General features: G+C 37.4%; 1 protein-coding gene across 1 annotated transcript; it reads left to right on the top strand.

The window, feature by feature from the left end:
- Nucleotides 1–4,510: 4,510 nt before the first annotated feature.
- Nucleotides 4,511–46,400, top strand: LOC110445379 (metabotropic glutamate receptor 3-like). The gene is made up of 4 exons (XM_021489954.1): nucleotides 4,511–5,891; nucleotides 29,065–30,137; nucleotides 40,331–40,523; nucleotides 45,973–46,400. The coding sequence occupies exons 1-4, from the start codon at nucleotides 4,511–4,513 to the stop codon at nucleotides 46,083–46,085; spliced, it is 2,760 nt and encodes a 919-aa protein (XP_021345629.1). The 3' UTR covers nucleotides 46,086–46,400.
- Nucleotides 46,401–51,439: the final 5,039 nt, after the last annotated feature.

The following is a 51,439-nucleotide window of genomic DNA, read 5'->3' as shown; positions in this document are numbered from 1 at the left end:
GGTCCTTTATCTCTGTCTGAAGCTCTCTACTTGGTCCTATATCTCTGTCTGAAGCTCTCTACTTGGTCCTGTATCTCTGTCTGAAGCTCTCTACTTGGTCCTATATCTCTGTCTGAAGCTCTCTACTGGGTCCTATATCTCTGTCTGAAGCTCTCTACTTGGTCCTATATCTCTGTCGGAAGCTCTGTACTTGGTCCTATATCTCTGTCTGAAGCTCTCTACTCGGTCATATATTTCTGTCTGAAGAACACTTTTTAAAGTCTGCTGATATTTATTTTTTCATTGTGGATGCAGGTGTTTAGAATATCAGCTGGTCGTATTAATGTCGGTAAATAAATAATAACGACCTCAGTGGATAACAGAAATTATCTTGGTCTTGCTCCCTGACCATTTTATATCTAGACTTTTGTTGTTTTCGTGTCAGACAGGATATTATATATGTGGATTCTTTTTTCTGTTCCTATAAAGGTGCTCCAAAATTGCATGAGTAAGCGTTTGTATTCTTCATTCCATATAGTAAGTCAAAGATTGGTTAAAAGGAAGAAAAAAGTCTTGACTTTGTATCATAATTCTTCTTGTCTAAATGTTCTTGTTACCAAGTTAGACCACAAACGTCTTATTGAACTAACACTAACTAGACTCACTTCAAAATTCCTACATTTTGAAGCGGAATTTGAAGTGTCTGTGGTTTCTATATTTGTTATACTGGACAGACCCGAGGCGGATGTCTGTGTTAGACTGACCAGCCTCAGGTATCTTGTCAATCTTACCCTCGTCAGCTCTATATGAATATTTACCACTCTGGCTAACCCATGTAGTCTGTTATTGATCTCAGACAACTATGTGTTGTCGACATCCCGTCAGTTGGTATCTGTCTAAATACAGGCAACGGTGGGAGAAACGCTGTATTCTACACTGACACGTTTAACGCATCAATGTGTGAAATCAGTATAATCAAGATGTCACACGAAAATACAGTGTCAGTCCTTCAAATGATCACGTCATATGATTTCCAGTATGTAACATGTGTAATAATTAAGCAATGAAGGTTTTAGCAAATGTTGCTATAGTCTCACAATTACATTTGCCTTGATTTGATTTAAACATATTTTATTGCAAATAACAGATGTTGCAAACGAATTGGGCACAAATTTTGCCAACTTATTGAAGTCCTCTTCGACAAAAATAAATTGATTACAATACATATCACGCAACGTTAGAGCTACTTAAATATACATATGACAAGAAAGAATTGTAGGTAAGAGAGGGGACAAAGAAGAGATCGAGATGTCTTTCGAAAAAAAAGCTTACTTAAGTTGTATTGCATAGTATAATTAGTTTTCATCTAGATTGTGAGCAATGTGAGAGTTCATTTTCCACGAAGACGGAGCTTGTGATAAACTTGGTGGAAAATGAAAAAATGAAGTTTGCCTTCTCAATGCATTGCAATTGAAGGATGCAGAACCAAATGTAAATTGGACACTGTGATGTCGCAATGTCTACAATGATAATACTGATTGGGATTATGACGTCATAATTTTCATCAACAATTTGGTGCCGTAATGGTGTTTCCTGAAATTGAAGCAAACGCAGACAATTTAGGGTCGATAACGGCATAATTTCTCTGGCATTGCTAAGGTGTCAGAGTTTTCCCTAGTGTGATGAATAGAATATCATATTCGTTTCCATGAAATTTATTTAAGTGTTTTTCTGAGAATATTTAGCATTTACACGCCCACTTTACTAAACTAAAGTCGCATTTTATATATCGTATCAAATAAAAATGATTTTTTTTATTCACTGATATATATCCTAGTTTTAATTGTAACACATATGTATTTTCAATTGCAAATTTCACAAATCATAAAAACGGTGCTGATGAAAACAATACATCAATCGGAATAAAGTTAGTATCAACTATCGTGATCAGTTAATTGCATATTGTTATATAGGAGTAGTTAACAGTAGTATATATTTTATTAGTTCCAACGATGTACATTGTAATGGTACTTATAGGAAAATTACGTGTTTCGTTTTGTACGTTAGGGTCCGGTGTCCGGAGTCTCCGCCACCGGACCCAAATTTAGTTCTCTTTCACGCGCACTGCAAATGGCGATTGACACGCACGGTAGTCTGTCGTCTGGTAATGTTGGGTTGTTTGACAATGTAAATATGTGAATAACGACTGTATATACATGTAGTTTTGGTATATAGTAAATACGTTAACTGTGTGATGGTGTCGTGGTTATCTGTTGGTTTAGCAGAAACGGTGTATTTCGACCGTAACAATATGTAAACTAATTTTAACATATTCGTGTCCTGATCAGATATTTATGTATGCAGACCAACATTGATATTAATATCTTGATGTGATTTTAGTATTAATCATCGCTTCAAATGAATTTTCTGTCTATTCAGTATATAGAGCTATACATGACCCATATTTTCTCGGACTTACACTTTCACTCTGATTTAGGTTAGATAGTCTCATAGAATGAATTGGATATTAAAGACCTTTTCTAACGATGGATTACAATGTACCTCTATTTTTCAACAAATTCATCATTTCTCTGCTTCAAAAGTAAAAGAGTTAATTATGGCTAGTTATTCCTGTAGGTAGCAAAGACGTTTTGTACTTTCAATAGATAAAACCACTGACAGAAAGGTTTTTACTCATTCACCCCTGAAGACACATTTGAACTCTTCCAATTCAAAAGTTGGTATAGTTCATTATGAAATTTCAGGGATGAATGAATTAAGATAAATCCTGGTCTAAGGACAGGATGGTTTCAGACTTATATGTAGGTATGCTGTCTAGTTCAACATTAAGACAAAGTTGTCGGAATCGGTCCGTGTCTGAATTCTCTCTAAATGGAGTATTGCCACTGTTTCTCTCGTTCGAAATATTTCCTGTCGTCGCTTTGGTTAAATAACATGCTGTATACATTCATAATTGTGCTGTTGACTGTGAAGTGAAGTCAAATCATTCCACGATGATCAAACACTTACAGCTAACAATGTAACGTTCCACTGCTCGTGTGTTTAGAAAACAAAGTAAAAAATCGTTTGTATTTCCCGCTTGTAATGTCCAATTCCATAAGAATACTCAAGGATTATTTAACATCTGTTCCTCTAAAAATCACAATCACAATGTTTATGTTGCGTTAATGTCTCTGTAATTGTGTATGTAATCGATAAACTGACTTTGGAGAGTTACAGCAGCTACTCAGCGCTAAAATAGAGTGTTCATTTCTGCCCACATATATCATAGATTACTTTTTATCTAACCCTTCATAAAACTGTCTCCCGTCTTAGCTATAATACATTTTTGTTAATACATTCCTTACTTAGATTTCCTTTTGTTTCAATCGGACACATGATCATTAAGAAATCAAGATTAATACTATTGTTTTGAATCAATTTTGGATTTATATGAGAACTATATTTTGTCGGGAATTGCCATACTTCAGCCATGTGTCTAAAAGGGAGACGATATTCATACGTCACAATGCACACAGACGCCGGAGTTAAAATAATATTGGGATAAGAGAGTAAAACAATAATCCCCGTTATTAGGTAATGACATACGAATCTCAACCCTCAGGGTAAGATTTCTCAATCTCAACCCTCGGGTAAGATTTCTCAATCTCAACCCTCGGGTAAGATTTCTCAATCTCAACCCTCAGTGTAAGATTCCTCAATCTCAAACCCTCGGGTAAGATTCCTCAATCTCAAACCCTCGGGTAAGATTCCTCAATCTCCACCCACAGGGAAAGATTCCGTAATCCCAACCCTCGGGGAAAGATTCCTCGATATCAAACCCTCGAGTAAGATTCTTCAATCTCAAACCCCTAGAAAATATTCTTGAATCTCAAACCCTCGGTAAACCTCGGCTTTAAGCAATCGATAATTTTATCTCAAAGGTAGGTATTTCTTGGTCCTAGCACAAATTGGGAAATATTTAATTCATAAACATTTCACCATTATACCAGTAATTTAATTGATACACGTAGCTTGTCGGTGTTAATATATAGTATTATGTCTTTAACTCATTAATACTGTTGTTCCACACGAAACTCCCATCAGATATTTACCATTACAAATCCAGCTCAATTAACCATTCGGTGTCCTTTTAAATGCTTTTTATTCATTTAAGTTGTTCTGCAGATGTTCGTCATGGGAATCTTGTAGCAGCAAATGGCTTTCCGACAACAAAACATGAAAAATGAAAGCCTCCTTCCTGTGATAATTTAATTTATTTTCAAATACCTAGCTCCAATTTCTAAGAGTCTCTGCCAATAATTAATGTATATTTTCTTGCAGGTTTACAGACGCCACCGGTTTTTTCAAGACAAGAGGGACGAATTCGAGAAGCGACTGAAAATGGGAAAATAATATAAGGCAATATTTTGGTGAAAATACAGGTACGCTGCTATCGATCTGTGTATACTGGTGTACGGTGGCTGACATTTCCTGGACGTCTTTACGGAAGCTGGAGGGATGAGAAGGGATGGCGGTTTCGTATCGCTCTCGTCTTCTGTGGGGCGTTGTTTTGATTCTGTTCTACAAAATCTACCTGTTAAATTGCATTATAACATTCCACGGAAATGACACAGGTAAACTCTCGCGCTCTGCCGAGTCAGCAAATATCAAAGGAGATATTATTCTTGGGGGGTTGTTCCCTGTGCATCAGAAGGGAGACGATGGCGCCGAATGTGGCGCAATTAACCTACAGCGGGGAGTACAGCGCCTCGAGGCGATGCTTTTCACTGTCGATCGCATCAACTCAGACGAGGAAGTTCTTCCCGGAATTATACTGGGGGCCGAGGTTTTTGACACTTGTTCAAGAGGAACGTATGCCCTTGAAAGGTCACTCGAGTTCATACGAGCATCGTTCGCCAATCTGGATAGCGCTGATTTCAAGTGTGACGATGGTTCAATAGCAAAGGCGAATGCAACGCCACGTGCGATCGCGGGGGTCATAGGTGGCTCTTACAGCAGTGTGTCCATACAGGTCGCTAACCTTTTACGTTTATTCAAACTTCCTCAGATCAGTTATGCGTCAACTAGCGCGGACCTTAGTGATAAAAAGCGCTACGATTATTTCGTGAGGACAGTTCCGCCTGATGGCTTCCAGGCTAAGGCCATGGCAGACATTGTCCAGTTGTTTAACTGGACGTACGTGTCCACGGTGGCCTCAGAGGGCGATTATGGGCAATCTGGAATAGAATCTTTCCAAAACGAGGCTAGATCCAGGAATATATGTATTTCTATTTCAATTAAAATAATTTCAAATTCTAATCAAGATACGTTCGACACAGCTATAGAGGATTTAGATAGTAAGAAAAACGCCATGATTGTTGTGTTGTTTCTTCGCGTGGAAGACGCCCGTAATTTATTAATTGCAGCGAAGAGAAAACAACTCTATAATCGTTTTACTTGGATTGCGAGTGATGGTTGGGGCATGCAAGACAAACCAGTGTTAGGGAACGAGGACATGGCGGAGGGGGCAATGACTATAGAGCTCGATTCCACTTTAATGCCGGAATTCGATACTTATTTTTTGAAATTAAAACCAGGTACAAATAAAAGAAACCCATGGTTCAAGGAATACTGGGAAACGGTCCATGAGTGTAAGTTTCACGGAAAAAGTGACCTTCCCATCACGGATCAAGTGGTCAAGAATTGTACTGGTCAAGAGAAAAAACTCGAAGCTTACCAACAAGAGACTAAGGTCCAGTTTATATATAACGCTGTCTACGCTATGGCTCGCTCTCTGGACCGGATGCAGAGAGACGTGTGTCCAAGTACAACGAAACTCTGTGAAAATATGGAAAAAATCGACGGGGAGCGACTTCTTAAAGATTACATCCTCAATACATCATTTAGCGGTAAGTAACGCATGTGCAGCGCAATACATCAATCATTCAGTAGCAAATATGTCATAAAAACTTCATTCAGTGGAAACACACCCTTGTTTAGTCATCAGTGGTAGGAAAGATGTCATTCTATTGAAATAATTGCTATGCTGTAATATTATTTTATATAAAACTATCACGTTCGTTGTAAATAATTGACAGCGGAATGTCATGATGTAAGTATTGACCATACATTTCGAAAATATAGTGAACAACTGACATTACTATATCCGGCACCAAAATACTGAAACCACACTTGGACAATCCGTTTTTCAAAAAGGAACTTCATCAGCAGACTTGTTTCATATATGTTTATCGTCTGTTTTGCTGCCATGAACAGAGTAATATAAAGCCGGTGCGGTAGGTTGGTTTGACTACGCAATTGTTGGCTGGCAATAGTTATGTTCTTTCGAAAACAGTCGTCACATATGAAAAAAACGGTCCTAAATCTAAAAGATAAAAAAAAATGCGTCCCGTTTACTGCCAATCGCTTTATCTTCGGTCGATCCTGGACTTTAATCCTTGACAACAACGAGATTCACGTAATCAAAATGACCGCACATCACAACTACTGAGGTTATCAATGCATATTTACAAATGATTTTGGTGTAAATAAACGTTTTGTAAAATTGTGTTTTTACCAATATCTGAACTTAACTATGTAACTCGATCAGGATTTATTTATCCAGATTTTTTTTCTATTATCGTGTTTTATCTTTATACAAAAGAAGAGTGTCGTACAGGATGGTCCTGATAAGCCACCGTAGTTTAAGTATCGTACAGGATGGTCCTGATAAGCCACCGTAGTTTAAGTATCGTACAGGATGGTCCTGATAAGCCACCGTAGTTTAAGTATCGTATAGGATGGTCCTGATAAGCCACCGTAGTTTAAGTATCGTACAGGATGGTCCTGATAAGCCACCGTAGTTTCAGTTTCGTACAAGATGGTCCTGATAGGCCACCGTAGTTTAGATATCGTACAGGATTGTCCTGATAGGCCACCGTAGTTTAACTGTCGTGCGGATGATCCTGATAGGCCACCGTAGTTTTAGTGTTGTTTTGATGGTCCTGATAGGCCACCGTAGTTTAAGTATCGTACAGGATGGTCCTGATAGGCCACCGTAGTTTAACTGCCGTGCGGATGGTCCTGATAGGCCACCGTAGTTTTAGTGTCGTGCGGATGGTCCTGATAGGCCACCGTAGTTTAAGTATCGTACAGGATGGTCCTGATAGGCCACCGTAGTTTTAGTGTCGTGCGGATGGTCCTGATAGGTCACCGTAGTTTAATTGCCGTGCGGATGGTCCTGATAGGCCACCGTAGTTTAACTGCCGTGCGGATGGTCCTGATAGGCCACCGTAGTTTTAGTGTCGTGCGGATGGTCCTGATAGGCCACCGTAGTTTCACTGCATATACTATTATTTTAAGATTGTCATGTTAATAACATTTCATCAGTAATTTTAAGTTGTTTCAATAAGAAGAAAAAATAGTCAAACAGTCGTTGTCAGTGTAGAATTATTTTCAATATAACTGCCAAAGAACAAAACATGAATCATTTGGTTTGTATGTCCTGTAGACGTCGGCTGTTGTAAATTTGATCAAACTGATAGCATCAGTCCGAACCAATACAAGCTGAGTGAAGTATCTACCCCCGAGCACTCTGTCCTCGTGTTTCCTTTCAAATACAACATCACAATCGCTTTGTTAAAAGAGAATTATTTGATTTGGTTTATAACGTTATTGCAAGAAATTGGTAGCGGTTGCTTGTTTAAAGATAAATGATATCGTTGTATTTTCGCTTTGTGATTACTGACCATCTCTATTTGAAGCGCGCTGTTATTGATAAATGTCGAGGCTTGTATCCAGTCAAATTGATCAGAAGAAAAAATATCTTTGATGATTTCATGATTATACTATACTCGGCTGCTTCTTGATGTAATTTTCACATATATCAAAACCGCGTTTCCGCTTTAAATGCCCCATTAGAGATTATTTTAAAGGCATTTTTATAGAATTACATATCTACATAGCTTGTAGATTCACTCTATCCTCGAAGAACATTTCACATTGTACCCTAAAGAACCCGCAGTAATCAAACCAGACTAGGTAGACTGGAATCACACTATGGCAGGGCTCTGCTCTGCTCTGACGTAAATCTTCAGGACTCAATGCAATTGTTCACTTCGTTGCCTTCCGTAATAGGGAGTCTCTCCGAAATAAAATACAGGCGCCTGATAACCAGGGTTGTTGGATAAAGTAGGTAGATAGACTCTGATCAAGTTCGGCAGAATTTCACACTTGGACAGACCAGATAATGACTTCTAAGTTCGGCAAACAGCGTGGAAGAGCACGGTTAACGGAACAGCTTTCTTTAATTTGACACACAAATCTATCTTATACTACTGTAAGGAGTGGACTAGCGTGTGTGTGGGCAGATGGGGAGTGGGAACGAGGTTTATTGTGAATCAGTTTATCTTTAAAACGTATGTGAGTCGCTTCCATTTTCATGGTAAGCTTCCTTGTCTTCATCAGGTTAATGACGTCATCCATCAAAAATAAAGATTATTGACGTTGGAAGGTATAATGCAGCAGTTTGTCAGTAATTACGAGCAGTCATTTATTTTGTTATTTGCATTTCCCTAAAATATAAAAAAGGGGGTTCAAAAAATGTTGATGGAGAAGTTATGCTGTTTGTGTTGTCTCCCCTTTATGATCGTTTTCGTGTTGTCTCCCCTTTATGATCGTTTTTGTGTTGTCTTCCCTTTGTGATCGTTTTTGTGTGGTCTCCCCTTTATGATCGTTTTTGTGTCGTCTCCCCTTTATGATCGTGTTTGTGTTGTCTTCCCTTTGTGATCGTTTTTGTGTTGTCTCCCCCTTATAATAGTTTTTGTGTTGTCTCCCTTTATGATCGTGTTTGTGTTGTCTCCCCTTTATGATCGTTTTTGTGTTGTCTCCCCTCTATGATCGTTTCTATGTTGTCTACCCTTTATGATCGTTTTTGTGTTGTCTCCCCTTTATGATCGTTTTTGTGCTGTCTCCCCTCTATGATCGTGTCTATGTTGTCTACCCTTTATGATCGTTTTTGTGTTGTCTCCCCTTTATGATCGTTTTTGTGTTGTCTCCCCTTTATGATCGTTTTTGTGTTGTCTTCCCTTTATGATCGTTTTCGTGTTGTCTCCCCTTTATGATCGTTTTTGTGTTGTCTCCCCTTTATGATCTTTTTTTTTGTTGTCTCCCCTTTATGATCGTGTTTATGTTGTCTACCCTTTATGATCGTTTTTGTGTTGTCTCCCCTTTATGATCATTTTTGTGTTGTCTCCCTTTATGATCGTGTTTGTTTTGTCTCCCCTTTATGAACGTTTTTGTGTTGTCCCCCCGTTATAATCGTTTTTGTGTTGTCCCCCCGTTATAATCGTTTTTGTGTTGTCCCCCCGGTATGATCGTTTTTGTGTTCTCTCCCCTTTATGATCGTGTTTATGTTGTCTACCCTTTATTATCGTTTTTGTGTTTTCTCCCCTTTATGATCGTTCTGTGTTGTCCCCCCGGTATGATCGTTTTTGTGTTCTCTCCCCTTTATGATCGTGTTTGAGTTGTCTCCCCTTTATGGTCGTTTTTGTGTTGTCTCACCTTTATGATCGTTTTGTGTTGTCCCCCCGTTATGGTCGTTTTTGTGTTGGCTCCCCTTTATGATCGTGTTTGTGATGTCTCCCCTTTATGATAGTTTTTGTGTTGTCTCCTCCTTTATGATCGTTTTTGGGTTGTCTTACCTTTATGATCGTTTTTTGTTGTCTCCCCTTTTTGGTTGTTTTTGTGTTGTCTCCCATTTATGATCGTTTTTTTGTTGTCTTCCCTTTATGTTAGTTTTTGTGTTGTCTCCCCATTATGATCGTTTTTGTGTTTTCTCCCCTTTATGATCGATTTGTGTTGTCTCCCCTGTATGATCATTTTTGTGTTGTCTCCCTTTATGATCGTTTTGTGTTGTCCCCCCTTTATGATCGTTCTGTGTTGTCCCCCCGGTATGATCGTTTTTTTGTTGGTTCCCCTTTTTGATCGTGTTTATGTTGTCTACCCTTTATTATCGTTTTTGTGTTGTCTCCTCCTTTATGATCGTTTTTTTGTTGTCTCCCCTTTATGGTCGTTTTTGTGTTGGCTCCCCTTTATGTTAGTTTTTGTGTTGTCTCCCTTTATGATCGTGTTTGAGTTGTCTCCCCTTTATGTTCGTGTTTGTGTTGTCTCACCTTTATGATCGTTTTCGTGTTGTCTCCCCTTTGTGATCGTTTTTGTGTTGGTTCCCCCTTATGATCATTTTTGTGTTGTCTCCCCATTATGATCGTTTTTTTGTTGTCTTCCCTTTATGATCGCTTTTGTGTTGTCTCCCCTTTATGATCGTTTTTGTGTTGTCCCCCCATTATGATCGTTTTTGTGTTGGTTCCCCTTTATGATCGTGTTTGTGTTGTCTCCCCTTTATGATCGTTTTTTTGTTGTCTTCCCTTTATGATCGTTTTTGTGTTGTCTCTCCTTTATGTTAGTTTTTGTGTTGTCTCCCCTTTATGATCGTTTTGTGTTGTCTCCCCTTTATGATCGTTTTTGTGCTGTCTCCCCTTTATGATCGTTTTTGTGTTGTCTATCGTTTTTGTGTTGTCTTCCCTTTATGATCGTTTTCGTGTTGTCTCCCCTTTATGATCGGTTTTGTGTTGTCTTCCCTTTATGATCCTTTTTGTGTTGTCTCCCCCTTTATGATCGTTTTGTGTTGGCTCCCCTTTATGTTAGTTTTTGTGTTGTCTCCCCTTTATGATCGTTTTCGCGTTGTCTCCCCTTTATGATCGTTTTTGTGTTGTCTATCGTTTTTGTGTTGTCTTCCCTTTATGATCGTTTTTGTGTTGTCTCCCCCTTATGATCGTTTTTGTGTTGTCTTCCCTTTATGATCGCTTTTGTGTTGTCTCCCCTTTAAGTTATTTTTTTTTGTTGTCTCCCCTTTATGATCGTGTTTGTGTTGTCTCCCCTTTAGGATCGTTTTGTGTTGGCCCCCCGTTATGATCGTTTTTGTGTTGTCCCCCCTTTATGATCGTTTTTGTGTTGTCTCCCCCTTATGATCGTTTTTGTGTTGTCTTCCCTTTATGATCGCTTTTGTGTTGTCGCCCCTTTAAGTTATTTTTTTTTGTTGTCTCCCCTTTATGCCTTTATGATCGTTTTCGTGTTGTCTCCCCTTTATGATCGGTTTTGTGTTGTCTTCCCTTTATGATCCTTTTTGTGTTGTCTCCCCCTTTATGATCGTTTTGTGTTGGCTCCCCTTTATGTTAGTTTTTGTGTTGTCTCCCCTTTATGATCGTTTTTGTTTTGTCTCCCCTTTATGATCGTTTTTGTGTTGTCTATCGTTTTTGTGTTGTCTTCCCTTTATGATCGTTTTCGTGTTGTCTCCCCTTTATGATCGTTTTTGTGTTGGCTCCCCTTTATGATCGTTTTTGTGTTGTCTCCCCTCTATGATCGTTTCTATGTTGTCTACCCTTTATGATCGTTTTTGTGTTGTCTCCCCTTTATGAACGTTTTTGTGTTGTCTCCCCTTTATGATCGTTTTTGTTTTGTCTCCCCTTTATGATCGTTTTTGTGTTGTCTTCCCTTTATGATCGTTTTTGTGTTGTCTCCCCCTTTATGATCGTTTTGTGTTGTCTCCCCTTTATGATCGTTTTCGCGTTGTCTCCCCTTTATGATCGTTTTTGTGTTGTCTATCGTTTTTGTGTTGTCTTCCCTTTATGATCGTTTTCGTGTTGTCTCCCTCTTTATGATCGTTTTTGTGTTGTCTCCCCTTTATGAACGTTTTTGTGTTGTCTCCCCTTTATGATCGTTTTTGTTTTGTCTCCCTTTATGATCGTGTTTGTGTTGTCTCCCCTTTTTGATCGTTTTTGTGTTGTCTCCCCTTTATGATCATTTTTGTGTTGTCTTCCCTTTATGATCGTTTTTGTGTTGTCTCCCCTTTATGATCGTTTTAATACATGTTGCCGTCTTTTTATCCTATAGATAACAATTAGTGATCCCAGATCAGATATTTTCGCCGATATATGACATTAACATATAAAGCTGTTACAGCAAACGAAGACGTACCCCATGACGTCATTCGTATAAGTCATAAGCATAAAGAAACGCTTTTTTCACTAAACCAAGTGCTGACCTCATAATTCTGAACATTAATTTTATTTTACAATTTTCGCACTATATCAGCTTTTTTACCGACCGGTACTGGATGGTTTACATGCGTAATAAGGAATAGTCTTTTTTTTTTTTTTTTTTTTTTTTTTTTACGAAACTAGCACGGATCTCTTAGATCCTAGAATACTCGTTTGACATTTCCTCTTCCAGATCAACGTTTAGCCGGTCATAATAGGATTATCTTGAGGCGTAATTGGAAATGTCTTTTTAGTGATTTGTTTGGCAAACTATGTCCATCTTATACCCGTAGACCAGAATGAGTTATCTCAATGCTTTCTCATTTCAAAATCCATTTGACGCCAACTTTACATCACAGCCAACACTCACCATGGCTTAGTTGGACATGCGCAATGAGATGTGAGAGAATTGATCAGGATACGCTAAATCTGCTTGAAATCCAGAAATCGTATCAATCTTATTCAAGATATTGTACAACTTACCGCGATAAAAATGATTTATTTTTATAAAAACCTGAAGCGATTAGTTCGTATAACCTTCTGCAAATACTCTGTAGGAACATGTATATGTATATTATCTTGGATCGATTTCCGATTACCCCTTAATTCATCATGCACAGAATAATATTTAAAATCCTTAACTGCCGGAACATTATACACGATTAGCATTCACAGCTCAACTTCAAGATTAAACTAACTGTTTTTTGTCGTGATTGATTCTATTTATTTAAAAAGCAAAAGAGAAAATCTTAGTGTAATGCATATGGATTTAAAACAAGTGAAAATAACAAGGAAATGGGTTACCTCCCTTGCCAGTTGTACCGTTAGAAGATATTTGTATTAGCCAAGGGGGGTGGGGGCAGATTGTGTGTTACTTTGCAGTTTTATCTAATCTAGACTCGAATGTAAAGAACGACCAAATCACGTCAAGCCGAGATCATCAACATACTTGATGACGTCATAAAAGGTTAAGTATTTATGCAGATATTATGACGTCATGTACAATTATCTTCATACCGTAAAGTCAACAAACAGGCAAATCTATCGAGCAATTTAATGATGGGCTGTCACGGGTTTCTCAAACGTCGCAGATCACCAAAACTCCATCCTTACATGGAAAACGAAAAAATGAAAGATATAACAACACAAGTTCCCTTTGTAAAGAAGTATGTCCGCCTGGGGGTTGATCCACCACCACGTGGACTGAAGGTCACCTACCTCCACTGGAAACGGGACTGAAAAGGAGTTTGTTGGATCAGGGACAATTACCCAATTAACCCGTGTCCGCCACCACCACCTAAAACATCACTTCCGGCTGGAGCCAGGCCTTTGCTTCGCCCGCTACCACCACTTCCACCTTTCGCTGTTTCTGATTCCTCGAAAAATAGTTTTCCATCCAATCTGTTCGGTATCTCTCTTGACTTTAAATCCTTAGCTGTTAACGTTATCCAGGACATGCTTTCTAACGACACGTTATCGTAATACACAGATATCGTGACGGTGAGGTAACTCGGCTGGAATTCAATGACTAAACTAATTTTCCGGAAACGATTACTTAACCTTTTGACGACATTTACACTTACTCCCCAGGAATGGGAGTGTATGCAATGCTTGCCATGGGATCATGTCTTCACCAGATGCCATGAAAATTAAGAGATTGACACCGGGAACGAGTCGCGTAAGATAACGTAAAGGCGACAGAGGTCAAAATTAGACTCGCAAATACGGTTCTTCCCGAGATGCTACTTGCGACATAATCAGTGTTAATATTTATGTATTTTTATTTATTTTTTCCTCATAAATATCAACGTTGTAAAGTTGAAACTTCACTTATGGCAAAGGACAAATATACGCCAACCGTCCGATTTTCACGACCTCCAGTGATACCAGTACCGCGCATATACACTTGATTCTGTATCGAGTGATTAGAGATAAATCTTTATTTAAAAATATCGCTGTGTACCAGCTATCGTTAATGCGAAGGTAGCCCTTTAAAAAAAATCCAACTACTATTAAAAGACTGTGTGTTCAATTCTAAGTTCACATAGTGATGGATTTCGTATCCGACGTTCTTTTAAACAAGAGAAACGTCTCCATTGTAATAAGAGGAGATTGGTACACTGACTACCGTCCCGTTGTGCTTTCGGAACAGTTTTCGATTGTTGATTTATCTATATATCTATTTATTTTTTATCGTCGACTTAAATATCAAAAATCTAATACAGTTTTTAAATTTCAGACTTTTACACTATTCGACAAATATTTGAAATATCAAAAGCCTAAAATGTGTTTTAGATATTTGTGATTGTCTTTTTATATGTTTGTTCGTGGGTTTTTTAATAGCTCAACGAGGTTCTACTGTACACAAAGACCTAATTGTGCGGACAAACGAGGTTCCACACTACTTGTACACCCTTTAAAATGTCCAAACTAACAAGTTTCTACTCTTCACGCAAACAAAAGGGTCCGAACTAACGAGGTTCTATTGTACACACAAACCAAAGGGTCCGAACTAACGAGGTTCTATTGTACACACAAACCAAAGGGTCCAGACTAACGAGATTCTATTGTACACACAAACCAAAGGATCCGAACAAACGATGTTCTATTGTACACACAAACCAAAGGGTCCGACCAAAAGAGGTTCTATTGTACACACAAACGAAAGGGTCCGAACAAACGAGGTTCTATTGTACACACAAACCAAAGGGTCCGAACTAACGAGGTTCTACTGTAAAGAAACACCCAAATGTGCGGGAAACGTGGTTGTATTGTACACACAAAACAAAGCGTCCGGACTAACAAGGTTCTACTGTATATAGCGCACAATCCCAATAAGAAAGCTACAATAATGAAGAAACTGATTGACATGAAAATTGGTTTTGACGTCTGTAGAATAATTCTCACAATCGAGTGTCTATGGTTTGAGCCTCGTTTCCATTCCGTGATCTTTATTCACAGTAGGCGCGTGCTACACAAGGTCATCTACCAGTCTGTGTAATGTCATGCTTAATTTCACACGCAAAACCCTTTCTTTAAAATTGTTTTTCAATATGCTAGTCTGTCAGAGCGCTGTCCCGTTTTGTCTCGATTAGATAAAACAAATATTTTACTTAAAAATAGGTCTGCCATATCTGTATGATCAGTTATTCGGCAAAGTACCGTAATGTACAGGCTTTCCGAGGTTAATCATATATATTTACAGGCAAAGTTACATCATTAATACGTTGAACGATTTGCTTCCCGCTATAACAAAGTTACCAAGGAACGATCTAAATTGGTGCATGCATCATAATTAATTGCTGCTAGTTTGGAAATAAGTTTTCACAATTCTGACCTGCCCTAGACCACAGAAATGACTTCCGGTTAGTTTCAAACGAATTTAGCACATTTCTGGACCTTGGTTTGTTATTAAATGAATTTCTAGTTCCTAACTATGACTAAAATGGAGCTATGTGTTGTATCGGAATGATGCTGGATCAAGTGTAGCTTGTGTCAAACGGACAAAGTATGTTAAAGTAGGAATTATTTCCTGGTCAAACCATAGTTCAAATGTCGGTCGTAAGGTGTTTTCCAAAAATCTGTCTTAGCTAGTTAGACAAAACTTGTTGATATCAAATCTCGAACAAAATTCAAGAATATATATAATTTTCGGTTGGTGGAAGAACATCAAATAAATATACATGAGGTCGGCATATATGTATGACATTGTTGAGATTGTCCGTAGATGCTTAAAATGTTTACTTGATTTCTGCACGCTCATGAGACCTTTTTTTTTTATAAAACAAATACAACAACAACAACAACAAATAGCAATAAAGCAGCAAGTAATGTCTATCAATCGCTGAAACCGCTGGTTTATAATTACAGCCACTGGTCATTATTGGGCATACTGGTCAGTTTATAATTACCATAGCCTTTTGGGAAGTAATTGGTGAGGCTGACTGCACAAATTGGACATACATGTGGTGACCGCGCTAACACGTCACTGTCAAACGTCCCCCTAGCATTACCGCGATGAGGCAGTAATCCTGAGGTCCAAACCAGTTAATTTCAGACGTCCGCGCGGAGAAATAAGAACAAATCAAAATAACGAAGACAGAAACAGTAAAAGTCAATCGAAATCCTAATGAAAGCCCCGGCACACATTTGCGGCCGCCTTCCTAACCAATAATGTCCGGCTGCTAACACACTTCATAAGCCGGCGAATCTGTCACTTTTGACGACCTGATGGGTCTCAGATGGTTTTTGGCTATAAACATTTAACAAGTAGGAAATATCCTGCACGTCTGTATTCTGACGTCCACAACGAGACTGGCCCGGCCCTTTAATTAAGGAGACCGCCATTTTGTTTTATTTGCGACGGCAGTCAAATTACTGGAGAAAGGGTGTTATACGGCAAGTAATGCCATTCGTTTTCGGTTCGAGTCTCTCACGTCAGCTGTCAACCCAGCCCGCCAATATTGGGACTGCCTAGATCGATATATCACAGTGTCTCAGCATCACCGATCAGCTTCCCCAGCCAGGAACGAGCGCTGGAGAAGAAATTTGCGCTTGGGTAATGTCTTTTTGTGACGTAACATCCAAACGTTCACCTTGGGCATAAGGAATAAATGTTGTTTGTTATTATCTCAAGGTAAAATGTCTTACTACTTCGTGTATTGTCCCTGTTCAATTTAGATTACGTCTACACGTAAACCGGAAGTACCAGATTGGGTTAAGCATATACGATAACAGGGGCTGTTAAAACCTTAGATCCCCCGGTATGATCCCCAGATTGCACAAAAAATATCATAAAAGGTCCATGCAATACTTTATATGATATTAGGTTTTATAAAGTCTACGGGGACAGGTTAAAGTATAAGGGAAATTCTGAATGACCCGAAACGTTCATAATAACGTCAAATACAAGCCTATGAAAATTGAGAACTTCTTCTATGACCCTGTGTTTTACAACAGAGACATCCATGGTCTGATTAAGACATGAAACTCTCAGTTGTACAACAGAGACATCCATGGTCTGATTAAGACTGGGAACTCTCAGTTGTACAAAAAAGTCACATATGGGCTTATCAAGGATGATAACCGTTGACTTGGTTGGATTGATAGCAACGGCGGATAAAAAGACAGCCTGAGCAACGCTTGGCAACAACAACATGGATTTCAAATCCGAAATGCATCCATTGTATTTGAGTTGAACGTTTGGAAAAGATCATTACCGAGCTGCAAAGAAGTCGAAGAAACGCATTGTTTGTTGGCTTGAATTAATCCCTTTACAACTGCTGAGGTGTCCTCAGAGAGGTCATCGTTGAATTCGATCTCATTTGGCGGGATTAATTGTGAGTTGAGATCGGATATAATAATCAGGGCTTACATTCCTGGAAATTGTGTTGTTTTTATTTTGTCAATAACAACCTCCCGTTATACATGTCAAATAGTGTTTGTGGAATAAAAATCACGGCTTTAAAATCCTTTCAATTAATGACGTCATCGATTTCTAGTCGTTGTCACGCAGACTTGACAGACTGGGTATGCTTTTCCATGTTAGCGAAACCTGTTTGGCCCAATAACGACCATATTAAACTTTCTAAGTTGCCAAATTACGAGAAAATAAAATGAGTATAAACTGGTGTTAAAATGCTGCGGCTTCACAAAATATCTTAATTGATGAGTTCAGATGATCAAGAAGTAAATTTAAGACGATTTAATTGCAAATTCAACATTTATAGCATTTTTTCTAGAAAAGGCAGAAATCAACAACTACATTTATTTTAAGCAACAGTTTAATTTTATTTCTCTCGTCGGCTTGTACTCAAGGTCGGATGTATTGAAGTAGGATTTGTCGGCTGTCATTGACCTTTGTATCGAACACTTTACGACACATGATCGCCGTATTCCCAGTAATCCCCACGAATATCCACTCCACCTTACTAAAGCCGTCAGTTCAAAGTCTGATTTAAAACTTTAATTGGATTTTTTTATTGAGATATTGCTTCAGAATACAAGTTAAGCATGCATCTATTGTGATATTATTAGTGTGATTTGGTAGAGGTATGCCGACTGCCGTACACTTTTTATAGTTTTATTTCCGTAGACAGAATTCCTTCCTTGGAAATTTACAAATCTGGCCGCTGTCGATCCCGGCATTCAATTTCCTACCATGATAATTAGGAACTATTACCTTCTGAAGAACAATTAATAATCTATATATACATATTTTAAATCCGGAATTTTTGTGTTGCAAAGACTTGAATATCAAACAAACACCCAAATAACAGTACATGTAGCTAGCTTTGAATGTCCTTTACCCGAACAATACATGTCACCTTTTTCCGGAATCAGGTAGTTTGTATATCCAGACAGACTATGACCTTTTACAATGATAAATTTGAGAAACACAAAAAACTACGACCTTTTAACCTTTAGACTTACACTAGATTTAACGGTTTTACCCTGAAGAAACTTTTAATTCATTCGTCTAGTTACAAAACGTCTTTCCTACTTGTCTTGTTTCCATGCTTCCCAAACTAAACAACATCAACATTTCTGTTTTATACTTTTTGGAATTTTGAGATATTTTATTTCGTTTCAGAAACGATATAAAAAAAACGAAAGAAATGAAAAACTAAAAAAAAAAAGAAAAAAAGTAAGAAAAAAACCAAAGTGTGTCCAGAAAATATAAATATGAATCGGAAATGGTCATTTCTATATTAAGTACAGTAGGCATAGACAATGAAATCAACACTATTACATGTTGTCAAGGTAACCAGACATTCTACATCCGGGGATCTGTTTATAATGTAGAGATTCGAGGGCCACTTCCACCCAAAATTCAATTACGATCGCGGTCATGATGTCATTAGCAAGGACATTTGCAGGAAATCTAGAATTTCGGAGAATGGAAAAATGGTAATAGAATCAAAGTCCACAGGCGGCATTAGATGTATTAGTATCAATTTTAATCAAAATGACGAGTTTTCTTGTTTCTGTTTCCTGGATGCTCTGACCAATCAGAGCATGGGAACGGATGATGGGGTCAAATGAATTAGGAGGGAGCTGGGTCTTGCAAGGTTTTTCTCAGAGGTTCGGGTTTTTATTTACTAAGTAAATATGCATGTAACACATTGATTCTAACCTAAATAAAATTATTAGCACGGGCCTTTTATGAAGATTTTGTTCTTATTTTCATTTATTAAACACTTATTAAAAGTACTTTTATGCACACGATCTTCGCTTATTACACTAGGTTTGTCTAGGAGGAACAGTTTCGTTAAGAAGAACACTGGGCCGGCACACAGAAGCCAATTTGTGGGTAAAGTAGCGACATATGCTTCCTTCTAACCGTCCACTTCACAATAATCTTAGTCCGGTCTGTCACTCTATTCAATATCAATAATTTCATTTTGGTTGGAACATAATTGAATCGCTCTGACGTGGGGTGTGTTTATCAAATACAATCTGATGATTGCCTCGTCTGTACATGGCCATCTAGGACGGATTGTGAACGCGAGGTTTTCATTACAAATCTTCAAACCCAGCGAGAGTTCGGTACAATGGACGCGCATTTTGACGTGTGTTTTGTCAAACCAACGTGTTCTCGACTCTCAAATCGTTATCGAAACCTCATACAGGGTTTGGACCTCTCAAACGCCTAACAAAGTTAGCAATGTAGCCTTCCCAATGATATCATTTAATTTCTGGATTGATCAAGAAGTTTCTGTGGAAAGTCTGTAATGAATTACTCCAGCGCCTGGTCCTCACCAGGTTGTCTGTAAAACGGGGAAGTCGCCAGGCCGATTTGATATTGAATGAAACCGGAAGTAGATGGCGCTATTATACCTACAGATAAACCTTGTTATACTGCTAACGTTTTCTCCAGTTTAGTTTTGGCATTGTAAAGTTATGGAAGTATATTCATAGTGGCTTAAATAGAATATTGGGACATTGATAACAAAGGTACAATATTAATATTAAACTATGTTCAGCTTAGATATATTTTACAATTTGTTTACAAAAATCACGTACTACATAGAGTTTTCTGGAGTGTCACTCCTAGTCATCACACAAATATAACTTCTACTTCTAAATGGTACTGATCAACTTCAACAATTTGAAGATAAAATGTCAGACGAGGAGTGAAACATGGAAAGAGATTGTTTTTAAAAGATACGAGATGGTCTAATTTGCGTTTGGAAAGTGACGGTAGAGGGCTGATTTGAATAATTCCGTTGTGGGGCTCGAAATAATGTCAGGTGAGAGTTTATTCCACTCGAGTATAGTTCGAGGGAAGAATTATGCCTTTCTGGTCTGGGTTTTTTAGTGGGGAATTTAATACGAAAACTGGTGGTTTGTTCGGGATTTTCTGACTAGGGATTAATCTGTCTGATTTTACGATAGCTACTTTCTGGTTTACAATGTTATGAAGCATGGTCAGACGAGCATCTCTACGTCTATCTGCTAAAGGGCGCAGCTTTAGGTCGACCAACATTTCTGACACACTGGAGGTACGATGGTTGTACCTGTGCTTATTGAGCACATAGCGCGCTGCCCTTTGCTGGACCATTTCCATTTTGTCAATATGTGTTTGGGTGTGAGGGTCCCATACTGTACAGGCATACTCAAGTGATGGTCGAACTAATGATTTGTATGCCTGTACTTTGGCTGATGTTGAGCCAATTTTAAGATTTCGTCTTAAAAAGCCTAGCGTAGAATTTGCTTTTGGGCAGATAGTATTTATATGTGAATCCCATTTAAGGTTAGATGATAGTGTTTCACCCAGATACTTGGCCTGACTAAGATGTTCCAGTATGTGTCCATGTAATGTATAATTATGGACTATTGGAGTTTTGTTTTTAGTTACCGACAACACATTGCATTTGTTTTGGTGGAAGATCATTTTCCATGTATTTCCCCAGAGCGCTAGTTTGTCAAGATCTTTTTGAAGTGTTTCAGCCTCACTGTTTGGCTTGATAACTAGATATGCAATAGTGTCGTCTGCAAATAAACGGATGGAGCATTTAGTTTATGGTTTAGGAGAGAATGACTTACCTTGTCGAAAGCCTTAGCAAAGTCCATTATGAGGATATCTGTTTGGCGTCCCTCATCAAGATTCTTTGAGATGTCATCCACAAATTCAAGAAGTTCAACTATCATGACCCATGCCGATTCCCATAACATATTGTATCCATTCCAACATGGTTTTCGCAAATCGCGATCATGCGAAACCCATGTTGGAACGAATACAATATGTTATGTGTATCGGCATGGGTCATGATAGTTGAGACCACAATGTGTTCCATAATTTTGCTACATATACTGGTCAGAGATATGGGCCTGTAGTTTTCTGGGTGAAATTTTGGACCCTTTTTATACATTTGCAGATTTCCAGTCTGAAGGCACTATGCCTGTTTCCAGGGCCTGATTAAATATTAGGGTTAAAATCGGGGCTATTTCTGTTGCAAGCTCTTTTAGTACTCTGGGTTTGATGTCATCAGGGCCCGAGGCCTTGTATGGATTTACGCCTTGGAGCAGTTTTAAGACGCCCTTTTCATGTATAGAAATTTCAGGCATGGCAGGGTATTTATCGTGAGTAGTCATGTTGCATCTAGTGCGAAACTGCTGGTCGGTAAATTCAGGAGGAGTAAAAACAGATTGAAATTGTGCGTTTAGCACCTGGGCCTTGGGGTAGGGTCATAAACAAGTTTACCGTCCTTTTTCAGAGGAGCTATGCCACTATGGTCTGATCTTTTGGATTTTATATATGACCAAAACCGTTTTGTTTTCATTGGTTGTGTTTTCTGGGGTGATGATATTATTATCAATATGGCTCCAGTAAGATGTTCGGAGTTTTCTCTGTATATGATGTTTCAGGTTTTTATACTTATTTTTTATTTCAGTGTCTCCGGATTTTTTTGATCGTTTGTACAATCTATTTCTTCTCCTGATAAGTTTCTTTATGTCAGGGGTAACCCAAGGTAGGCTGGGTTTTGTCTTAACTATTTTGTGGGAGATATGTTCTTTTATGAGTTTAGACAATTCAATTTTGAAATACTCCCATATTTTGTTTTCGTCCCAATCGCTGTATTCTGTCATACAGTTGTACACGTTGATAAGCTCAGCTTTAATTGAATTCCAGTTTGAGTTTTTATAAACTGGGATGGATCTTGGTTTTTCAATATTTTTGTGGGGTAAGGTTCAACTCTGCATAGACTATGTCGTGGTCAGAGAGACCAGGGATAATTTCTGTTCGAATTATTTGGTTTGGGAAATTTGTAATGAGGAGATCAAGGATATTTTCATTTCTAGTGGGTTGATCGATTAACTGGGTGAGTGCCGTGTCATCAAGTAAGTTGGCAAAATCATAGTGTATTTTTACATGATTTGTTTTGGGTTTGAGGACTTTATTTTTCCAGTCCCAGCCCCAGCCCGGGAGATTGAAGTCGCCACCTATAATGAGGGCTGCATTATTAATTTGGCGGCTTCTTCGATGGGATAGCTAAACAATCTCATACTGTTTTCGTAAGATGTTTTGGGATGATAGAAGGAGCAGATATAGAGTGTTTTACTCCCGATTACATTCACTTTGGCCCATATAGATTTACTGGCCTTGTTTGGTGTCAGATCATGTACTTCTTCGCTGATGAGGTGGTCTTTTATAGCGATCAGTACACCACCACCATCTGTATCAGTGTCTGACTTTTTTCTGTAATTTCGGTAGATCTTATAGCCCGAAGGGAAGATTTCGGCTGATTTTATGCTCGGGTTAAGCCAGGTTTCTGTCTTAATCACTATATCAGGCGTAGTGCTATCCAAGACATTTTCAAGAAGATGTTGTTTATTTCGACTCGACTGGAAGTTGATGTTAACAATTCGCAGTGGTTTTTGTTTATGTCTTTTGTGTGGACCTGTGTTCTTTCTAACATGAGTCGAAGAATGGATTGGTTTGTGTTGGAGTACACAATTACTGATGTTGGTATCTGTACCCAAATCACCAAGAAGAGACAGGGTGTCATAGGGGTTTGATGTATTGATCCCATTTAGGTCGAACAAAATTTGGCTGTAATTTTGGTGATTACAAACAATACAATGCCAGCTTACATCGCTAATATTCAGATCTTCAAATGTTTCTGTGTGTACGTTTTGACAGTTTATGTGGTACCACTGATTTCATGTCTCGCACATGATACCCCTATGGTTCCAGTTAATAGTACTGTCACATATACTTAGTACTGTTGTTTTTTGATTTCGACGTCATTTGAGTTTAGTATGACTAAGGCCAATAAGAAATACAGGGGTATAGATTCCATGGGCTTAAACAATTTGTACAGCATATGGTCATAGCCAGGGTCATTTGATTTTTTGTCAGAGATGGTAAAGTCTGTAAACAGGTACAGGGGATGATGGCACTCATGATTTACTTTCGTTTCTATATGAAGGTAACACTTTGATGTTATTTCATGAGGCACAACACTATTCCAATCAATGGTTTTGATCAAGCACTTGTTTTCTAAGTGCCAGTCTCGAAAAGAGACGTTGTACGAATTGATACAAGGGTCTGCATTGGTATTTGTGTGACACAACAGACCAACCAACGACGCGATTACCAAGAATTTTACCAGACACATGGTCATGCTACGGACGACTTGACTTTCGGTCGACTTGACTTGACGTATTGCAAGACAATTCGCCCAGCTCTTTCCCGTCGGAAAAAAACCTACGGACGACTTGACTTACGCACGGCTTGACGTATTGCAAGACTATTCGCCCGTTCCTACCCCACACCACCCAATGACCAGTTTTCAGTCACTTACATATTATCCATATTATGACTTAATATGATTGAAAAATGCAGTTTGGTGATTAAATAATGGCCTTAAACTATGAAAATACGAACAAATTTTGTACTCGAGATCGATGGACCTCCTCTCTGGCACATGCGCACTCCAATCCCAATATTATAATGAAGCACCGACCATTCACAGCCATGCATATACGGTTGTGGATTGCAAACCCCGGAAACCCCAGTGTGATACACTGTAACTGTCAGTTGGAACTTCGGTATAGTAATTGTGGGTTCGAACTCCGGGAATCAAAGTGTGATAACTGTCGGTCAGAACTCCGGTATGGTAATTGTGAGTTTGAACTGCGGTATTATAGTATCGGTTCGAACTTAGATAATTGTGGATCCGAACCGCGTTATGGTAATTGACTGAGTATAACGTTCAGTGATGGTGCCGTGTATAACGTAGAATATAACTGTATATTTGCATTTGCGCTGCAACCCAGTATATGAACATTACCAGCAGAAATGCATTTCTTTCGAGTATAAAGCATAAACTCCCGTGAAGTAACACGTGGTTTACTTATGACGTCATAAATTAACCTTGTTCAGTGAGAGTCTTGGCGCTTCGCTTCGGATAACATGGAGAATGCTTCTGCGTCAAACGCTCAATGACTATAGTTAATTGTTGGCGCCAATTTTATTTATATAGGGCTATTCCGCCAATGTCGTGTAAAAGACGACGCATATACATAATGCAGTAAATAAATTGATTATTTAAGAACAAATAAATTAGATTAAACAATTGTTCTAAAGTAAAAATGTAAATATATGGATTGAACGGTAGTTTTTTTTTAATTTTCATGACGTATGAACGCAAATCGGTTATATCCAGTTGAGGTTTGAAATGTATCGTTTTAACATTTATGAGGGTAACACAGTTCCGTTAAAACATATTCCATGATGCGCGTTAGCATGCAAATTCATGCAATATGAATGTAACCTATTTGCGTTCATACCGCATGAAAATAAAATAAAACGCCGTTCAAACCCTATTTAAATGTCTGACAAAGTTGTCCCGACGTTGGGATTAAAACCTATACGTATAGTCACATAGGTGAGCTAAACGTGACACGACTTTATCAGAACTGGTTGCAATGTTTGAAATAAAACAACCAGGGGCGTAGCTAGCCCTTGGTCGGAGTGAATCATTCAGGAGCGGATCTAGCTAGGGTAGGGCCTCGGTAGAAGGTCGGAGTGAATCATTCAGGAGCGGATCTAGCTAGAGTAGGGCCTCGGTAGAAGGTCTGAGTGAATCATTCAGGAGCGGATCTAGCTAGGGTAGGGCCTCGATAGAAGGTCTGAGTGAATCATTCAGGAGCGGATCTAGCTAGAGTAGGGCCTCGGTAGAAGGTCGGAGTGAATCATTCAGGAGCGGATCTAGCTAGGGTAGGGCCTCGGTAGAAGGTCGGAGTGAATCATTTAGGAGCGGATCTAGCTAGGGTAGGGCCTCGGTAGAGGAGAAGCGGGGGTTGCAACAAGCAGTGTCTTTGTTTTGTTTTTCTGTTTTAAAAATGTGTCGATTCACCTGCATACCGCTACGTTTAAGCGCCTGACAACATGCCGACATCAAGCCAAATCCCCATGGCAACTAGGACAGGTATATAAGCAACTATAGGGGCCATACACTTACGGTCCATCAGAATGATTTCAATACGAGGTTCAAAATTCTGTATTACGAAAAAACATGTGAGAGACCCACGAATATCAAATAATGAAATGTTGGATACATTTAACCGTCTGAATCAATAAATTGTGTTATCGAGGTTTCCAGCCTCCTGAATACATTTGATACAATTTAAGGCGATTATATCTAAGACGATTCAACGTTTTACTTTGTGCATTGGAATTGTATTTAAATTCAAAACTTGAATTGATTTGAAACTCGGTTTTATTTTTTCCTGATTACTATGTCTGAGCTGTTTGAGTGTCTGCTCCTGGCTAACCAATCTAAGACTTTATCCCCGATCGACCCATCTCACGGCCCGTTATGTCTGCCAAATAATGCATTTCTTTAAAACAGACAAACATTACAGCGCCTCTTTTCCAATCGTAGGACTTGCTGAATATGTGTACTCAGTTTTACAATTCTCGTATTAACATTAAATCTACTCGTTTAAGTTGTATTAATTCTTTTACCAGATTCCGTTTTTCCTCTTTCATCCAATTTTTTCCGTTGTACTCTATTTTTGCGGTACTCATTTGTGGTTTGGCTCATTTTGTTCGTTTTCACATTTGCAGTTCTACTTTCAGTAGTACTCATAGTTGCTGCGCTCATTGTGTTTACTCGTAATGTACTCGTTATAGTAAATCATATATTACTTATTTAGGTTGTTTAAATTTTGCCTGTCTCATTGTACTCATTTTCGTTATTCACTATTTTAATTGTTCTCATTTTCGTTATACTCCATTTTCATTACACACATTTTCGTTATGCTCCATTTTCATTGTACTCATTTTCGTTATACTTCATTTTCATTGTACCTGTTTTCGTTATATTCCCTTTTAATTGTTCTCATTTCTGTTATACTCCATTTTCATTGTACTCATTTTCGTTTTACTCCTTTTTTGTTCTCAGTTTCGTTATATTCCATTTTCATTGTGCCCATTTTCGTTATACTCCCTTTTCATTGTTTTCACTTTCGGTAAACTCCATTTCTTTTTACTCATTTGTTGTTATACTCCATTTTGATTGTACTCATTTTAGTTTTACTCCTTTTCAATTGTTCTCATTTTCGTTATATTCCATTTTCATTGTTCTCATTTTCGTTAGACTCCTTTGATATTGCACTCATTTTCGTTATACTCCATTTTCTTTGTTTTCATTTTCGTAAGACTCCTTTTATATTGTACTCATTTTCATTATACTTCATTTTCATTGTTCTCATTTTCGTTATACTCCTTTTTCGTTGTTTTCATTTTCGTTATACTCCATTTTCATTGTACTCATTTTCGTTATACTCCTTTTTCGTTGTTTTCATTTTCATTACACTCCATTTTCATTGTACTCATTTTCGTTATACTCCTTTTTTCATTTTTTACTCTTTCATTGTTTTCATTTTCATTACACTCCATTTTCTTTTTACTCATTTTCGTTATACTCCTTTTTTATTGCACTCATTTTCGTTAAACTCAATTTTCATTGCACACATTTTCGTTATACTCCATTTTCATTGTACTCATTTTCGTTAAACCCCATTTTCATTTTACTAATCTTCGTTATACTCCATTTTCATTTCACGCATTTTCGTTATACTCTATTTTCATTGCACGCATTTTCTCATCACTGTTTGCATGAATAAGTCATAGTGTTAATAACAATACGAATGCCCGCATTTATAGAATGTCTCCCATTATAACGGGTATACCGGGATTAAGCAGAAGGCGATATTTTAATAGCAAATTTATTTCTCATGTATGTTACTTGTCGATATCCATTTGGGTACCATGCAAATATACATTGATTTTTGATCTATGGACACGCGATGCACTCAAAACACCTCCGTCGAATTTACAGAACACAAAAAGGAATCGCTGGTAACATTCACGTGATACAGGGATTAAAGTGCGCAGAAGGTGATCGCGAGCGGAGGGGAAACAGGTGATAAGTACCTAATCTAGGAAGCGTATGGCGCCAATCGTCATTAACATTGCAAGTCATTCATAGGTTTGGGGACGCATGGAATCAGGAACTGGTCAGCTGAGGATCTAGGGCAGTCTATACATCAACATGTCCAATAGTCGCAAGTGAAATGTAGAACCGTTCACAAGGCCTTCTGTCTGATCCAGGGTTAAATTTCCATCATTTCTCTTCATGCCAGGTTCTATTGTAAAACCGCAATAATCCAGTCACATTGGTTTGCAGTAAAAATACTGGGATTGCTGGGACAGTTTTGTATTAAAAAATAATTGTCTCCTAAAATACGGGTCGGAAAGTGGGCCAACCAGATTCATGATGAGTCTTCTGGTGGCCCCGTACAGGTCGCCTATTATTATAATGCAATGAGATATAGAAAGTGAATTATATGTGTTCTTTTGTCTGCAATCACAAGAAGAGTAATGTTATGATATGCTTAAGAGAAATACATCTTTACCGTTTGTTTCTTCCTCACCGGGACGATAAATGTATCACTAATACTTAAACCAAATTCTGACTCACATATACGTTGATGGATTATCTTGGTTAAAGCAGCTCTCCAAATCTATAAAAAAAAAAATAACATCTCTAACATATTTGCGTCGGGAATGTAGTATTTCTATTTTTAGAGTTATAATTAACATATTTTGTTGACATATCATCTATTCTCCTTATTTGGGCAGAGACGAATTACTAAAGGCACGTTGATGTCACAGTCCTCTACAACGTAACATCAATACCAAGCATCTGTATACAGTCTCCTCAAAGCATATACTACAAATGTATGACGCGAGACTACAACGAGGTTTAAATAACATTAAGCCAATTGACCTTGACCTTCACACGTCGTTAATGTCCTCGCCCACTCAAGGAAGTAAGGCACTAAACTCCTCCTAATGACTTGTGTGATCCCGTTCTAAATACGATTTCACAAGTGTGAAACCGACTTTTGTGGACCCCGCGATCGCAAAATTACCGGAAGTCATTTTAAGTACTTCCGGCTGTTATTACCGCACAGTATGAACGGTTTGATGATCTGTTTTGACCTGCTCTGACTTAAGAATGTGTTCATTTCATTTGGATGTCAACATTTTGAATAACCATACAAAATCCTTTGCAGTGTCGTCAATAATCATGAAACATATTTTCCCTGTAATCATTTATACAAGTAACTCCAACTAACACCCATTCCTATACAAATGTATATGAATGGGTCAGTTTCTGTGTATGAACTGAACATTTCTGCATGTATTGAATTAAGAGTATAGTTTGCAAATAAAAACTTAAATCAAATATTTCCATGTGCAAAACATACGGTGTTGGCCATTTCTTTTCGGCATTTGTTTTAAGCAAAAGACCCAAAATTCAACGAGAAAAAACCCCAAACAACAACAATGAAAATGATCGAACTGCAGTTATTATGAAGTTTGATTGCGAACGACATACACAGTTTTTTTCTCTCGGTACATTGTGTACTAATTATCTAATTATATCATTTGGATCTGTTACAGATGGTTATGGTGCAACGGTCCAGTTTGATTCCAAGGGCGACGCACTGGGTCGATATCGGATCATGAACTACCAAAAGAATTCCAAAACCAAAAAGTACGAGTACGTCGTGGTGGGAAATTGGTCGATGTCCAGGTCTTTACAGCTGGACGTGGACCGTCTTGTTTGGTCATCTGGAGCAACCGGAGTCTTCCCAGAGTCCAGATGCAGCCAGCCATGTAACTTTGACCAGTACAAGTATATCGGAAAGTCAGGAGATTCCTGTTGTTGGGTTTGCATTACTTGTCAGGATTTCGAATATCTGAAAGATGAATTTACGTGCGAGGATTGTGGTCGGGGAAGATGGCCAAATAAGAATAAAAGAGATTGCCACGTGCTTCCGAAACAATACATGCAGTGGGATACGGTGTATGCTCTTGTTCCCATGGTGTTAGCGTGTGTAGGTCTTATCGCAACTCTAGCCGTAATTCTCACGTTCATGAAGTTTCACGATACTCCCGTTGTCATGGCATCCGGACGAGAGCTGAGCTACTTCCTGTTGTCCGGATGTTTGATGTGTTACTTTATAACCTTCATATTAATTGCCAAACCCTCTACTATCATGTGTGCCATACAGAGGTTCGGGGTGGGTTTTGGATTCTCTGTGATATATTCATCCTTATTAACGAAAACCAATCGAATATCGAGAATATTTGACAGCGCAAGGCGGTCGGCAAGACGACCCCCTTTCATCAGCCCTAAATCACAAATTGTTATAACATGTATTTTAATTCTAATTCAAATATTATTTACTATTGTTTGGCTTGTAATCGAGCCCCCGGGAACTCGTATATATCTACCTAACGGTAAGAGGAACGAAGTGATTCTTAAATGCAAGACGGATGACATTTCTTTCCTGGTATCGCTAATGTATAACATGCTGTTAATTATTGTATGTACACTTTACGCTATAAAGACAAGAAAGATTCCGGAGAATTTTAATGAGTCGAAGTTCATTGGATTTGCCATGTACACAACCTGTATCATCTGGCTCGCCTTCATTCCCATATACTTCGGCACCCTCAACTCTTTCCAGGTAAGTTATTTTTTCATGTCATCTTATTTTCTGGTTTAAGGATCCCTGTTCACTTAGTTTTTCGTATATACAGTAGCACCCCCTTTTTTGTTTTGGATATAACTAGACGGTTTTTGTATTCGTTGACAAGGTAGCTAAGTAAACGACAGTATAACAATCTGTGGTCCAGGATTCGAATCCTGATCTAGCTCCGGATCTGTTTTTATTTACGTGTTTTCTTCAGAAAGTCCGGCAAGGTATGTTTTTGTACAGAAATGATTTATCAAAGCTGTAGTTATTCCGGAAAAAAAAAGTTTCCGATGCATAGTAAGTATGGCAGTGGAACAGGAATCCTTAAATTAAATCAAATTTATTTTCAGTACAGGACTGCATTGAGTGTGTCCGAAATTATGCAAAACACAATATGTCAGGATTTTGGAAACTTGCGCATTTTGTGATTTACTTACTCTTTCCATTAGTTATATTAGTTTCCTATATTTCTTGTCCATCTTTCGTTCCTTTCTTCTTTCTCTCTCTAGTGGTGTCTCCCCAGACATCCGTCCTCATATGAACCCGGCTGTTGCGAGAAACCAATCAAAATCATTAGCTAGAAGTCACATGTGTTATCGTTAAATGTTACTGACGTCGATATTTGTAATAAGATGCAAAGATAGTCTAACCAGATACATATTAAATTGTAAGGATAGTTCGACCGATACATATTAATATGTTAGATATTTAGTCAGATACATACTCATATATAAAGCTCGCTAGACAGATGTGTATCATCATGATATTTTAACGAGTTTGTCGGTGATCTATTGGGAAAAGCCGTGGTGTAGTGCTGTTTTAATCCAGTGAATTCCTGATTCTAGAAAAACAAATCTGAGGTTTAGTAAATGAAAGCATGGACTGGCTCTACTATAGATATACATACAATGTCCCCTAACACATATCTCAGTCGATGTGAGATTAATTGCTGTGTGAGGTAGCCCTAAGCCCCCGTCATGCAATCGATCTATCAATATCAGCTCCAAGGAGGCGTATAAAGCGAGTTCCTCGGACAGATCTGTTCTCTATTACTCCCAGAACACTCCATCACCATTGCCCAGCTGAAATATTCTGGTCGATCACTATCTCATAGAATTATGAAATAATTAGCGTCCGAAAAACTGAGGGCCGCTAATCCAAGCTGCAAGAGACCGGAAACTGATTCTGCATCCATACGCACATGCGTCGGAATTCACGGCTCTCTGCCACAGTTACTCTCTGTGTTCGGAAAACCGATACTGAGCGGAAAGACATGTACACTTTTTGTCAATTGTTAGTCACAGGAAGATATTCTTAGGGTGATATAAAAGTCCAAGCAGTTACAAACAGGAACAAATATTTGCACGTAATTTTGAAGCATAATTGTCGGCGAGAAAAACGTCAATCTATTCATATCGTAAAGGCTAAGTTTGTTTTGAACATAAACAGGAATTGAAAACTTATTTTGCGAGCTTTCGAAAACGTCTGTTTCCTTTGGCAATCAAAGAGTGTAAATAGCCGGTGTCTTGGCTCTTAACCGCTGAAAACAACTTAATAAGCCACAGTGTACCGAATCAGTAAAGTCAGCTGTCAAAAACCATTGAGAGATTTCGCCCAATCGCACTCTAATACTGCAGCGGTTTCAAATCGAAACATCGGTTATTTACACTCATCGCTTGACAAAGGAAACAGACGTTTTCGAAAGCTCAAAAAACAAGTTTTAAATTCCTGTTTGTGTTCAAAACAAAATTAGCCTTTAGTATTCAAACCAAACTGATGAATCTTATTCCGAGTATTCCTATCATCATGAAAGTGAATAATTCAGCATGTTGTTGTATTATGTCTAAAGTTGGAAAGATGGACATACTGAACACAAATAGGAAAAGTCTAGTACACGGTTCAAATACCTTTAACAGCACAACCAGAATTACGGAACACGAATTTCCAATTACATTTAATCATCTGTAGAACACAACACAAGTATACGAAAGGGTATATTTTCCTGGTTTTTAGAGTCGGATTAATGAGGTTCTTTTGTACACATCGGATTAACGAGGCTCCATTGTGCTCTCCGGATTAACTAAGGACTGTTATACACACCGGATTAAGGAGAACTATTATACACACCGGATTAACTAGGGACTTTTCTACACACCGGATTAACAAGGGGCTATTCTACACACCGGATTAAGGAGGGACAATTCTACACACCGGTTTAACGAGGGATTATTATACACACCGGATTAACAAAAGACTATTCTACACCTGATTAATGGAAATTATTATACACATAAGATTAACGATGGATTATTTTACACTCCGGAATAACGAAAGTCTGTTATACAATCCGGATTAACGAGGCACTATGGTACACTCCGGATTAACGGAAGTCTGTTATGCATTCCGGATTAACGAGGGACTATTGTACACTCCGGATTAACGGAAGCTGTTAAACACTCCGGATTAAAGATGGACTGATCTACACTCCGGATTAACGGAAGCTGTTATACACATAAGATTAACGAAGGGCTATTCTACACACCGGATACACGGAAGCTGTTATACACTCCGGATTAACGAAGTACTGTTCTACACTTTAGATTAACAAGGGACTATTCTACACTCCGGATTAACGAAGTACTGTTCTACACTCCGGATTAACGAAAGCTGTTATACACATAAGTTTAACGAGGGACTATTGTACACTCTGGATTAACGGAAGCTGTTATACACTCCGGATTAAAGATGGACTGGTCTACACTCCGGATTAACGGAAGCTGTTATACACATAAAATTAACGAAGGACTTTTCTACACTCTGGATTAACGGACGTCTGTTATACACTCCAGATTAACGGGGGTCTATTGTACACTTTAGATTAACGAGGGACTATTCTACACTCCGGATTAACGAAGGACTGTTCTACACTCCGGATTAACGGAAGCTGTTTTACACATAAGATTAACGAGGGACTATTGTACACTACTGATTAACGGAAGCTGTCATACACTCCGGATTAACGAGGGTTTATTGTACACTCCTACGGAAGCTGTTATACACATAATATTAACGAAGGACTATTCTACACACCGGATTAACAAGGGGCTATTGTAAACACCAGATTAACGAGAGACTATTCTATACACCAGATTAACGAGAGACTATTCTACACACCGGATTAACGAGGGGCTATGGTAAACACCAGATTAACGAGAGACTAATCTACACACCGGATTAACGAGGGGCTATGGTAAACATAAGATTAACGAGAGACTATTTTACACACCGGATTAACGAGGGGCTATGGTAAACATAAGATTAACGAGAGATTATTTTACACACCGGATTAACGAGGGGCTTTGGTAAACATTATATTAACGAGAGACTATTCTACACACCGGATTAACGAGGGGCTATGGTGAACATAAGATTAACGAGAGACTATCTTACACACCGGATTAACGAGGGGCTATGGTAAACATAATATTAACGAGAGACTATCCTTGCACCGGATTACGTTTATACACCTTTCCAGCGAAACATGGTCCGTCGTGATTACCGCTGACGAGCGCTGGCCCTAACTAGCTTACATTGTCGATTCCAGTATGACAATCTAAGGAAATTAGCTCGCAATATTGACAATTATGTAGTTATCGTGAAAGTATCATGATGATGAACTAGCTGGTTATGTATCCAATATTTATTGATTTATCGTGAAGTAGGATCAGCTCATCAAATCCTATTATGCATATATTATGCTATACCTTACCTTGAATGAATTGAATGACGAACTGCAATTTTTCTAATAAGTGCATAAATGCCCCTTGGTAATGTAATTGCGCTTTTGAAAAGCGCAAGTTGCTAAATAAAATTATTATACTAAAAATTATTAAACGATCAGAGAGTGGGACTAGTAGGGATTCGTTAATCACCATGTGGTAGAGCGTAAGGCTCTTTAATGTGTTCTACTATAGAGCCACTTACTTTGTTATATATACTATAGAGCCACTTACTTTGTTATATATACTTTAAAATATGTGTATTAATGGTGGCCCTGACGAGCACGAGACGTTTATACACTTTATATGTAAGTGTATACAATGCATTTTTATACATTGATAGATTGATATATCGATATTTATGAGAAAATAACCGAATGTTGATACACTGACAGCTCATAAAGAGAATGATGTAAAATAAGTTATAGCGATTTTAAATAATTCCAAGAACATTTTCTCCTCGCGTGATCAGTTTGACTTCGCTATAGCTGTTGAGCTATCTTTAATGAAATCATCAAAAATACACATAGATACAAGTAAGCATCACAACTGATGACGTCACAACAGGACAAACGATAACTGATGACGTCACACTAGTTTTAAATGATGACGTCATAACAGTCGTACCTTTATAATTGTCGATATCATACATGTAATATTACCATGGATTTATATAATATTGAAGACTTCATGGAGTGGGTTATAAAAATATCAAATGATTTTCTCAAAATAGAAAGTTTCAATATATTCAGTCGGTCGGCACAGTGGGAGCTTTGTGGTACAAGACGCCATATAGATGCATGTGGCGTTCAGAAAAAGAACTCGTTCACCCAGAATTCCAAGACTGACCACTGCCTACAAATATAGACTCTTGAGCATGCGTAATTAAACATAACATATAATTAAGAAACGATATTTTTCTTCGTGATTATTGGTCCAGCGTTATTGACCACAAGCACTTGATGTGTACTTCCATGACCTCTGCAAAATGCAATCAGCCAACGATTGCTGAAGGTCAAGAGGTCACGGTCAGCTGTCGTCGGACAATGCCAGACATCAGTACTAGACATCAAAGCTCTCAGGTGCATGTTGGGTAAACATCGGCCGTAATGCATATGGCTTGTGGGGTTTTGACGCGTTTTAAAGGGATCATGTCGAACACAGACTACGCCGCTAAAATAAGATCACGCTATTAAATGTAAGTATAGAATACCACAAATTATGTGTCAACCAATTACCTGCCGCTAAAAAAAGGGTGACGCAAATAAAAGTATGGTTTAAAGGATCATAGTAAAACGGACCCTGCCAAAATATGGGCTGCTCTGCTAAAATCATGCTAACAAAGCCGTGTTATATAATATTTGAAACCGAGTAAGTTTTGCTGAAATATATTTTTGTTTGCAAAAACATAAATGGATGAACGTGAAGATTATATAAACTTCCCTCGGGTATAAAGGCGGATATCACGGCGGCTATTGTAGTCTGTAGGGAATGGGAAAAGGAAACCTAAGTAGAAGCAGATACGTTACAATATAAATATTATAAATGTATAATAATCCTCGCGTATATACATAGATGGTGTACTCATTAGTGTTACTGTCTGGTAGGACAGGGAAGTGAATACGCCTCATTTAGGTTTGATAGGGTATAGAAGTTGGCAGTGCCATCGGAAGTCCTCGTCTGGTATCTATGAAAAATACCCGTCGCTCCGATCTCTATACCGTCGTATCTAGAATGCGTATTCATCAACTTATTTTGCTGTAAATCACAAATTTTGATTAAATCTATTGATTTTAATGTAAATGAATATATTTTACTGTGAATCACTTAATTTTCGCGAAAATTTGTTTGAATAAGTATTCGTGAGATATCTTCATTCGCTAAAATATATGTATAAACCTTGTGAAATTCTAGATGTGTTCTGTACCAGGCTGATGTGGATTAGACAGGACGGATTGAGGGGCGGGGGAGGGGGCTGTCACAAAGATTTACTCCCAAATGTTACATGTATGTTCAAACATGTACATCATGGTGGGGACGGGCTTAGTAAGGGGACGGAGGAGGGACCCGCCTTAGTCAGGAATTAGATCTCAGATCTAATGTTGTTACACTGCGGAACCTCTCTAATTGTGACACTGGTATTCCGGAAGTACGTCAACAGAAGCTGATTTTATTCAAATCCTCACAGCTCAACCTTTGTCACGAGCCCGTATACCCGCTCTGAGGGAATGGAGAGTCTAAGCACAAGGATTAATCGAATAACAGTAACTTAACTTCATTTGTGAATTCTTCTGTTACTGATATTACGTAACAGAGAAATAATCGTTCTAACTATTCTAGATCCTTCTTCGACTCTCGTCGGAGAGATCAGAGAGGGTTTGCGGCGTCTTCGACTTTAGTTTCTATCACTTATTGAGCCTCAGCGTCATTACATGTATTAACCACTAAAATTGGTATCCTTGTATCTTCTCTTTATGTCCGAAAAAAAATTCATTAAATGTCGTTTCAGAATGACGTGCCCTGTACGTGTCCGTGTCCGCGGGTCAAAACCTGCCAGACCGGAACTGCCCGATGTAAAATTTACATTGATAAAAAATGTGTCTTTTAAAACAGCATACGTAGATTGTGCTCTTTCACCCAAATAGGAACAAACTATTTCCTAGTTAGATGTGTTGCCTAATGATGTGAAGATTCATATGATCGAAGATTGGTCAATACTGTGCAACTAAATAAGGTTTTTTTAGCAATTCAATGAAACCCCATATTGAATAGGTTGCCACATATACTAAATCTGACTGTATTTTGTAGCTTTTATTTAAATCATGACTGTACATAATATCTTTAATGTGTATCAGAGGGAGACTTTCATATTAGTTTATGATAAATAGATCTGTTATCGTTGTGAGCGTACAAGTACAATCAGGTCAGCACCTGTCGACTTTCGGATTCCATCCGATATCTCTTATTCCTTTGGATGATAACAATGGTTTTCGTCTGTTGGGGTAAATGAAGCTACTGTTGACCGTTTCTTATAAAATGGACTAATGTTGAAGAAAAACTATTTTGTGCCAAGAATGCTTACATTAAGGGGTTGATTATGATACGAGTTATGTAAATGAAATAAACAACTTTGTTTTTCAATCAACTCGTGGCCAATTCGACTAAAATAGGCCTTATTATACAGCGGTTACCTAGCACAAAAATGGATAACTGCGTTTATAAATGTTTTTTTGTGTACATGTTAGTGCTAGGTTTGTCCATATCACTAAAAGTATAAATGTACTTGGTTTTTTTTGTATGGAAATATGAACCGGAAACCGTTGCAAGAGTGGTGCGTAGTCATTTTTGAACCGGAAGTCGTTGCACGCGTGGTACGGAGTGGTTCTATATGTAGTGCCAACATTTAAGTCTGTTGTGCTTCAATAGGCTAAATAAAAAGCACGCTTATTTCCTATATATTACATTACTGTAATGACAGTGTACGCTAGAAAGGTTCATAAACTGTTCATAAAGCGGCCTCCTACAAGCAACGAGAGTGTCGCGAGGCGTCCTTGTTCGACACACGTCACGTCTACACGATAGTCGTTAGCGGGACCCTTCCTCGGGGAGTTTACAGAATATATATACAAATGCGCAATTACAATCGGATCGATCGCTAATTTCCTCGCAATAAGCTCTTGTCTGTTCTGAATAGCCCTGATTACTGCCACCATTTCCTTCTTTAAGTCTCCAATCTCTGCTCGCATTACATCATCTCGTGCTCGCGTGATATTTTGATTCTTTATATCATCTGGAATAGATAAGCACACATCAACTATCGGAAATGTACATGCAGAGTGTTGATGGAGACATTTAAGTATTTCTCAATCTGTTTTTCTACAAACACAATTTAGATATATTTAGAGCTATAAATACCAATAAAATCTGATGTTTTATACATGCATATTGTTTGAAGAAACATCAGTTATGAAAAAAATCTTCAGGGAAATATGATTTCATATCTCCCTTTCTATATTATTTACCAATAATCGCTGATCACCTTTCCCTACTGTAGATTTAGGAAATAACTTAACCTGCTGGCCTGTTGTATGATGTATGTGTCAACCTGTGTGCCCCTCCCCTTTAGTATCGGGTCCAATGCAGGTTTAGGAAAATACTTAACCCTCTGGCCTGTTGTAGCCCACTTCATGTTATAGGGGGCAACTTTTATTAAATACCACAGTGTAAATATGTTTACGACTATTCTGTGTTACCCTGGTAAAATATGTATTGTTCATGTACTGATGCAATGTTTTATCAAATAAATATATCTATATATGTATCGGGGAAGTAAGGTATATATTGTAGGTCCTCTGATGGGGACACCAAGTATATACAACAATCATTTGCTTTCCCCCTTTCAACTGCTCTCTTCGCTGTTCTCTCTTCCCTACTGTGTCTATTTGGCGGTGTGTTCGTCGGCTCCTCTAGTTAACCCGCTGTCAGAGTTGTGTGCCCCTGATTACACTGTCCAGGAATTGGAATTTCATTGTGGTGTCGGTTTAAGTGGCTGTTGAATGGCCCCCATCAGTGGACACTGACGTCATATAACCTTAGCTGTTGAAAAGGTTGTTACAAAGAAGTAAAACCCCCATAGGAAGACGATTAAATCACCTGAGGACGTGTGTGCTGTGTGATGTATCCTACGCTGGTTGCTTGTAATTACAAGGCTTTGAACGCGGGACACACTTAAACTGGTTCGGGCGATATGTCTTTTACAGTCTAGTCGTATACCACACAGATAAAGCTCCGCGTGTAGTTCTATGGAAACGGCACTAATTTTCTTGCAAGGAGAAGCGACGTTCTTATGTTTTAATTTCTTTATCTATCGACGCATCACAATGTTTACTGGTACGCTAAACAAAAACAAAAAATCTTAGTGCGCCAGTCCGGAAACTTGCCTCATCTTCGCAACAAAAGAAAATGGCGTCAAACCGGGAGATGACATTACTGTCTATGACCTTGATCAACGATTTCTGAAAAAGCCACTTATGTTGCTTAACATTTCTGTACCTGTACAGTCACCTTCAATCTCTCCAATGGCCTTTTATGTAACTCTTCATCTCCATTATCTGAAATTGTACTGTCAAAACTCTTATTAACCTCCAATTTAAAAAAGGACAGTTTCGGCGAGGCTCCAATTTCACAAAGGGTGTCTGCTGTAACTCTACAGTCGACAAAATATGTTCGCTCGGTAAGAGTCGCCATCTTTGTCTTTTCTTACCCATGGCTTTTAATTAATAACACAAGGAAGGCTCATACTCCGTGTAGTGGATACACTTATTCATTTGGGGTGTTCGGGTGAGTTAAACAGTTTTCTCAAATGCTATACAATTTCTGCAATTCGTGGATTTCCGTTAAGACCGGATTAGTTCAGTAATTGTGTACCACCATCGATCCCGTTCATGCTATAATCTGTTGCATTGTTCCTTTTACGACATATGCCATCACCCACGCCGCAAATCAAGGGCCAGTTTATGGCAGAATCTCTCCCACATCAGCTCGTACCAAAGTTATCTGGTATTGTAGATTTGCTCGAAAGACCTCGCGGAAATTTTACAGCAAATTCTATAATCGTAATGAACTACGCCCATTTATTATTGATACTGCCAGCATGTAACCGAGGTGACTTAGGAAAACACGGTGCCCTACATAACACGGACCAGCACATAGAGTGCCTCTCTGCTAAACCCACTGTTTTAATTACAACTGATTGCTGGCAAAATTAAGATTTACACATAAAAAGCTCCCTGATTGTCGCTCAAAAATCAATGTATCTGCCACCTAAAATAAATATTAGTAAGAGACACGCTTATTTAAAATCAAGTCAAAAAGAGTAATCAACATGCTTTGCACATGCGATGTTAGTTCTCCAGACACCTTGCATATTAATAATTAAACTACTTCCCTTTATTGAATGGATTATTCGTCATTGCTTCCCTTATTTCGATATAACTGCTGTAAAAAATACGATACATATGTAGCATGTCTCAATGATTACTATTTTCTGGAAATCTCACTTATTTTGAATTTTAAGGAGAATTCCTCTCGCATTGTGACACTGTTATTACTACTATAGACGAAATAATCTGTTATTTTGTTTTAAATTTCTATATTGAGAACTGACTAGTATGTATGATCTTGTTCAGAACTACGTTTCTTAAAGTTCGAATAACCATCACATTAATTTATGAATTGTAATCCATAATTCAGTATTTGTCCGTTATGTTTCAAATCCCGTTATCTCGATGTGTAACAGGTCCAGATCACCATCTTGTGTATGTTTTAATCCCGTTATCTCGATGTGTTACAGGTCCAGATACCATCTTGTGCATGCTTTAATCCCGTTATCTCGTTGTGTTACAGGTCCAGATCACCACCTTGTGTATCTCGATCAGCTTGAGTGCTACTGTGGCCCTCCTGTGTCTGTTTACCCCCAAAATGTACATCATCGTGTTCCAGCCGGGGAAGAACGTACGCCGCCTGACTATGAACTCTGCCAGCTATAACAAGAAGCCCCAGACCACGACAAGTTCCATTCTCACCAGCAACAATCACGGTATGTGAGCCGACACTTTTATTTCCATGTAGTGATACGTTTCTGGAATGATTTCAGGGTCAATAAATGCATTTATCAGTTAGAAATATATTGCCTATTCAAAATGTTTGCCGTTACAAATTGGCGGGCGACATGAAATATTCTTAGTTCGAATTGTTCGATAAGTTCAGTTATTAGCGAATTCAAACTTGTCAACAATTCAAAACGATTCAAAACAATTCAAAACCATCAGAGTTAAGGTGGCTCCACACATCGTCATTAGCGGCCATTTTCGTGACGCACTTTCGGAAAACGTACAGCTCGGACTTAATTATCTTGATCGAAATGTGCATGTACACCGTGTCGTCATTTCCGTATTGCGTATCGGGCATTCAATATCGTAGAACTAGTGCAAATTATGGGCTACATTCGCGTATCCCGGTTGACACGGTACGTGTGGCGCAGAAACTTTCCACGATAAACGAACACACTTGGACCGTTCTATTAGCAGAGCTTAAAATCCACAGTTTTGGAGAATAAAAACAATGCATCAAGAATATTATGCCCTTCTCTCACGCGTCCACTAAATTACAAGAAATAACGCTAATTGGCAATAGTCAGCAATTTAGTTTCGGTCAGGTAAGTCTGAACCCCTCAATCTACACGTACCAAATTCAAACCGATCGGACCACTGTTGTTCGTTTATTAAATAAGGTCGGACCTAGTAATCTGATGCTGCTTTCANACACGAGTTCATAAGCTCGAGGTCGTTACGATTTTCGCTGTTGAGGGAGTTTCGCTCTGTCGATTAAATCGTGTTTACAAATGTAGTCTACTTACTCTGTGAAAATAATGTTTTGTAAAATATCGAGATACCTATGAAATGCATGTGTGAGTGCACGTGAGAACGGCATACCATGCGATAGCCTCTGGTCACATATGTACCTAACATGTAATTATAAATTTATACCGTGAGTTAGCGGACTGTGGAATGATGTCCAAAGTGTACATGACTGAGGGTTATTTGGTTCCATTAAAGAACAATAAGGAAGATAACTCTCACCCGTATCAAAGTGATTGTAAAATGAAAAATTAATTAATTATAAAGCCATTGTGTATATTTTGTTCAATTTCCCACTCTATATGTATAGATCTTTGTGTCCTGTTTGCTTTTAGCTTGTAGATAATCACTTTTATCCGTACAAATTCAACAAAAAACACTTTGTGTAACATGTGTTACATATTTTGCGATAAATAAAATATTTGAAGGGTTAATTAGAAATGCTTACAAAAAAACGGAAAATATTAAAATTGACGAAATTTCAATTTTTTGGATTTTTTTCCAAAAAAGTCCCCAAACTATCGGAATGTTCAGATTTTCATAAAATTAACTCTACATAGTTGCATAACCATTATATGAAATTGTTAACGAATTTTGCTGGTTAAGCCGTATTTTATATACAGGAACGTCAAAGGGGAAATAACTCTTGCTATTAATTCCTCCGTCAACATCTACACGCACTATAGATTAAACAGTTTTAAACGGTCCTTTCAGCACTGGTTCCACGTGTTTAGTCGGATGTTAAGGAGTACATGATAATTGAAGTATTACCAATAGCCAGATGTACGTATTGGTGTCAGTTTGAAATGTGTAAGCACGGGGATCATAGATTAATACCGACTTCACGTTGTTTTACAATTGTTCTGCTCTCCAGATTAGAAATTGCATATGTATATTACTACGATTCTGTGCATAAAACAAAGAAATACTCATATAGTAACTGATGTAAAAACGTATTGGCGAACATTCAAAACAACCATATCTTGTACAAAAATGCTATATTATATAATATTATAATATTATACAGGTATTGACAATAAATCTAAACAATCATGTACTAATCTATAACGCTATACATAATATACTTAAATATTTTATAGATATCGAAAATAATTCAAAACAATTATGCATTAAACTATAATTATATTCATGATATAAATAAATACGAACATATTCTATGGATATCGACAACAACTCAAAGCAATAATGTATTAAACTATAACTCTATACATAATATATTAAAACAATGTTATCATATTGGAAACAACTAAAAACCACAATTTGTGATGACGTAGCTATTTAAACATGAACAGGGGAACTTCATTTACAAAGCCCCGTTAAATTAATGATACATCATGTTCAAACTTAAATCAGTGTAATATTCTGAATTATTAAGATCAAAAATAAATATTCATGGCCAGGGGTTCAAAGTGGTCACCCTTTGGCAATATATATTCGTATGTACTAGTATTTCTATGCCTATTAAAAATGGAACATTTTAATTAGCGTATAATTAAGTAAACTTCAACTGATCCAGAGATGGTGGTTCAGTGATACTAATTCAAACTGGCCTTAACGACGTGTAATACACTGCACCGTGTGCACTTGAATAATTTAAGTCAAAGACAATAATTTTACTAAACAATTAGTTTGAGATGCACTTTACACCAGGATAATTGTTACGGTACAATAGCACTCTCATTTCACTCGGTCGCTAATGATGCATCCTCGATATCCAGGGTTTACGCTCACTTTCGCTCTCTACACCCCTATAATATGTCATAGCAAAATTGAAGACACGAAGTTAGCTGTTTGATTGGTCGCAGGTAAAAGAAAACATGAACAATCGCTAGGCTGATACCTGTCTTTTGGGGATTACAAAGGAGAGACGCCCGACTTCAAAGCCTGTCAATTTTTACCGTTACGTGACCGCGAGATTCTTTTGATGTATAGCAATGGATCAAACTAGTCTTCTTGTCCTATCAACAAGGTGGCGCACACCGAGCCTTCAATTTTGCTGACATATGCCAGGGGAGCAGAGAGCGAAAGTGAGCGTAACCCCTGGATATCGAGGATGAAGTGAGCGTAACTCCTGGATATCGAGGATGATGTGAGCGTAACCCCTTGATATCGAGGATGCTTATGATGAACAGGACATCACCAGTTAAACTCAATGAAACAAAGAAGCACTAATTATTTTATTTTTTATTTTGTTTTTTGCTTTTGTTTTGCTATCGATTGTTGATCTTAGTTATAAATTGAGCTTAACAGCTGCACAAGAACCAATAAATTGGCCATTATTGATTTCTTGTTTCAAACACCAAGGCTGAACAAAATCCAACCATTGTTTTATCTCGTCACTTTCACATCATCTCTGAAAGGTTAAACCCACATCACGACGACGTCTTAAAACAAGGTTACAATAAAGCGCATTATCAGCTTTGATCAGACCAGCACAATGTATCAAATCTTGGCTAAAAACAAAATAGGAGGAGGATTAGGAATTTAATTATGTGTAATGCCCAATCAAGGCCGTTCAGTTTCATCACAAGGACAGTGTTAGCTACATACATTGAACACTCTTTCATGACGAAATGACGAAATCTACCATGTTTGACCTATTATCATGCAACGTACATAAGCCATGTATTGTGTTTGAGTGTTATAATATGTATGGAGGTTAGGGGAAATTAGAAAGACATTCATCCACCGTAACAAATTCAATAAGACGAGTTCGACTGGATTTTCTGTAATATCTAGATATTTTGTCTTTGAGATCTGCTATGCCATCCAACTGTGTGAACAACTAGTATTGTGAAGGAAGTTGATGATGCTGAGTAGGAATACTCCCGATGGCGTCATCCCCTGGTAATCCTTGACATCCAGGGGTTACGCTCACTTTCGCTCTCTGCACCCCTGGAATATGCCATAGCAAAATTGAAGGCACGAAGATAGCTGTTTGATTGGTCGCAGGTAAAAAAAAACCTGACCAATTGCTAGGCTGATACATATCCTTTTAAGATTACAAAGGAGAGACGCCCGACTTCAAAGCCTGTCAATTTTTACCGTTACGTGACCGCGAGATTCTTTTGATGTACCTCAAAGGATCGAAGTAGTCTTCTTGTCCTATTAACAAGGTGGCGCACACCGAGCCTTCAATTTTGCTATGACATATTCCAGGGGTGCAGAGAGCGAAAGTGAGCGTAACCCCTGGAATTGTGTGTGGGTTAATCTTGCTGTTTTGATTCACATCCCTCGATTTATGTTCCTATTTTTAGTGCATATTTTGTTTTCGTGATTTGAAACTGTTATATTTCGATTTTGTGTATGATGCAGTTTGATTAAGTTTTGGAATATTATATCTATTGCCAATCTTATACATACCTTTTAGAGGCCATTGTATTGATTTGTGAAAAGATGCTGTATTGTATTTTGTCTATCAACATTACTTTCCTAGCTATTAACCCCTATGCTCATTCACACATTGACATCAATCACATGTGTGTTTTGAAAAAATATCGCTAGAATTTTCTTGATGAGTTTTAAGCTCACTTATTGTCGAACATAATTTAAAGTTTTTGACTTCTCCACATGGAATACTTATTGATAATGTAGATATTAATATCCTGTCAATAGATTGAAGCTTGTTTCGTTAGAAATCACACTAGTTGTTAGCAAGAAAGACACACCACAGCGTCAACACGCAAGGACATTATACACCACAGCGTCAACACACAGGAACATGCTATACCACAACGTCAATTCACAAGGACATAATATACCACAACGTCAACACACAATGACAGATAAAACACAGAGTCAACACACAAATACATAATATAACACTGCGTCAACTCACAAAGACATAATGTAACACAACACACAAGGACATAATATACCACAACGTCAACACACAAGGACATAATATACCACAACGTCAACACACAAGGACATAATATACCACAACGTCAACACACAAGGACATAATATACCACAACGTCAACACACAAGGACATAATATACCACAACGTCAACACACAAGGACATAATATACCACAACGTCAACACACAAGGACATAATATACCACAACGTCAACACACAAGGACATAATATACCACAACGTCAACACACAAGGACATAATATACCACAACGTCAACACACAAGGACATAATATACCACAACGTCAACACACAAGGACATAATATACCACAACGTCAACACACAAGGACATAATATACCACAACGTCAACACACAAGGACATAATATACCACAACGTCAACACACAAAACATTATACACCACAACATTCAAGGAAAAAGACATGATATACCACAACATTAACACAAGATCGACATACAAAACCATAACATACCACAGCGTCAATTCATCAGGAACAATACACCATATAAAATGTAACACAGCTTCAGGTCACAAGGACACTATGTATCGCAACGTCAGCTCACAAGTACATAATATACCACAGTGTCAACTCACGCGACAAAATCCGAACCTCTAAAGTAAATATAAAATATAGTCATGTTCTAAAGAAAGAGGGGTGTTTCCGCAATGAATTTGTCATAATTCCTGAATACTGAATTTAACAGAATGACACTATTTTGTTTTTCAGATGCGTTTTCAGAGAGGATTAAGCTGAGCGTTAACTACGACCAAAGATTTGGGGTCACGACCACGGCGGAGAAGGATGACAAAGAAAAGGACACGCCCGCTTCGTCTCTGTAAACAAACCGATGATTTGACCAGTTACAGCAAGACTATTCCTCTTTATAGCTTGTCGCATTTCGATCTATAGCTTTACACCTATATCGTAATAATCCTGTTTGGGCCTTCGCTATACACATGTTTCTAGTCACTATCATTTGTCTACAAAATGTCAATGCACAACAAAATGCAATTACACGTGTTGTGGTATTTGGTTCAATTAATGTTGTTGAAAATGATTTTGCAAAAGACACGAATCTGTTTTATTATTTCCTAGTTTTCAATCCAGACATCAAAATATTATATATATTTCGTTCTGATATGGAAAACCTTTATTCTTCATTTTGTTTTGGACGAAAGTTTTTTCTTTATGAAACATTATCAAAATTTCAGATTTGAAAAAAGTAACATTAATTATATGAATTCAGGTACAATGAAGGACATTGATTACATCATGCATTATTTTTATGATGTCGAAGTAAAACACACACAAGAATACATCGACAATTTCCATTCCTGTAAGACGTTTATTTTGTTTCAGACAAACCGATTGTCCCTAGTATGTCGCACAAACCCCCACAATGCCAACAGAGTAGAATAAATATAGTTTGCATGTTGAATGTATATAGTATATGGTATGTTAAAGTATTGGGCAGAATTGTGTTACAATGTATGAAATTTTCATTATAAATTATGTTTTATAGTTGTGTATATAATTCATTTAAGATGTCATTAAGTATATGAAAATGTAATTTGTTATAGACTCGTGTAGATAATAACGTAACATGATATATAGTCGTGTATATAACACTATATCATTCTGTCGTGTATTAATGATATAACACGTTATATTGTCGTGTATGTATTTATATAATATGTTAAATAGTTATATAAAAATGATGTGTTGCTATCGTCGTGTATATGATATAACATGTTATGTAGTCATGTTTATAATTATGTAAACTGTTATAAAGTTGTTCTATAACAATATCATACATAACATAGTCGTGTATATTATTATATAACGTGTTTCATAATCGTGTATGTAAAAATGTACATGCAACATGTTACATGCAGTCGCTGTGTGTATATATAATAATATATTATATTATCGTGTAAATTATCATATAACACGTTATAAAGTTTTGAATATTTTATATATAATGATATTCAGTCAAGTATATAATTATGTAAGATTTTATATAGAAGTGTAAATAATGGTGCAATATCTTGCATCGAAATGTATATAATTACACTCGTAAACTTCTGTATGTAGATTCCAACGTGAGTATAACACCTATACATGTAAGACGTTGTTAAATGTTCACGTACAACTCCTTCTCACCTTTAATTGACATCAGTTGTTATCATTATATGACACTTTATATATTTGTCAATACTTGTTTGTGTACTCTGGCTAATTTATTGATTGATTGATTTGTGAATGATTTTTTTTTATTCTTTATGTTTTAACATGAATGTATACTTCTACACAAACACCCATGTACATTCACGTATCTATTGATGTATACAAGGTAGATGTTCTAACTGTTGATCATCATATTTAGAAACATTATATATCAATACTCTTTCTTTTTGGTTTTTAACGTTACCACTCATGTTAGACAAATAGGTGTGTTTACAAGTATTAGCGCTGTATGCTAGGTGGGATTTTAGATATCATTGGTGTTTCTCATATATCTGTAACCTGCGTAAACAGAACACTACTTAATGGAGGCAAATTACTTGATACAGCATACATATGATCCCCATTAGACGGGAATGTTGCGTTTTGTTAACCCGCAAATAGATGATACCCAGAGAGGAAACCGATAAATTAACTTTTATGAGGAAGAGGGGGCTTCATAATGTTTGCTGCAGAGGGTCAATCTTGCTCCAGAATCATGAAGTTGCTTAACGCTAAGAACGTTTTAAATCACAAAATTAATGGATATGTTTCCTTAAAGGTTAACTAAAGTCGTTAAGTATTCAATATTTTTTTATTAATAAATACTTTTGGAGTAGATGTATTGGACGAATTGCCGAAAATCTTAAATCTTGATAATCTGGGAGGACATCTGACACTCAAGAAAAGTTTACTTAAGAACTTTCTTAGAGTTGACTTTCTTATACCTCGGTCAGACGGTATTCGTTCTCGTTGTTGTCTTGACAACGAGGCAGTGTTAATTTTGTTTTGTTTCCACATATAGTATCGTCCTGATTATTGAATGGTAGAGGATAAAAGGTTATATGTGGTTGAAAATGTTCAGCATTACTCGATATCGCTTGTAATTCACACTAAATATCATGTTGAAGTTATTTTTAATACGGCTGGCCTATAAATAACGTCATTGTAGTTACACTTTTTAACATAACGCCTTAATTGATGTGTCGAAATATTGCAACATCTAATGTTAACATTTCTTTTTGAAAGGTAGCGGAATTAAAGTGTTGTGGACAGTTTATCCTATAACTACTGCTACTTAACCGTTGTTATTCTAGGAAATCACTAACTCTGTCACTAAGAGTATCTGTCTCCGACCGTGTTGATATCATTCAGACCAAATTCAAAAATAAACATCTTGTAAATCTTTTGTCGTTTCTAAATTAAGGTTTGTTTAAATATGCAAAAAAATTGCTTTCAATAATACCCTTTATATTGTATTTTGAAACTAACTATATGAAACGATCGTGTTTGACGTTGCTCTAGTTGAAACGTTCGTTTTTTGACGTCGCTCTAGCTGAAACGTTCGTTTATTGGTGTTACTCAAGCTGAAACGTTCGTTTTTTGGCGTTGCTCTAGCTGAAATGTTCGTTTATTGGCGTTGCTCTAGATGAAATATTCGTTTATTGGCGTTGCTTTAGCTGAAACGTTCGTTTTCGACGTTGCTCTAGATGAAACGTTCGTTTTTGACGTTGCTCTAGCTGAAATGTTTGTTTATTGGCGTTGCTCTAGATGAAATATTCGTTTTTTGACATTGCTCTAGATGAAACGTTCGTTTTTGACGTTGCTCTAGCTGAAATGTTCGTTTTTTGACATTGCTCTAGATGAAACGTTCATTTTTTGACATTGCTCTAGATGAAACGTTCGTTTTTGACGTTGCTCTAGATGAAACGTTCGTTTTTGACGTTGCTCTAGCTGAAACGTTCATTTTTTGAAATTGCTCTAGATGAAACGTTCGTTTTTGACGTTGCTCAAGCTGAAACGTTCGTTTTTTGACGTCGCTCTAGCTGAACGTTCGTTTTTGACGTTGGTCTAGCTGGGTTTTTTTGTGACGGATTTCTGTGCTCTGTTCAAAATATTTCATTTTCATGACCTTATAAATATATTAACTTCGCTTTTTTATGTCATTCATGAGCCTTAAAATTGTCGAACGGTTCATTTTGTTTATATACAAAGCGATGTTATTAAATATTTCATTCAATTTACACACATGATTACGGAATTATACACGAAAGCTTTTTAATGTTTGATATCAAGTTACAAGTTATTTCTTTTTAGTTATTAATGTTTTAAATATCATGAACTGGTCTTATTAGAAAAGTTCTAATAATGGTCATTATTTTATTTTTTTTGAACAACGAACTAATCTGTTCGTTTCGCTATGAATGTACTTGACCAATTGATAATATCAGAACGGTACAATCCTACTTAGCTGGCTTGTATTGCATGCACGTGATCTATTTATTAGATAGATATGTTTCGATATAGCTGTATTTTATGCGTATTGGTTATTAGTAATTATCTCTATGATAATGATGATTAGATCTAGAAATGAAAGACCTATTGGAAGATTTTGTTTGAAGATGCAAAAAGCCAGCTGAAGTAAACTTTCCACTGCACCAATCATCCTCGATATCCAGGGCTTACGCTCATTTTCGCTCGCTGCACCCCTGGAATATGTCATAGCAAAATTGAAGGCTCGGTGTGCGCCACCTTGTTGGTGAGACAAGAAGGCAAGTTTGATCCTTTGATATACATCACAAGAATCTCGCAGTCACGTAACGGTAAAATATGACAGGCTTTGAAGTCGGGCGTATCTCCTTTGTAATCTTCAAAGAACAGGTATCAGTCTAGCGATTGGTCAGTTTTTCTTACCTGAGACCAATCAAACAGCTATCTTCGTGCCTTCAATTTTGCTTAGATATATTCCAGGGGTGTAGAGAGCGAAAGTGAGCGTAACCCATAGATATCGAGGATGTGCAACATACGGCCGTTTGACCGTGTAAGCAATATCAGTGGTACTTAGAGTCAAAAGAACGAACAATCCATGTATTAAGGAATCTGAAACTTGTGTAGAAAACAGCTAAAATAGAAAATTCCCTATAAATGTTTAAAATATCATTAATGACTTAAGGATGTACACCTGTAAGAAGTCAAAAGATTCCTGTATTAAACTTTTTTTCTGATATTGATTTTTGGAAAAAGGAGATAATGGCATAGGAGAAAATGAAAAAAAAACTATATGTCGGTGTGTTCGTTTTTGTGCTATGATCGGTCAAAGATACCAATTTAACACAATATGTGATTTTAGGTGAATTTTCGGGTTTTGACCATTTGCAGAACAAATTCATACAATTTCTTCCAAGTGTGCTATCAGATATGTATGAATGTTTGTAGAATTGATAAAAATATCATCTTCTTTGAAACTATGGAAGTAAAATGTCTTAAACCTATTCATTTTACTCAAAAATGCGATTTTAGTTACCCCTACCCCTTATTTTTTAATGAAAAAATTCACATTTTTCACCATTTTTTGCCGATTAAACGCTTGATATAAATAATTCCTGTAATAAACTTTTTTTTAGTATTCAATGAATCAAAAGAAAATGTGTTTCTCTTTCTAATACAGCCACAAAAATGGGGGGTCGGTGTGCTTCTTTTTTTGTCCCATTATTATTTGTGTTATTTTTCACCTTTTTCGGGGTCAAAAATCAAAAGTGCTTCAATTACCCTATTATGTAAAAAAAAATGTCAATAATATATAACTTTCCTTTTTTTGCATATTATTTTAATCATATTGAACATTATAAAGTTGTACAGCAAAATTTAACCTGATACAATTAAAAATGGTGACACAATGACAATTTAAGTGATCAATCTAGTGTCAAAAAAGGAGAATTTTGGCCCTTTGTGAAGCGCAAGAAATTCACATAAAAACACTTTTTCAAAATGGCCGCCAAATTGGTCATTTTTTTTAAATTCTTGTAAAAAATGTTCTACACACAACAGACATCTAGTTTTTTTTACATGTTTTTCAGATGTGTGTTTGCTATTATACCTATCATAATTTGTTAAATATTACAAAAACCCGTTACACCAGATCAAAACGAGACTTGAACGTGACTGAAACCTCAGAAGAGTACATCCTTAA

Source organism: Mizuhopecten yessoensis, unplaced genomic scaffold (assembly GCF_002113885.1).
Source record: "Mizuhopecten yessoensis strain PY_sf001 unplaced genomic scaffold, ASM211388v2 scaffold2255, whole genome shotgun sequence".
NCBI classification, from domain to species: Eukaryota; Metazoa; Mollusca; class Bivalvia; order Pectinida; family Pectinidae; genus Mizuhopecten; species Mizuhopecten yessoensis.
The sequence above is the reverse complement of the archived record's forward strand: the minus strand, read 5'-3'. Positions and strand labels throughout refer to the sequence as shown.

What these genes read in the sequence shown, in the direction of transcription:
- LOC110445379 (XM_021489954.1), top strand. Translation starts at nt 4,511, where the DNA reads ATGGCGGTTTCGTATCGCTCTCGTCTTCTGTGGGGCGTTGTTTTGATT. An exon ending in CCTCAATACATCATTTAGCG is followed by an intron (nt 5,892 to 29,064) that starts GTAAGTAACGCA and finishes GATCTGTTACAG; the next exon opens with ATGGTTATGGTGCAACGGTC. An exon ending in GCACCCTCAACTCTTTCCAG is followed by an intron (nt 30,138 to 40,330) that starts GTAAGTTATTTT and finishes GTTGTGTTACAG; the next exon opens with GTCCAGATCACCACCTTGTG.